The sequence below is a fragment of the Rutidosis leptorrhynchoides genome, chromosome 6 (genome assembly GCF_046630445.1).
Source record: "Rutidosis leptorrhynchoides isolate AG116_Rl617_1_P2 chromosome 6, CSIRO_AGI_Rlap_v1, whole genome shotgun sequence".
NCBI classification, from domain to species: domain Eukaryota; kingdom Viridiplantae; phylum Streptophyta; class Magnoliopsida; order Asterales; family Asteraceae; genus Rutidosis; species Rutidosis leptorrhynchoides.
The window spans coordinates 336,753,265-336,825,353 of record NC_092338.1 but is presented as its reverse complement, the minus strand read 5'-3'; the positions used below and the strand labels follow the sequence as shown (position 1 = coordinate 336,825,353).

The 72,089-nt window shown below is 36.3% G+C and overlaps 3 protein-coding genes across 3 annotated transcripts; all 3 read left to right on the top strand.

Moving 5' to 3' along the window:
* Positions 1-36,734: 36,734 nt before the first annotated feature.
* On the top strand, positions 36,735-41,129 carry LOC139851528 (protein SUPPRESSOR OF K(+) TRANSPORT GROWTH DEFECT 1). The gene is made up of 8 exons (XM_071840613.1): positions 36,735-37,387; positions 37,521-37,626; positions 38,228-38,426; positions 38,498-38,566; positions 38,643-38,717; positions 39,570-39,668; positions 39,766-39,921; positions 40,703-41,129. Exons 1-8 carry the CDS (start codon positions 36,910-36,912, stop codon positions 40,826-40,828), a joined length of 1,308 nt encoding a protein of 435 aa, XP_071696714.1. The 5' UTR covers positions 36,735-36,909; the 3' UTR covers positions 40,829-41,129.
* Positions 41,130-47,491: 6,362 nt separating this feature from the next.
* LOC139851909 (protein HIRA-like) lies at positions 47,492-54,009 on the top strand. The gene is made up of 10 exons (XM_071841108.1): positions 47,492-47,777; positions 48,208-48,489; positions 48,607-48,858; positions 49,513-49,910; positions 50,056-50,977; positions 51,490-51,688; positions 51,774-52,014; positions 52,479-52,601; positions 52,690-52,807; positions 53,510-54,009. The coding sequence occupies exons 1-10, from the start codon at positions 47,670-47,672 to the stop codon at positions 53,834-53,836; spliced, it is 2,970 nt and encodes a 989-aa protein (XP_071697209.1). The 5' UTR covers positions 47,492-47,669; the 3' UTR covers positions 53,837-54,009.
* A 14,137-nt stretch (positions 54,010-68,146) lies between these two features.
* Positions 68,147-70,267, top strand: LOC139854739 (uncharacterized). Its single transcript, XM_071844026.1, has 5 exons — positions 68,147-68,645; positions 68,718-68,721; positions 68,833-69,466; positions 69,569-69,665; positions 69,774-70,267. Exons 1-5 carry the CDS (start codon positions 68,147-68,149, stop codon positions 70,265-70,267), a joined length of 1,728 nt encoding a protein of 575 aa, XP_071700127.1.
* The last annotated feature ends 1,822 nt before the right edge of the window (positions 70,268-72,089 follow it).

Sequence of the window (72,089 nt, the reverse complement as noted above, 5' to 3'; positions counted from 1 at the left end):
CTTGCATTTATAATCTTTTGTTCATTAAGTGGGTTAGTAATCTTGTAGAATTACTATCGGCGAGTGATCTTGTTGAATCACTTGCGTTGTTTTGGGTCCTAATATCCTTACACTTCCCGTAACCACCTGAAGGTAAATATTATCTATGTTATTGTTTCATGTTACTTTCTGCAAATTTCAACACGATTTTTTTAAACTTTATTATCAGGTAGATATTATTTGGTTGATAAAGGATACCCGGACAGAAAGGGATACCTTGTTCCATATCCCAAGACAAGATACCAACAATCTCAATTTCAAAAAGAGCCCCCAAATAATATGCAAGAAGCATTCAACCGTTCACATTCATCTCTACGAAGTTATATTGAGAGGTCATTCAGAATTTTGAAAGAAACGATTTCACATACTTAGTGAAATGCCAAGGTTTAGTGTGCAAACACAAATTGATGTTATCACGGCTACATTTGCATTACATAACTACATTCGTACTAATAGTCATGAAAATATCATGTTTGCAATAATCGATGAACATCCAAATTACATACCACGAGATGAGCTTAATGATGTTAATAATCATGGCACACGCACCGAAGGACTATTTGAAGGAAGAAGGAATGTGATGAAACATGTTCGTAACAATATTGCTACTTCAATATGGAATGATCGTCATTAATAATTTAGTACTAGTATTATATATGTTTTCGGTTATTAGTAGTATATATATGTTTTCGGTTATTTGGTAATGACTGTGTTTTATTAAATTAAAAAAATGATATTTAAGTATTTTTTCTAGTGTCCATTTTTGTCATTTTACTTATTTTATAATAGCTCCAGCTACTTTGCTAAACAATTAAATACATTTAAAAAGCTTCAGCTAAACGCTTGCAGCTAAACGCTTGCAGCTAAACACCTGCAGCTAAACGCTCGCAGCTTCCAGCTAGTTTTACTAAACATACCCATAATGTAACAATTCTTGGTGTTCTTAGTGATTAAATGTAAGTTTCGCTTTATGACGATAAGGAGTATTAACCCCAACGAGGGACAACCAAAATAGGGGAATCAATGTGTTCCAATTTCTAGCATCTAAGCTTTCACTTTTACTACTTCGTGCATTTTGTACCGAGTTTTAGATTTGTTCTCATATATACTCCATGCGTCTCTATATATTTTTCAGGTATTTTATTTTGAAATGTGTCAAAATAACTATTTACTTCTATAATAGAAAGAAATAAGAAGATTAATTTTTGTTATACCCTTAATGTATGTGGATATGATTAAAAGAGAAAAAAATAATAAAAAAACTCAAAAGTAAACAGAAAGTGAAATAATATTATGAGATTTTTTTAAACGGCGTGTTTTTTGTCTGATAATAATAAAGAGCTAGGAGATAAAGTAGTTATAGTTAGACCACTCCTTACCTGCTAGTTATCCATCATTACCCGTAATGAACCATAGGCACGGATTAGTTAATGTGACGCCCCGTACTAAATCAACATGTACGGACCATCAACAACAGGATCATTACAAGGTCAAACACTATATGCGTTTTCAAAACAAGTTTGCATTCATGATAAAAGGTGACGTCATAATCAACGTCGAATGTTTTACATCAAAAGTATGCTTCTATGAGTAGAAGCAATTAATAATTGTACGTGACCCCAATGGTCGTTACAAATCATAGTTTCAAAAGTAATAATGTTTATGAATGCAAGATAAGCATTCATGCGGTGACATCTCTAAAGCAGCGGGTGTCTACAACAAGACTAGTACAACAGCGGAAGTGGCTAACCTTAAGCACCTGAGAAAAACATGCTTAAAAACGTCAACACAAATGTTGGTGAGCTATAGTTTAAGTATAACAGTATGTAAGGTAGGCCACGAGATTTCAGTGCTACAAAGAGCGTTTCAAAACAGTATGATAAAGTATATGTTTAACCGTGGGCACTTGGTAACTAACTTAACATTTATAACCCCCTGAAAGTACACTTGGCGAGTGCGTATGTTTACAAAGTATTAAACACTTGTTAAATGCTAGCGCTACTAGCCCGAGTGGGGATGTCAAACCCTATGGATCCATATCTAAGATTCGCGTTCACCGGTTCAAAAACCAATGACTAAACGTTACCGAGCTAAAGGGAATGTTTATGCCGTTGTATAACCCACACATATATAAAGTTTAAGTACTCGTGCCTAGTATGTAAAACGTAAAATGCGCATGTATTCTCAGTTCCCAAAATAGTTAAAGTAAAAAGGGATGCTATAACTCACAGTGGTAAAGTAGTGGTAAAGTCGAGTCAGGAAGTAAGCAAGTACGTAGGTCCGAAAAGTCCTCAACCTAAGTCAAATAGTACTAAGTCAGTAAATCATCCCAAAAGATTTAAAAGTATGTAAAAAAGGTCTTAAGGGTCATCATCATTCATCATCAAACAAAAGGTGTAAAGTAAGTTTCATTCTAGAAAAGAGTTTAAAACAAAGGCTGACTTCGGTCAGTCACCACGGCCTCTATACCTACTGAAATAAGGTGATACCAGTGGTCATGGCTCTGTATATAAGTCCTTTAGTTGTGGTAAAAATTCCATAAGCAAACTCGTCTTTGTTTGACCCTGGCGACGGTCTAAGTGCGAGTAGGTCAGAATTTTCAGCAGAACGTTAAAGGACATAGTGACACTCGGAGGGCCATAGATCCTAAACCGTAACTCGGATTAAGACGAGTCTTAAACGAAAAATTATCTAATCGAACAGAGTTAACTGAAAATAAACTTTACAGTAGCCCAGGTTTTCGGGTCTGTTCCAGAAAACAGTAAACAGTAGGTTCCGGTGGGTTCTTGGTGCTCGATGTTTATCACGGTTCTCATCCTTGATGCATATAGCTTCAAGTGTACAACTCGTTGATGTGTTTGCATCATCTTAACCAAGGTTTGACCATCATAACATTTGTGTAAGTCTAAGACATGTAGCACAACTCATTTAAGTGTTGCAAGTAGCTTGATGAACCAAAGTTACATCAAAATCTTAGATCCAACACATACATGAACTATAAAAGTAATATTGAACTACAAACTTGAAAGTAAACTAACTAATCAAGATCTTAAGATGTAGAACAAAGTTCTTAGTTAGATCTTGAAGATCCAAGACCCAAAGGTGTAGATCTAAAGTTATTAAGTTAAATCTTAAGTAATAACACTTGAATCTTTACTTTAATGAAACCATAAGCTATAAAACTTAGATTTTCATCTTGTAAAGTACATGTAAGCTTTCAAGCTTTTGTTTATGACAAAATAAGTAGACCATAAGCTATAGAAGCTTAGATCTTTCATATGTATGTGAAGTTATAACTAAAGAGTTACACTTCCATGTTCTTGAACTTTCAAGTTAACTTTTGTCCAAGAAAAATGAGATCAAAGTTAACTAGTAACACTTGACCAACAACCATATGAATCACGAATTTATAAGAGCAAGAAATGAAGAAATAAACTAAATAAACAAGTAACTAGTTCATTGTTGTTCATACTTTAAAGATTCAAGCCAAAATCTTGATCTTTAAGAAAGTAAACTTTAAGTTTACAAACATGAATTATAAGTATGATTTTACAACATATGAACTTACAATCTTTTAAAACAATAAATGTAGAACATAACTAGTAAGTTAGGTTCTTGTGTGTTCTTGTAAATACAAGATAATATGAAGAATCTAACTAGAAAGTTTGATTCTTGTAATAGTAAGTAACAACTAACAAAGACAAGTAACAAAGTAACAACAATGAACAAGTAAACAACAAATAAGAATGATGATGAAGAGAGTGTTTTGCTTCGGTTTTGGTCAAGAGAAAAGGAAGAAAGATTTGTTCAAGTTACTTACAAGAAAGAGAGAAAATGAGAGAAAAGCTTCAGAGAAATTTGCAAGTAAAAGTGTGTGTGTGAAATGTGAATGAAACTAGTGAACAAGTAATAAGAAAATTTGAAACAAAAACTCCTCTAAAGGCCTAGGTGGCCGACGGTTTGAAGGGAAAGGGGGGGTGGGGGGGGGAGGAGAAGATCCACAAGTTACTTCATGTAATTGTCTTAAAAAGTTGGTCATAAGAGGTGTTTTCATGGGGACATGGTGTAATGGTGTTGTAACTAGATTCCATTCACCAACTAACTAGTTATTCCTTAATCTTAATCTTAATACTTCATTAACATAATGTTGGGCTCTTACTTAATCCATTAAGAGTAGTATAGTGGGCTTCTAAGTCCATTAACACAAGTCCAAGTCCAAATAAATAATAATCCAAGTAAAAGCCCAAGTAATTAACTAGTAACCTTAGTTAATTAAAATGATTAATAAAACTTAATCATGAATGTAAATAATATTAAAAAAAAATATTATTCGTGTAATGTACGTGTGTCACAAAGACGTTTCGGGGCATTTAAAAGTCATTCGCGGTAACAAGTAAATGTATATAAACAATACATTCATTAAAACACAAGTATTAATAATAATAATTATTAATTAAACGTTTGAAAATCCAGGGTCGTTACATTACCCACATGTTAAAGAAAGATGGAGGAGTCGGGAAAAGGTGAGGATACTTTCGCATCATTTGATCCTCTCGCTCCCAGGTAAACTCGGGTCCTCGTTTGGCATTCCATCGTACTCGGACGATCGGAATCTTGTTGCGTTTCAAAGTTTTGACCTCACGGTCCATAATTTCAACAGGTTCTTCCACAAAGTGGAGTTTGTCGTCAATGGAAAGTTCTTCCAGTGGTATGATAAGTTCGGGTGCAGCAAGATACTTCTTCAAGTTTGACACGTGGAAGGTAGCATGAACTGAGCTCAATTGTGTTGGAAGATCCAAACGGTAAGTAACGGGTCCAACACGTTCCAAGATTTCGAAAGGACTAATGTATCGTGGGTTCAACTTTCCACGTTTTCCAAAACGAATCACACCTTTCCAAGGTGCAACCTTCAACATTACACGATCACCGATGTTAAATTCAAAGTCTTTACTTTTACGGTCTGCATAACTCTTCTGACGATCACGGGCCGTCTTAAGTCTAGCTTGAATCTAGGCAATCTTCTCCGTTGTTTCATGGACTACCTCGGGTCCGGTGATTTGCTTTTCACCTACTTCGGCCCAACAAATAGGAGATCGGCACTTGCGGCCATACAATGCTTCAAAAGGTGCGACATTAATGCTCGAGTGATAACTGTTGTTGTAAGAAAATTCGGCGAGTGGCAAATGTCTTTCCCAGGCCTTTCCGAAATCAATGACACATGCGCGCAACATGTCTTTCAATGTCTGAATCGTTCATTCACTTTGCCCGTCGGTCTGTCGGTGATAAGCAGTACTCATGTCGAGACGGGTTCCCATGGCTTCTTGTAAGGAACGCCAAAATCTGGAAGCAAAATGGGGATCGCGATCTGAGATGATCGATAAAGGTACACCATGACGAGATACAACCTCTTTGATGTATAATTGAGCAAGCCTCTCCAATGTATCTGTTTCCTTCATAGCCAAGAAATGTGCAGATTTAGTAAGGTGGTCAACAATAACCCAAATATTATCGTATCCGCCCACCGTCTTTGGTAGCTTGGTGATGAAATCCATTGTGATCCTTTCCCACTTCCGTTGTGGGATTTCCAGTTGTTGAAGCAACCCAGAAGGTCTCTGATGCTCGGCTTTTACTTTCGAGCAAGTCAAACATTTTCCAACATAAGTTGCAACGTCTTTCTTAAGATTCGGCCACCAATACTGTTCCTTAAGATCGTGGTACATCTTGCCCGCTCCAGGGTGAATCGAATATCTCGACTTGTGGGCTTCATCAAAGTATAAGGTTCCGTAGATCTCCATAAAGAGGTACCCAAATTCTTCCGGCATAACATCGGAGTCCAGGCTCCCTAACCTCGAATCGAGAGACAAGAATGTTCAAATGTTCATGAGATATATTCTCCTCCTTGAGAGCCTCATCTTGGGCTACTCGGATCTGACTGTTGAGATTTGAATGAATGGTGATGTTCAGAGCCTTAACACGAAGAGGTGCCGTCCTTTCCTTTCGGCTTAAAGCGTCAGCTACAACATTGGCCTTGCTAGGGTGATAGCGAAGTTCACAATCGTATTCGTTCAGCATCTCGATCCATCGACGCTGTCTCATATTCAGTTGCTTCTGATCGAAGATGTGTTGGAGGCTTTTGTGGTCGGTGAAGATAGTGCTCTTAGTTCCATACAAATAGTGTCTCCACAATTTGAGCGCAAAGACAACGGCTCCAAGTTCGAGATCGTGAGTAGTGTAGTTCCGCTCGTGAATCTTCAGTTGACGGGAAGCATAGGCAATAACCTTTTATCTTTGCATCAGTACACAACCAAAACCACTTTTCGAAGCATCGCAATAAAAGACGAAATTGTCACTGCCTTCAGGAAGAGATAAGATAGGTGCGGTGGTTAACTTCTTCTTCAAAGTTTGAAATGCTGATTCGTGTGCAGGTTCTCAAATGAACTTCTTCCCTTTATGAGTCAACGCGGTCAAAGGACGCGCAATTAGAGAGAAACCTTCAATAAACCTTCAGTAGTAACCGGCGAGACCTAGAAATTGGTGAATGTGCGTCGGAGTAGTAGGGGTCTCCCACTTGCTGATAGCTTCAATCTTGGCGGGATCAACCTTGATACCCTGGTCGCTCACAACATGACCCAGAAATTGGACTTCCTTCAACCAAAATTCACACTTGGAGAATTTGGCGTAAAGTTGCTCTTATCTCAAGAGTTCAAGTACTAGTCGGAGGTGTTGCTCATGCTCTTCTTCGCTCTTAGAGTAGATGAGGATATCATCTATGAAGACGATAACGAACTTATCCAGGTATGGCTTGCAGACACGATTCATGAGATCCATGAACACGGCAGGTGCGTTGGTTAATCTGAATGGCATCACGAGGAACTCATAATGACCATAACGGGTTCTGAATGCAGTTTTCATCACATCACTTTCCTTCACCCTCAACTGGTGATAACCGAATCGTAAATCGATCTTAGAGTAAACGCTCGATCCTTGTAGTTGATCAAAAAGATTGTCAATGCGGGGAAGAGGATACCGATTCTTGATTGTCAATTTGTTGAGTTCACGGTAGTCGATACACATACAGAAGGATCCATCCTTCTTCTTCACAAACAACACAGGTGTGCCCCAAGGCGAGAAACTTGGTTGGATGAATCCACGGTCTAGCAGTTCTTGTAATTGGCTCTGTAATTCTTGCATCTCAGAAGGTGCGAGTCTATAAGGTGCGCGAGCTACAGGTGCAGCTCCTGGTACTAAATCGATCTGAAACTCTACTGCTCTGGGCGGCGGTAATCCAGATGATGTCGTGCGAGGTGTACGTGAAATACTATATATTTTTTATACGAAAAGCGATACAAATTACACAAGTTTTAATTATTTACAAAATGGATATACCTAAACCTTGCTACAACACTATAGGCAGTGTACCTAATCGTAGAGTAGTATAGTTTTTAGTAAGTCCGGTTCGTTCCACAGGGAGAGGGCTTATTGCACACTATATTTTTAAACAACTATATTTGTACAAAATATATATAATTATATATAATAATATATAAAAGGGGGTTTACCGTTTAATGACCGGTTTGTCGATTTATATTTTAAACGAAGCGTATAGTAAATGACGATATTTAAATAACAATGTAAAATAAATAACAATAATTAAAATGACAATAAATAAAAGTACGAGGAAAATGAAATAAAATATATTATGCTTATTTAAACTTCCGTAACCATGATGTTTGACGTTTTGATTTTAATCTATTGTCCTGGGCTAATTGTCCTTTGTCCTGGATGTATTTGAAACCTATCTGGTTTTTGTCCATAATAGTTCATCAGTCATAATTATAAACTGCTCGGCAAATTTAACCTTATACCCGAAGTCAAATATTCCAACTAACTGGGGATTCGAACTGTAACAAGGTCATAATACTTTGCTTAATGAATACACCAGGTTATCGACTGTGTGTAAACCAAGGTTTTAATACTTTGTTAACAATTATACCAATTACCCTTGAATGTAATCCACCCCTGTTTTAATGAGTCCATTGACTATTAATCCATCCCCGTGTCCGGTCAAATGAACAATAATTCGTACTTATAAATATCCCGCCCATCGTGTCCGATTAAGCGTATGTGGTTATATATAGATACTTCAAATCATAACCTTTATATTAAATTAACGAGGTATCGTTAATTTAATATAAAGCCCATTAATAGCTCATAGTCTAATTTCCACAAGTGTCGTTCTTTTGTCCAAACCCCAATTATGGTACAAAACCCAATTACCCCGTCTTTAATATTTAGTCCAACATCATGATTACTTTGGCTCAAATAAGCATAATAATAACTTAAGTACGAGACATTAATTTAAAAAGGAGAACATAGCTTACATTGATTATTTATCGCGTAGTGTTACACGGACAGAGCTCCGACTTTAAAAACCCGTAAAAATAACTTTTACATAACCCAAACTAATCTAATATAACACTAATCTATACTATATATACATATATATATTTATTTATATTATACTAGGGAGTATTATTATTATTATGTATATATTACTCGCAGAATTCGTGACCTTTTATAGGAATTTTGAATTCTGACAGCTCCGCGAGTCATGGAGTTTTTAGCCTTCAAACTCCGCGAGTCGCGGAGTTTGAAAATCCAGCTCAGGATCATTTGTCTCATAGCTTGTCGACATAATTTTTAAATATATATAATATATAAATAATTTATATAATTATTTAAATATTATATTATATTCTTGTGCATAGTTGACTTGTAATTTTTGGTCCGTTGCGTCGGGCGTTGATAGTTGACTCATGTCCCGGTTCCGGATTTTCGAACGTCCTTGCGTACAATTTAATATCTTGTACTTTGCGTTTTGTAACTTGTACTCTTGTCATTTTTAGACTTTTTCATCAATAAATTGAACCTTTTGAATTGTATCTTGAACATTTGAGCTTTTTGGACGTTTGTGTCTTCAAATCTTTATTTTCGCCTTTTGTCTTCGCACTTATTTATTTAAACAATTACAATGAAAATATAATACAATTACATATGAAAACCTATTATTTAGGAGGGATATTGCTATGAAATATATGTTCCTTTTTAGCCTTATCACCAGACAATTCTTCAGGGAAGACATCGGAAAATTCGTTCACAATTCGAACGTCGTTCACACTCTTCACCTCGGTTTCTACCGTTTTCACATGTGCTAGGACAGCAAGACGTCCCTTCTTCATGATCTTTTGCGCTTTCACGCAACTAATGAGGTTCAGCTTCGAGGTACATCTCTCTCCGTAAATAACCAGTGGCTCACCATCTCCTTGCGGTATACGAAGAGCTTTATCTCCACAGATAATGTCGGCCCTTATCTTGGTCAACCAATCCATACCAACGATCACGTCAAAACTTCCCAATTTGATAGGTATTAAGTCAATCTCGAAGTCTACACCAGCTATGTTGATAATAGCTCCTCGACTAATATGGTCAACTTTCTCAAGTTTTCCATTGGCGACCTCGACAAGCATACTTTCTTTTAAAGGTACTAACGACCAATTAATCTTATCGCAAAAGTATCTACATACATAACTTCTATCGGCACCAGTATCAAATAAGATAAAAGCTAATAGATTGTTGATAGTGAATATACCTGTCACTAAGTCGGGATTCTCGCGTGCATCCCTTGCATTAATGTTAAAAGCTCTACCACGGGGTGGTCCGCCGCCTTTTCTTTTGTTGGGGCACGCATTTCTGAAATGGCCCGTTTGTCCGCATTCGTAGCACTTTTTAGGTCCATTGGTGTTCGACTTTCCATTCAAAGTGGTGACCTTGCAGTCCTTACCGATATGCCCAGTCCGTTGGAAACAACGTTACAATACCCAGTATGATGCTTGTAGCACTGCTTGCATTGTGGTAAGGTTCCCTTGTAGTTGGGGTTGGAGTTCCCACCGTTGTTGTTTCCTTTGAAACCCTCATGTCGTTTTGCCGGGTTTTGATCATAGGTCCTTCTCCTGTTGTTATCCCATTTGCGCTTCTCACTACTACCCGCTTCAGACTTAGCCTTCTCCGGTTCTCCGGTGCAGGTCTCCGATTTGTTGGAGTGAAGTGGGGGATAGACAGATTACGGGTCCGGAGATTATACAAGAAACTACCGAGAAGATCATCCAAATTCAACAACGGTTGAAAACCGCCCAAAGTCGACAAAAGAGCTACGCTGACATTAAAAGAAAAGATATAGAATTTGAAATTGGAGAGATGGTCATGCTTAAAGTTGCACCTTGGAAAGGCGTTGTTCTATTTGGTAAACGAGGGAAATTAAATCCAAGGTATATTGGACCATTCAAGATTATTGATCGTGTCGAACCAGTAGCTTACCGACTTGAGTTACCTCAACAACTCGCGGCTGTACATAACACTTTCCACGTCTCGAATTTGAAGAAATGTTTTGCTAAAGAAGATCTCACTATTCCGTTAGATGAAATCCAAATCAACGAAAAACTTCAATTCATCGAAGAACCCGTCGAAATAATGGATCGTGAGGTTAAAAGACTTAAGCAAAACAAGATACCAATTGTTAAGGTTCGATGGAATGCTCATAGAGGACCCGAGTTCACCTGGGAGCGTGAAGATCAGATGAAGAAGAAATACCCGCATCTATTTCCAGAAGATTCGTCAACACCTTCAACAGCTTAAAATTTCGGGACGAAATTTATTTAACGGGTAGGTACTGTAGTAACCCGAACTTTTCCATGTTTATATATATTAATTGAGATTGATATTTACATGATTAAATGTTTCCAACATGTTAAGCAATCAAACTTGTTAAGACTTGATTAATTGAAATATGTTTCATATAGACAATTGACAACCCAAGTTGACCGGTGATTCACGAACGTTAAAACTTGTAAAAACTATATGATGACATATATATGGATATATATATATATATATATATATATATATATATATATATATAGTTAACATGATACTATGATAAGTAAACATATCATTAAGTATATTAACAATGAACTACATATGTAAAAACAAGACTACTAACTTAATGATTTTTAAACGAGACATATATGTAACGATTATCGTTGTAAAGACATTTAATGTATATATATCATATTAAGAGATATTCATACATGATAATATCATGATAATATAATAATTTAAAATCTTATTTGATATTATAAACATTGGGTTAACAACATTAATCTGTGAAAGTGAGTTATAGTCCCACTTTTAAAATCTAATATTTTTGGGATGAGAATACATGCAGGTTTTATAAATGATTTACAAAATAGACACAAGTACGTGAAACTACATTCTATGGTTGAATTATCGAAATCGAATATGCCCCTTTTTATTAAGTCTGGTAATCTAAGAATTAGGGAACAGACACCCTAATTGACACGAATCCTAAAGATAGATCTATTGGGCCTAACAAACCCCATCCAAAGTACCGGATGCTTTAGTACTTCGAAATTTATATCATATCCGAAGGGTGTCCCGGAATGATGGGGATATTCTTATATATATGCATCTTGTTAATGTCGGTTACCAGGTGTTCACCATATGAATAATTTTTATCTCTATGTATGGGATGTGTATTGAAATATGAAATCTTGTGGTCTATTATTATGATTTGATATATATAGGTTAAACCTATAACTCACCAACATTTTTGTTGACGTTTTAAGAATGTTTATTCTCAGGTGATTATTAAGAGCTTTCGCTGTCGCATACTTAAATAAGGACGAGATTTGGAGTCCATGCTTGTATGATATTGTGTAAAAACTGCATTCAAGAAACTTATTTTGTTGTAACATATTTGTATTGTAAACCATTATGTAATGGTCGTGTGTAAACAGGATATTTTAGATTATCATTATTTGATAATCTACGTAAAGCTTTTTAAACCTTTATTGATGAAATAAAGGTTATGGTTTGTTTTAAAATGAATGCAGTCTTTGAAAAACGTCTCATATAGAGGTCAAAACCTCGCAACGAAATCAATTAATATGGAACGTTTTTAATCAATAAGAACGGGACATTTCAGTTGGTATCCGAGCGTTGGACTTAGAGAACCAGAATTTTGCATTAGTGTGTCTTATCGAGTTTGTTAGGATGCATTAGTGAGTCTGGACTTCGACCGTGTTTACTTGAAAAATGATTGCTTAACAAATTTTGTTGGAAACTATATATTTTTAACATGTGAATATTATGTGATATATTAATCTCTTAACGCGTTTGATATTATGTGATAGATGTCTACCTCTAGAACAAGTCCCATTGACTCACCTAATAATAATGAAGAGTCAAATGTAAATTGGAATGATTCGTGGACTGATTCACAAGTTCCCGAAAAGGAACCGGAAGAAGAGTCGGAACCGGAAGAAGAATCGAAACCGGAAGAAGAATCGGAACCGGATGAAGAAATAGAACCGGTGGGGGAAATAATAAAACGGTTAAGTAAAAGAAAATCCTCAACCAACCGACCAAGGTTAATTATGGTCAATGGTGTTTCCACCAAGGAAGCAAAATATTGGGAGGATTACCAATTCTCCGATGAATCGGATTCCGACGAGAATTCCGATGATGTTATAGAAATTACCCCAGCTGAATTTAAAAAGGCAAAAGAAAATAATAAGGGAAAGGGCATAAAAATAGAGAAATCTAATTCCAACCCCGATGAACTTTATATGTATCGTCAACCCCCGAAGTCCTTAAGTTGTAACAATGACCCGGGAACCTCTAAACCACCAGGTTTTTCTAAACCAATGTGGAAAATGACAGCTCGTATTAGGGGAACATCATATATCCCTAGAAACTTGGCAAAATGAACCAAAACCGAAGAAGAAGAAACAAGCGAGTCGAAATAAGATAGTTGTATTCGTGTGGTGTAATATATGTAATATAGTGTGCTTATGCTTTATGATATATGTAAAAATTGCTTGTATTAATAAGTATTTTTCTTTTATGAATCTAACTCTTGTCTATTTTACAGTATAAAAACACAAAATGGATAGACAACCCAATATTTTAAGAGACCTACCCGGAGACATGATTGATGAAATCTTGTCTAGAGTCGGTCAGAATTCTTCAGCACAACTATTTAAGGCGAGATCAGTTTGTAAGACATTCGAAGAACGTTCTAAGAATGCCTTGGTTTATAAAAGGCTTTCATTCGAAAGATGGGGGATATCACATTGGGAAATCCATAAGTTACGATGTGTTTACTTTGACGCATATATTGCGGGGAACCCAAATGCTATTTTACGCAATGGGTTAAGAAATTATTTTGACTCAATATATCCGAATATTGGACTTCGTGATTTAGAAAAAGCGGCGAACATGCAACATAAAGAAGCATGTTATGCTTACGGATTAGTAATGTTCGCTTCTCACCAACGTGAGAACAAGAACATCGGGCTACAACTATTAAACAAAACGTTCCCACAAGTGACGGAGTCGGTAATTGGGGTAAGAAATGAGGTTTTTAGATTGTTACGGGACTGTTGGACATTACGTAACCCTCGTCCCTTTGACGACGTTACAACACGCTGTCTTATCAACGGCTATAACGGTTATGTTCTACAAGACCAAGGATGGGAAGTAATCCTAGTAAAACCAGAATGCATGACTTGTTTCTGGACGTATGAATTACGTGTCTTTATTGCCTTTGCTGAATGACTTGTGTACTAGCTAGAATTATCTTCAAAACCATCTTGTATCAAATTTATTGTGTGCTATATTTCATGCTATCTGTAAAATAAGCGGTATTGTAAGTTTGTAAAATATTGTGTAAAAGTTTGAACGCGAAATATTATTATAATCAGTTTTTCATATAGAATTGTAGTAGTTGAATTGTATATTAGCTACTAAGTATGAACTTAACGGGTAGGTACTACCCGAATTTAAACTTATAAAACGCTATATGAAGAAAAAGCTTTTATAAATGAGTTCATATTATGCTACGAAATACTATTAACTACTCTTAATATTCTGTATGATTAACTTGTTCCATTTGATTATTTTGAAGGAAATGGCACCGACTACTCGACACACCGTGAATATGAATGAAGAGGAATTCCGTACTTTTCTAGCTTCAAACATAGCCGCAGTACAGGCTGCGCTACATAACAACAATAACCTTGGATCTAGCAGTACAGGAAATCGTGTAGGATGCACCTACAAAGAATTCACTGCCTGCAAACCTTTGGAATTTGATGGAACCGAAGGACCGATCGGATTGAAACGGTGGACCGAGAAAGTCGAATCGGTGTTTGCCATAAGTAAGTGTACTGAAGAGGACAAAGTGAAGTACGCTACGCATACCTTCACAGGTTCTGCGTTAACATGGTGGAATACCTATCTAGAGCAAGTGGGACAAGACGATGCGTACGCACTACCGTGGTCAGCATTCAAGCACTTGATGAACGAGAAGTACCGTCCCAGAACCGAAGTCAATAAGCTCAAGACAAAACTTAGAGGGTTACGAACCCAAGGATTTGATATTACCACGTACGAAAGACGATTCACAGAATTGTGCCTATTATGTCCTAGAGCATTCGAAGATGAGGAAGAGAAGATCAACGCGTTTGTGAAAGGATTACCGGAAAGAATTCACGAAGATATAAGTTCACACGAGCCCGCCTCCATACAACAGGCATGTAGAATGGCTCACAAACTAGTGAACCAGATTGAAGAAAGAATTAAAGAACAGACTGCTGAAGAGGCCAATGTGAAGCAAGTCAAAAGAAAGTGGGAGGAAAACGGTGATAAGAATCACCAATACAACAACAACAGCAATTACAACAATAATCGCAACAATTATCCCAACAATCGCAACATCAATCGCAACTACAACAAACGGCCCAACAACAACAACAGCAACTACAACAATCATCCCAACAACAATAATAACCGCAACAACAACAACAATCAGAAGCAGCTATGCCAAAGGTGTGAAAAGTATCACTCGGGGTTCTGCACCAAATTTTGTAACAAGTGTAAAAGAAATGGTCATAGCGCGGCAAAGTGTGAGGTCTACGGACCAGGGGTTAATAGAACGAAAGGAACAAATGATGTCGGAACGAGTAATGGTGGAGCAAGTAGTGTCGGAGCAAGTTATGCCAATGTAGTTTGTTATAAATGTGGAAAACCGGGCCACATTATTAGAAATTGCCCGAACCAGGAGAACACGAATGGACAAGGCCGCGGAAGAGTTTTTAATATTAATGCGGCAGAGGCACAGGAAGACCCGGAGCTTGTTACGGGTACGTTTCTTATTGACAATAAATCTGCTTACGTTTTATTTGATTCGGGTGCGGATAGAAGCTATATGAGTAGAGATTTTTGTGCTAAATTAAGTTGTCCATTGACGCCTTTGGATAGTAAATTTTTACTCGAATTAGCAAATGGTAAATTAATTTCAGCAGATAATATATGTCGGAATCGAGAAATTAAACTGGTTAGCGAAACATTTAAGATTGATTTGATACCAGTAGAGTTAGGGAGTTTTGATGTGATAATCGGTATGGACTGGTTGAAAGAAGTGAAAGCAGAGATTGTTTGTTACAAAAATGCAATTCGCATTATACGAGAAAAAGGAAAACCCTTAATGGGGTACGGAGAAAAGGGCAACACGAAGCTACATCTTATTAGTAATTTGAAGGCACAAAAACTAATAAGAAAAGGTTTCTATGTTGTTCTAGCACACGTCGAGAAAGTATAAACTGAAGAAAAGAGCATCAATGATGTTCCCATTGCAAAAGAATTTCCCGATGTATTTCCGAAAGAATTACCAGGATTACCCCCACATCAATCCGTTGAATTTCAAATAGATCTTGTACCAGGAGCTGCACCAATAGCTCGTGCTCCTTACAGACTCGCACCCAGTGAGATAAAAGAACTGCAAAGCTAATTACAAGAACTTTTAGAGCGTGGTTTCATTCAACCAAGCACATCACCGTGGGGAGCTCCTGTTTTGTTTGTCAAGAAGAAAGATGGTACATTCAGGTTGTGTATCGACTACCGAGAGTTGAACAAACTTACCATCAAGAACCGCTACGCACTACCGAGAATCGACGACTTATTTGATCAACTACAAGGCTCGTCTGTTTATTCAAAGATTGACTTACGTTCCGGGTATCATCAAATGCGGGTGAAAGAAGATGATATTCCAAAGACTGCTTTCAGAACACGTTACGGTCATTATGAGTTTATGGTCATGCCGTTTGGTTTAACTAATGCACCAGCTGTGTTCATGGACCTTATGAACCGAGTGTGTGGACCATACCTTGACAAGTTTGTCATTGTTTTCATTGATGACATACTTATTTACTCAAAGAATGACCAAGAACACGGTGAACATTTGAGAAAGGTGTTAGAAGTATTGAGGAAGGAAGAATTGTACGCTAAGTTTTCAAAGTGTGCATTTTGGTTGGAAGAAGTTCAATTCCTCGGTCACATAGTGAACAAAGAAGGTATTAAGGTGGATCCGGCAAAGATAGAAACTGTTGAAAAGTGGGAAACCCCGAAAACTCCGAAACACATACGCCAGTTTTTAGGACTAGCTGGTTACTACAGAAGGTTCATCCAAGACTTTTCCAGAATAGCAAAACCCTTGACTGCATTAACGCATAAAGGAAAGAAATTTGAATGGAATGATGAACAAGAGAAAGCGTTTCAGTTATTGAAGAAAAAGCTAACTACGGCACCTATATTGTCAATGCCTAAAGGGAATGATGATTTTGTGATTTATTGTGACGCATCAAAGCAAGGTCTCGGTTGTGTATTAATGCAACGAACGAAGGTGATTGCTTATGCGTCTAGACAATTGAAGATTCACGAACAAAATTATACGACGCATGATTTGGAATTAGGAGCGGTTGTTTTTGCATTAAAGACTTGGAGGCACTACTTATATGGGGTCAAAAGTATTATATATACCGACCACAAAAGTCTTCAACACATATTTAATAAGAAACAACTGAATATGAGGCAGCGTAGGTGGATTGAATTATTGAATGATTACGACTTTGAGATTCATTACCACCCGGGGAAGGCAAATGTGGTAGCCGATGCCTTGAGCAGGAAGGACAGAGAACTCATTCGAGTAAAATCTATGAATATAATGATTCATAATAACCTTACTACTCAAATAAAGGAGGCGCAACAAGGAGTTTTAAAAGAGGGAAATTTAAAGGATGAAATACCCAAAGGATCGGAGAAGCATCTTAATATTCGAGAAGACGGAACTCGGTATAGGGCTGAAAGGATTTGGGTACCAAAATTTGGAGATATGAGAGAAATGGTACTTAGAGAAGCTCATAAAACCAGATACTCAATACATCCTGGAACGGGGAAGATGTACAAAGATCTCAAGAAACATTTTTGGTGGTCGGGTATGAAAGCCGATGTTGCTAAATACGTAGGAGAATGTTTGACGTGTTCTAAGGTTAAAGCTGAGCATCAGAAACCATCAGGTCTACTTCAACAACCCGAAATCCCGGAATGGAAATGGGAAAACATTACCATGGATTTCATCACTAAATTGCCAAGGACTGCAAGTGGTTTTGATACTATTTGGGTAATAGTTGATCGTCTCACCAAATCAGCATACTTCCTGCCAATAAGAGAAGATGACAAGATGGAGAAGTTAGCACGACTGTATTTGAAGGAAGTCGTCTCCAGACATGGAATACCAATCTCTATTATCTCTGATAGGGATGGCAGATTTATTTCAAGATTCTGGCAGACATTACAGCAAGCATTAGGAACTCGTCTAGACATGAGTACTACCTATCATCTAAAAACCGATGGGCAGAGCGAAAGGACGATACAAACGCTTGAAGACATGCTACGAGCATGTGTTATTGATTTCGGAAACAGTTGGGATCGACATCTACCGTTAGCAGAATTTTCCTACAACAACAGCTACCATTCAAGCATTGAAATGGCGCCGTTTGAAGCACTTTATGGTAGAAAGTGCAGGTCTCCGATTTGTTGGAGTGAAGTGGGGGATAGACAGATTACGGGTCCGGAGATTATACAAGAAACTACCGAGAAGATCATCCAAATTCAACAACGGTTGAAAACCGCCCAAAGTCGACAAAAGAGCTACGCTGACATTAAAAGAAAAGATATAGAATTTGAAATTGGAGAGATGGTCATGCTTAAAGTTGCACCTTGGAAAGGCGTTGTTCGATTTGGTAAACGAGGGAAATTAAATCCAAGGTATATTTGGACCATTCAAGATTATTGATCGTGTCGAACAAGTAGCTTACCGACTTGAGTTACCTCAACAACTCGCGGCTGTACATAACACTTTCCACGTCTCGAATTTGAAGAAATGTTTTGCTAAAGAAGATCTCACTATTCCATTAGATGAAATCCAAATCAACGAAAAACTTCAATTCATCGAAGAACCCGTCGAAATAATAGATCGTGAGGTTAAAAGACTTAAGCAAAACAAGATACCAATTGTTAAGGTTCGATGGAATGCTCGTAGAGGACTCGAGTTCACCTGGGAGCGTGAAGATCAGATGAAGAAGAAATACCCGCATCTATTTCCAGAAGATTCGTCAACACCTTCAACAGCTTAAAATTTCGGGACGAAATTTATTTAACGGGTAGGTACTGTAGTAACCCGAACTTTTCCATGTTTATATATATTAATTGAGATTGATATTTACATGATTAAATGTTTCCAACATGTTAAGCAATCAAACTTGTTAAGACTTGATTAATTGAAATATGTTTCATATAGACAATTGACAACCCAAGTTGACCGGTGATTCACGAACGTTAAAACTTGTAAAAACTATATGATGACATATATATGGATATATATATATATATATATATATAGTTAACATGATACTATGATAAGTAAACATATCATTAAGTATATTAACAATGAATTACATATCTAAAAACAAGACTACTAACTTAATGATTTTTAAACGAGACATATATGTAACGATTATCGTTGTAAAGACATTTAATGTATATATATCATATTAAGAGATATTCATACATGATAATATCATGATAATATAATAATTTAAAATCTCATTTGATATTATAAACATTGGGTTAACATTTAACAAGATCGTTAACCTAAAGGTTTCAAAACAACACTTACATGTAACGACTAACGATGACTTAACGACTCAGTTAAAATGTATATACATGTAGTGTTTTAATATGTATTTATACACTTTTGAAAGACTTCAATACACTTATCAAAATACTTCTACTTAACACAAATTCTTACAATTACATCCTCGTTCAGTTTCATCAACAATTCTACTCGTATGCACCCGTATTCGTACTCGTACAATACACAGATTTTAGATGTATGTACTATTAGTATATACACTCCAATGATCAGCTCTTAGCAGCCCATGTGAATCACCTAACACATGTGGGAACCATCATTTGGCAACTAGCATGAAATATCTCATAAAATTACAAAAATATGAGTAATCATTCATGACTTATTTACATGAAAACAAAATTACATATCCTTTATATCTAATCCATACACCAACGACCAAAAACACCTACAAACACTTTCATTCTTCAATTTTCTTCATCTAATTGATCTCTCTCAAGTTCTATCTTCAAGTTCTAAGTGTTCTTCATAAATTCCAAAAGTTCTAGTTACATAAAATCAAGAATACTTTCAAGTTTGCTAGCTCACTTCCAATCTTGTAAGGTGATCATCCAACCTCAAGAAATCTTTGTTTCTTACAGTAGGTTATCATTCTAATACAAGGTAACAATCATATTCAAACTTTGGTTCAATTTCTATAACTATAACAATCTTATTTCAAGTGATGATCTTACTTGAACTTGTTTTCGTGTCATGATTCTGCTTCAAGAACTTCGAGCCATCCAAGGATCCGTTGAAGCTAGATCCATTTTTCTATTTTCCAGTAGGTTTATCCAAGGAACTTAAGCTAGTAATGATGTTCATAACATCATTCGATTCATACATATAAAGCTATCTTATTCGAAGGTTTAAACTTGTAATCACTAGAACATAGTTTAGTTAATTCTAAACTTGTTCTCAAACAAAAGTTAATCCTTCTAACTTGACTTTTAAAATCAACTAAACACATGTTCTATATCTATATGATATGCTAACTTAATGATTTAAAACCTGGAAACACGAAAAACACCGTAAAACCGGATTTACGCCATTGTAGTAACACCGCAGGCTGTTTTGGGTTAGTTAATTAAAAACTATGATAAACTTTGATTTAAAATTTGTTATTCTGAGAAAATGATTTTTATTATGAACATGAAACTATATCCAAAAATTATGGTTAAACTCAAAGTGGAAGTATGTTTTCTAAAATGGTCATCTAGACGTCGTTCTTTCGACTGAAATGACTACCTTTACAAAAACGACTTGTAACTTATTTTTCCGACTATAAACCTATACTTTTTCTGTTTAGATTCATAAAATAGAGTTCAATATGAAACCATAGCAATTTGATTCACTCAAAACGGATTTAAAATGAAGAAGTTATGGGTAAAACAAGATTGGATAATTTTTCTCATTTTAGCTACGTGAAAATTGGTAACAAATCTATTCCAACCATAACTTAATCAACTTATATTGTATATTATGTAATCTTGAGATACCATAGACACGTATACAATGTTTCGACCTATCATGTCGACACATCTATATATATTTCGGAACAACCATAGACACTCTATATGTTAATGTTGGAGTTAGCTATACAGGGTTGAGGTTGATTCCAAAATATATATAGTTTGAGTTGTGATCAATACTGAGATACGTATACACTGGGTCGTGGATTGATTCAAGATAATATTTATCGATTTATTTCTGTACATCTAACTGTGGACAACTAGTTGTAGGTTACTAACGAGGACAGCTGACTTAATAAACTTAAAACATCAAAATATATTAAAAGTGTTGTAAATATATTTTGAACATACTTTGATATATATGTATATATTGTTATAGGTTCGTGAATCAACCAGTGGCCAAGTCTTACTTTCCGACGAAGTAAAAATCTGTGAAAGTGAGTTATAGTCCCATTTTTAAAATCTAATATTTTTGGGATGAGAATACATGCAGGTTTTATAAATGATTTACAAAATAGACACAAGTACGTGAAACTACATTCTATGGTTGAATTATCGAAATCAAATATGCCCCTTTTTATTAAGTCTGGTAATCTAAGAATTAGGGAACAGACACCCTAATTGACGCGAATCCTAAAGATAGATCTATTGGGCCTAACAAACCCCATCCAAAGTACCGGATGCTTTAGTACTTCGAAATTTATATCATATCCGAAGGGTGTCCCGGAATGATGGGGATATTCTTATATATGCATCTTGTTAATGTCGGTTACCAGGTGTTCACCATATGAATGATTTTTATCTCTATGTATGGGGTGTGTATTGAAATATGAAATCTTGTGGTCTATTATTATGATTTGATATATATAGGTTAAACCTATAACTCACCAACATTTTTGTTGACGTTTTAAGCATGTTTATTCTCAGGTGATTATTAAGAGCTTCCGCTGTCGCATACTTAAATAAGGACGAGATTTGGAGTCCATGCTTGTATGATATTATGTAAAAACTGCATTCAAGAAACTTATTTTGTTGTAACATATTTGTATTGTAAACCATTATGTAATGGTCGTGTGTAAACAGGATATTTTAGATTATCATTATTTGATAATCTACGTAAAGCTTTTTAAACCTTTATTTATGAAATAAAGGTTATGGTTTGTTTTAAAAATGAATGCAGTCTTTGAAAAACGTCTCATATAGAGGTCAAAACCTCGCAACGAAATCAATTAATATGGAACGTTTTTAATCAATAAGAACGGGACATTTCAGTTGGTATCAGAGCGTTGGTCTTAGAGAACCAGAATTTTGCATTAGTGTGTCTTATCGAGTTTGTTAGGATGCATTAGTGAGTCTGGACTTCGACCGTGTTTACTTGAAAAATGATTGCTTAACAAATTTTGTTGAAAACTATATATTTTTAACATGTGAATATTATTTGATATATTAATCTCTTAACGCGTTTGATATTATGTGATAGATGTCTACCTCTAGAACAAGTCCCATTGACTCACCTAATAATAATGAAGAGTCAAATGTAAATTGGAATGATTCGTGGACTGATTCACAAGTTCCCGAAGAGGAACCGGAAGAAGAGTCGGAACCGGAAGAAGAATCGGAACCGGAAGAAGAATCGGAACCGGATGAAGAAATAGAACCGGTGGGGGAAATAATAAAACGGTTAAGTAAAAGAAAATCCTCAACCAACCGACCAAGGTTAATTATGGTCAATGGTGTTTCCGCCAAGGAAGCAAAATATTGGGAGGATTACCAATTCTCCGATGAATCGGATTCCGACGAGAATTCCGATGATGTTATAGAAATTACCCCAACTGAAATTAAAAAGGCAAAAGAAAATAATAAGGGAAAGGGCATAAAAATAGAGAAATCTAATTCCAACCCCGATGAACTTTATATGTATCGTCAACGCCCGAAGTCCTTAAGTTGTAACAATGACCCGGGAACCTCTAAACCACCAGGTTTTTCTAAACCAATGTGGACAACGACGGCTCGTATTAGGGGAACATCATATATCTCTAGAAACTTGGCAAAACGAACCAAAACCGAAGAACAAGAAACGAGCGAGTCGGAATAAGATAGTTGTATTCGTGTGGTGTAATATATGTAATATAGTGTTCTTATGCTTTATGATATATGTAAAAATTGCTTGTATTAATAAGTATTTTTTTATGAATCTAACTCTTGTCTATTTTACAGTTTAAAAACACAAAATGGATAGACAACCCAATATTTTAAGAGACCTATCCGGAGACATGATTGATGAAATCTTGTCTAGAGTCGGCCAGAATTCCTCGGCACAACTATTTAAGGCGAGATCAGTTTGTAAGACATTCGAAGAACGTTCCAAGAATGTCTTGGTTTATAAGAGACTTTCGTTTGAAAGATGGGGGATATCACATTGGGAAACCCATAAGTTACGATGTGTTTACTTTGACGCATATATTGCGGGGAACCCAAATGCTATTTTACGCAACGGGTTAAGAAATTATTTTGACTCAATATATCCGAATATTGGACTTCGTGATTTAGAAAAAGCGGCTAACATGCAACATAAAGAAGCATGTTATGCTTACGGATTAGTAATGTTCGCTTCTCACCAAAGTGAGAACAAGAACATCGGGCTACAACTATTAAACAAAACGTTTCCACAAGTGACGGAGTCGGTAATTGGGGTAAGAAATGAGGTTTTTAGATTATTACGGGACTGTTGGACATTACGTAACCCTCGTCCCTTTGACGACGTTACAACACGCTGTCTTATCAACGGCCATAACGGTTATGTTGCACAAGACCAAGGATGGGAAGTAGTCCTAGTAAAACCAGAATGCATGACTTGTTTCTGGACGTATGAATTACGTGTCTTTATTGCCTTTGCTGAACGACTTGTGTACTAGCTAGAATTATCTTCACAACTATCTTGTATCAAAGTTATTGTGTGCTATATTTCATGCTTTATGTAAAATAAGCGGTATTGTAAGTTTGTAAAATATTGTATAAAAGTTTGAACGCGAAATATTATTATAATCAGTTTTTCATATAGAATTGTAGTAGTTGAATTGTATATTAGCTACTAAGTATGAACTTAACGGGTAGGTACTACCCGAATTTAAACTTATAAAACGCTAATATGAAGAAAAAGCTTTTATAAATGAGTTCATATTATGCTACGAAATACTATTAACTACTCTTAATATTCTGTATGATTAACTTGTTCCATTTAACTATTTTGAAGGAAATGGCACCGACTACTCGACACACCGTGAATATGAATGAAGAGGAATTCCGTACTTTTCTAGCTTCAAACATAGCCGCAGTACAGGCTGCGCTACATACCAACAATAACCTTGGATCTAGCAGTACAGGAAATCGTGTAGGATGCACCTACAAAGAATTCACTGCCTGCAAACCTTTGGAATTTGATGGAACCGAAGGACCGATCGGATTGAAACGGTGGACCGAGAAGGTCGAATCGGTGTTTGCCATAAGTAAGTGTACTGAAGAGGACAAAGTAAAGTACGCTACGCATACCTTCACAGGTTCTGCGTTAACATGGTGGAATACCTATCTAGAGCAAGTGGGACAAGACGATGCGTACGCACTACCGTGGTCAGCATTCAAGCACTTGATGAACGAGAAGTACCGTCCCAGAACCGAGGTCAATAAGCTCAAGACAGAACTTAGAGGGTTACGAACCCAAGGATTTGATATTACCACGTACGAAAGACGATTCACAGAATTGTGCCTATTGTGTCCGGGAGCATTCGAAGATGAGGAAGAGAAGATCGACGCGTTTGTGAAAGGATTACCGGAAAGAATCCAAGAAGATATAAGTTCATACGAGCCCGCCTCCATACAACAGGCATGTAGAATGGCTCACAAACTCGTGAACCAAATTGAAGAAAGAATTAAAGAACAGACTGCTGAAGAGGCCAATGTGAAGCAAGTCAAAAGAAAGTGGGAGGAAAACGGTGATAAGAATCACCAATACAATAACAACAGCAATTACAACAATAATCGCAACAATTATCCCAACAATCGCAACATCAATCGCAACTACAACAAACGGCCCAACAACAACAACAACAGCAACTACAACAATCATCCCAACAACAATAATAACCGCAACAACAACAACAATCAGAAGCAGCTATGCCAAAGGTGTGAAAAGAATCACTCGGGGTTCTGCACCAAATTTTGCAACAAGTGTAAAAGAAATGGTCATAGCGCGGCGAAGTGTGAGGTCTACGGACCAGGGGTTAATAGAACGAAAGGAACAAATGGTGTCGGAACGAGTAATGGCGGAGCAAGTAGTGTCGGAGCAAGTTATGCCAATGTAGTTTGTTATAAATGTGGAAAACCGGGCCACATTATTAGAAATTGCCCGAACCAGGAGAACACGAATGGACAAGGCCGTGGAAGAGTTTTCAATATTAATGCGGCAGAGGCACAGGAAGACCCGGAGCTTGTTACGGGTACGTTTCTTATTGACAATAAATCTGCTTACGTTTTATTTGATTCGGGTGCGGATAGAAGCTATATGAGTAGAGATTTTTGTGCTAAATTAAGTTGTCCATTGACGCCTTTGGATAGTAAATTTTTACTCGAATTAGCAAATGGTAAATTAATTTCAGCAGATAATATATGTCGGAATCGAGAAATTAAACTGGTTAGCGAAACATTTAAGATTGATTTGATACCAGTAGAGTTAGGGAGTTTTGATGTGATAATCGGTATGGACTGGTTGAAAGAAGTGAAAGCGGAGATCGTTTGTTACAAAAATGCAATTCGCATTATACGAGAAAAAGGAAAACCCTTAATGGTGTACGGAGAAAAGGGCAACACGAAGCTACATCTTATTAGTAATTTGAAGGCACAAAAACTAATAAGAAAAGGTTGCTATGCTGTTCTAGCACACGTCGAGAAAGTACAAACTGAAGAAAAGAGCATCAATGATGTTCCCGTCGCAAAAGAATTTCCTGATGTATTTCCGAAAGAATTACCGGGATTACCCCCACATCGATCCGTTGAATTTCAAATAGATCTTGTACCAGGAGCTGCACCAATAGCTCGTGCTCCTTACAGACTCGCACCCAGCGAGATGAAAGAACTACAAAGCCAATTACAAGAACTTTTAGAGCGTGGTTTCATTCGACCAAGCACATCACCGTGGGGAGCTCCTGTTTTGTTTGTCAAGAAGAAAGATGGTACATTCAGGTTGTGTATCGACTACCGAGAGTTGAACAAACTTACCATCAAGAACCGCTACCCACTACCGAGAATCGATGACTTATTTGATCAACTACAAGGCTCGTCTGTTTATTCAAAGATTGACTTACGTTCCGGGTATCATCAAATGCGGGTGAAAGAAGATGATATTCCAAAGACTGCTTTCAGAACACGTTACGGTCATTACGAGTTTATGGTCATGCCGTTTGGTTTAACTAATGCACCAGCTGTGTTCATGGACCTTATGAACCGAGTGTGTGGACCATACCTTGACAAGTTTGTCATTGTTTTCATTGATGACATACTTATTTACTCAAAGAATGACCAAGAACACAGTGAACATTTGAGAAAGGTGTTAGAAGTATTGAGGAAGGAAGAATTGTACGCTAAGTTTTCAAAGTGTGCATTTTGGTTGGAAGAAGTTCAATTCCTCGGTCACATAGTGAACAAAGAAGGTATTAAGGTGGATCCGGCAAAGATAGAAACTGTTGAAAAGTGGGAAACCCCGAAAACTCCGAAACACATACGCCAGTTTTTAGGACTAGCTGGTTACTACAGAAGGTTCATCCAAGACTTTTCCAGAATAGCAAAACCCTTGACTGCATTAACGCATAAAGGGAAGAAATTTGAATGGAATGATGAACAAGAGAAAGCGTTTCAGTTATTGAAGAAAAAGCTAACTACGGCACCTATATTGTCATTGCCTGAAGGGAATGATGATTTTGTGATTTATTGTGATGCATCAAAGCAAGGTCTCGGTTGTGTATTAATGCAACGAACGAAGGTGATTGCTTATGCGTCTAGACAATTGAAGATTCACGAACAAAATTATACGACGCATGATTTGGAATTAGGCGCGGTTGTTTTTGCATTAAAGACTTGGAGGCACTACTTATATGGGGTCAAAAGTATTATATATACCGACCACAAAAGTCTTCAACACATATTTAATCAGAAACAACAGAATATGAGGCAGCGTAGGTGGATTGAATTATTGAATGATTACGACTTTGAGATTCGTTACCACCCGGGGAAGGCAAATGTGGTAGCCGATGCCTTGAGCAGGAAGGACAGAGAACCCATTCGAGTAAAATCTATGAATATAATGATTCATAATAACATTACTACTCAAATAAAGGAGGCGCAACAAGGAGTTTTAAAAGAGGGAAATTTAAAGGATGAAATACCCAAAGGATCGGAGAAGCATCTTAATATTCGGGAAGACGGAACCCGGTATAGGGCTGAAAGGATTTGGGTACCAAAATTTGGAGATATGAGAGAAATGGTACTTAGAAAAGCTCATAAAACCAGATACTCAATACATCCTGGAATGGGGAAGATGTACAAGGATCTCAAGAAACATTTTTGGTGGCCGGGTATGAAAGCCGATGTTGCTAAATACGTAGGAGAATGTTTGACGTGTTCTAAGGTCAAAGCTGAGCATCAGAAACCATCAGGTCTACTTCAACAACCCGAAATCCCGGAATGGAAATGGGAAAACATTACCATGGATTTCATCACTAAATTGCCAAGGACTGCAAGTGGTTTTGATACTATTTGGGTAATAGTTGATCGTCTCACCAAATCAGCACACTTCCTACCAATAAGAGAAGATGACAAGATGGAGAAGTTAGCACGACTGTATTTGAAGGAAGTCGTCTCCAGACATGGAATACCAATCTCTATTATCTCTGATAGGGATGGCAGATTTATTTCAAGATTCTGGCAGACATTACAGCAAGCATTAGGAACTCGTCTAGACATGAGTACTGCCTATCATCCACAAACTGATGGGCAGAGCGAAAGGACGATACAAACGCTTGAAGACATGCTACGAGCATGTGTTATTGATTTCGAAAACAGTTGGGATCGACATCTACCGTTAGCAGAATTTTCCTACAACAACAGCTACCATTCAAGCATTGAGATGGCGCCGTTTGAAGCACTTTATGGTAGAAAGTGCAGGTCTCCGATTTGTTGGAGTGAAGTGGGGGATAGACAGATTACGGGTCCGGAGATTATACAAGAAACTACCGAGAAGATCATCCAAATTCAACAACGGTTGAAAACTGCCCAAAGTCGACAAAAGAGCTACGCTGACATTAAAAGAAAAGATATAGAATTTGAAATTGGAGAGATGGTCATGCTTAAAGTTGCACCTTGGAAAGGCGTTGTTCGATTTGGTAAACGAGGGAAATTAAATCCAAGGTATATTGGACCATTCAAGATTATTGATCGTGTCGGACCAGTAGCTTACCAACTTGAGTTACCTCAACAACTCGCAGCTGTACATAACACTTTCCACGTCTCGAATTTGAAGAAATGTTTTGCTAAAGAAGATCTCACTATTCCATTAGATGAAATCCAAATCAACGAAAAACTCCAATTCATCGAAGAACCCGTCGAAATAATGGATCGTGAGGTTAAAAGACTTAAGCAAAACAAGATACCAATTGTTAAGGTTCGATGGAATGCTCGTAGAGGACCCGAGTTCACGTGGGAGCATGAAGATCAGATGAAGAAGAAATACCCGCATCTATTTCCAGAAGATTCGTCAACACCTTCAACAGCTTAAAATTTCGGGACGAAATTTATTTAACGGGTAGGTACTGTAGTGACCCGAACTTTTCCATGTTTATATATATTAATTGAGATTGATATTTACATGATTAAATGTTTCCAACATGTTAAGCAATCAAACTTGTTAAGACTTGATTAATTGAAATATGTTTCATATAGACAATTGACCACCCAAGTTGATCGGTGATTCACGAACGTTAAAACTTGTAAAAACTATATGATGATATATAAATGGATATATATATAGTTAACATGATACTATGATAAGAAAACATATCATAAAGTATATTAACAATGAACTACATATGTAAAAACAAGACTACTAACTTAATGATTTTTAAACGAGACATATATGTAACGATTATCGTTGTAAAGACATTTAATGTATATATATCATATTAAGAGATATTCATACATGATAATATCATGATAATATAATAATTTAAAATCTCATTTGATATTATAAACATTGGGTTAACAACATTTAACAAGATCGTTAACCTAAAGGTTTCAAAACAACACTTACATGTAACGACTAACGATGACTTAACGACTCAGTTAAAATGTATATACATGTAGTGTTTTAATATGTATTTATACACTTTTGAAAGACTTCAATACACTTATCAAAATACTTCTACTTAACAAAAATGCTTACAATTACATCCTCGTTCAGTTTCATCAACAATTCTACTCGTATACACCCGTATTCGTACTCGTACAATACACAGCTTTTAGATGTATGTACTATTGGTATATACACTCCAATGATCAGCTCTTAGCAGCCCATGTGAGTCATCTAACACATGTGGGAACCATCATTTGGCAACTAGCATGAAATATCTCATAAAATTACAAAAATATGAGTAATCATTCATGACTTATTTACATGAAAACAAAATTACATATCCTTTATATCTAATCCATACACCAACGACCAAAAACACCTACAAACACTTTCATTCTTCAATTTTCTTCATCTAATTGATCTCTCTCAAGTTCTATCTTCAAGTTCTAAGTGTTCTTCATAAATTTCAAAAGTTCTAGTTTCATAAAATCAAGAATACTTTCAAGTTTGCTAGCTCACTTCCAATCTTGTAAGGTGATCATCCAACCTCAAGAAATCTTTGTTTCTTACAGTAGGTTATCATTCTAATACAAGGTAATAATCATATTCAAACTTTGGTTCAATTTCTATAACTATAACAATCTTATTTCAAGTGATGATCTTACTTGAACTTGTTTTCGTGTCATGATTCTGCTTCAAGAACTTCGAGCCATCCAAGGATCCATTGAAGCTAGATCCATTTTTCTCTTTTCCAGTAGGTTTATCCAAGGAAATTAAGGTAGTAATGATGTTCATAACATCATTCGATTCATACATATAAAGCTATCTTATTCGAAGGTTTAAACTTGTAATCACTAGAACATAGTTTAGTTAATTCTAAACTTGTTCGCAAACAAAAGTTAATCCTTCTAACTTGACTTTTAAAATCAACTAAACACATGTTCTATATCTATATGATATGCTAACTTAATGATTTAAAACCTGGAAACACGAAAAACACCATAAAACCGGATTTACGCCGTCGTAGTAACACCGCGGGCTGTTTTGGGTTAGTTACTTAAAAACTATGATAAACTTTGATTTAAAAGTTGTTATTCTGAGAAAATGATTTTTATTATGAACATGAAACTATATCCAAAAATTATGATTAAACTCAAAGTGGAAGTATGTTTTCTAAAATGGTCATCTAGACGTCGTTCTTTCGACTGAAATGACTACCTTTACAAAAACGACTTGTAACTTATTTTTCCGACTATAAACCTATACTTTTCTGTTTAGATTCATAAAATATAGTTCAATATGAAACGATAGCAATTTGATTCACTCAAAACGGATTTAAAATGAAGAAGTTATGGGTAAAACAAGATTGGATAATTTTTCTCATTTTAGCTACGTGAAAATTGGTAACAAATCTATTCCAACCATAACTTAATCAACTTGTATTATATATTATGTAATCTTGAGATACCATAGACACGTATACAATGTTTCGACCTATCATGTCGACACATCTATATATATTTCGGAACAACCATAGACACTCTATATGTGAATGTTGGAGTTAGCTATACAGGGTTGAGGTTGATTCCAAAATATATATAGTTTGAGTTGTGATCAATACTGAGATACGTATACACTGGGTCGTGGATTGATTCAAGATAATATTTATCGATTTATTTCTGTACATCTAACTGTGGACAACTAGTTGTAGGTTACTAACGAGGACAGCTGACTTAATAAACTTAAAACATCAAAATATATTAAAAGTGTTGTAAATATATTTTGAACATACTTTGATATATATGTATATATTGTTATAGGTTCGTGAATCAACCAGTGGCCAAGTCTTACTTCCCGACGAAGTAAAAATATGTGAAAGTGAGTTATAGTCCCACTTTTAAAATCTAATATTTTTGGGATGAGAATACATGCAGGTTTTATAAATGATTTACAAAATAGACACAAGTACGTGAAACTACATTCTATGGTTGAATTATCGAAATCGAATATGCCCCTTTTTATTAAGTCTGGTAATCTAAGAATTAGGGAACAGACACCCTAATTGACGCGAATCCTAAAGATAGATCTATTGGGCCTAACAAACCCCATCCAAAGTACCGGATGCTTTAGTACTTCGAAATTTATATCATATCCGAAGGGTGTCCCGGAATGATGGGGATATTCTTATATATGCATCTTGTTAATGTCGGTTACCAGGTGTTCACCATATGAATGATTTTTATCTCTATGTATGGGGTGTGTATTGAAATATGAAATCTTGTGGTCTATTATTATGATTTGATATATATAGGTTAAACCTATAACTCACCAACATTTTTGTTGACGTTTTAAGCATGTTTATTCTCAGGTGATTATTAAGAGCTTCCGCTGTCGCATACTTAAATAAGGACGAGATTTGGAGTCCATGCTTGTATGATATTATGTAAAAACTGCATTCAAGAAACTTATTTTGTTGTAACATATTTGTATTGTAAACCATTATGTAATGGTCGTGTGTAAACAGGATATTTTAGATTATCATTATTTGATAATCTACATAAAGCTTTTTAAACCTTTATTTATGAAATAAAGGTTATGGTTTGTTTTAAAAATGAATGCAGTCTTTGAAAAACGTCTCATATAGAGGTCAAAACCTCGCAACGAAATCAATTAATATGGAACGTTTTTAATCAATAAGAAAGGGACATTTCAGCTGTACTGGCTCTCCTCGGGCAGCCATCATCTGTCGGTATCTGAAAGGCGGGATCGGCACCAAACGTCCATCAGGAGCGCGTCGGCACTAATGACGATACTGATTACGGAATGGACCTTCCCCAAATTCCGCGGGAATCACAACACCACCGGGATGGTGCTGTGGCTCCTGAGGTACCGGGGCAAGTGGAGCTGGAATCTCCGGGAGGTCCTGGGCTCCGTCTGCAGTACCCACTGGGGCAGGCGCATGACTACTAGCTCCGGAGGATGAAGCGCCTGGGTCACTAGAGTGTGTCGTTGACGAGATCGGGGGATCGGCAACAGTGGCAGGTGAAGTGGCTGAAGTGTCTGAATCGCTGCCCAAAATGATAGCAGGTGGAATATCCGACATCTGAACAAGGAAAAATAAATTTTCCATGTCAGTAAGTCATAAAGCAAGCACGTATTAGGCCAAGTAACTACAACAGTCTAGATTATGTGTAACAGTAAGTAGCATGGCAATAACTATAAGTATCATGCAATCGAAAGCAGATAATAGCATGCAGTAGTGAAATCATGTAATAGCATACGACATATAGCAGTAAAAGTAAGCAGCAGCATGCAGTAAGTTCGGCGGAAACAAGTAGACTAGCAATTTGTAGATTAGTCCTATTAGTGAATCCTACTCGGGTCGGTCTTAGACTCACTAATGCAACCTAATTCCCTACAACCAATGCTCTGATACCAAATGTGACGCCCCGTACTAAATCAACATGTACGGACCATCAACAACAGGATCATTACAAGGTCAAACACTATATGCATTTTCAAAACAAGTTTGCATTCATGATAAAGGTGACGTCATAACCAACGTCGAATGTTTTACATCAAAAGTATGCTTCTATGAGTAGAAGCAATTAATAATTGTACGTGACCCCAATGGACGTTACAAATCATAGTTTCAAAAGTAATAATGTTTATGAATGCAAGATAAGTGTTCATGCGGTGACATCTCTAAAGCAGCGGGTGTCTACAGCAAGACTAGTACAGCAGCGGAAGCGGCTAACCTTTAGCACCTGAGAAAAACATGCTTAAAAACATCAACACAAAGGTTGGTGAGCTATAGTTTAAGTATAACAGTATGTAAGGTAGGCCACGAGATTTCAGTGCTACAAAGAGCGTTTCAAAACAGTATGATAAAGTATATGTTTAACCGTGGGCACTTGGTAACTAACTTAACGTTTATAACCCCCTGAAAGTACACTTGACGAGTGCGTATGTTTACGAAGTATTAAACACTCGTTAAATGCTAGCGCTACTAGCCCGAGTGGGGATGTCAAACCCTATGGATCCATATCTAAGATTCGCGTTCACCGGTTCAAAAACCAATGACTAAACGTTACCGAGCTAAAGGGAATGTTTATGCCGTTGTATAACCCACACATATATAAAGTTTAAGTACTCGTGCCTAGTATGTAAAACGTAAAATGTGCATGTATTCTTAGTTCCCAAAATAGTTAAAGTAAAAAGGGATGCTATAACTCACAGTGGTAAAGTAGTGGTAAAGTCGAGTCGGGAAGTAAGCAAGTACGTAGGTCCGGAAAGTCCTCAACCTAAGTCAAATAGTACTAAGTCAGTAAATCGTCCCAAAAGGTTTAAAAGTATGTAAATAAGGTCTTAAGGGTCATCATCATTCATCATCAAACAAAAGGTGTAAAGTAAGTTTCATTCTAGAAAAGAGTTTAAAACAAAGGCTGACTTCGGTCAGTCACCACGGCCTCTATACCTACTGAAATAAGGTGATACCAGTGGCCATGGCTCTGTATATGAGTCCTTTAGTTGTGGTAAAAATTCCAGAAGCAAACTCGTCTTCGTTTGACCGTGGCGACGGTCTAAGTGCGAGTAGGTCAGAATTTTCAGCAGAACGTTAAAGGACATAGTGACACTCGGAGGGCCATAGATCCTAAACCGTAACTCGGATTAAGACGAGTCTTAAACGAAAAATTATCTACTCGAACAGAGTTAACTGAAAATCAACTTTACAGTAGCCCAGGTATTCAGGTCTATTCCAGAAAACAGTAAACAGTAGGTTCCAGTGGGTTCTTGGTGCTCGATGCTTATCACGGTTCTCATCCTTGATGCATATAGCTTCAAGTGTACAACTCGTTGATGTGTTTGCATCATCTTAAACAAGGTTTGACCATCATAACACTTGTGTAAGTCTAAGACATGTAGCACAATTCATTTAAGTGTTGCAAGTAGCTTGATAAACCAAAGTTACATCAAAATCTTAGATCCGACACATACATGAACTATAAAAGTAATATTGAACTACAAACTTGAAAGTAAACTAACTAATCAAGATCTTAAGATGTAGAACATAGTTCTTAGTTAGATCTTGAAGATCCAAGACCCAAAGGTCTAGATCTAAAGTTATTAAGTTAAATCCTAAGTAATAACACTTAAATCTTTACTTTAATGAAACCATAAGCTATAAAACTTAGATTTTCATCTTGTAAAGTACATGTAAGCTTTCAAGCTTTTGTTTATGACAAAATAAGTAGACCATAAGCTATAGAAGCTTAGATCTTTCATATGTATGTGAAGTTATAACTAAAGAGCTACACTTCCATGTTCTTGAACTTTCAAGTTAACTTTTGTTCAAGAAAAATGAGATCAAAGTTAACTAGTAACACTTGACCAACAACCACATGAATCACGAATTTATAAGAGCAAGAAATGAAGAAATAAACTAAATAAACAAGTAACTAGTTCATTGTTGTTCATACTTTAAAGATTCAAGCCAAAATCTTGATCTTTAAGAAAGTAAACTTTAAGTTTACAAACATGAATTATAAGTATGATTTTACAACATATGAACTTACAATCTTTTAAAACAATAAATGTAGAACATAACTAGTAAGTTAGGTTCTTGTGTGTTCTTGTAAATACAAGATAATATGAAGAATCTAACTAGAAAGTTTGATTCTTGTAATAGTAAGTAACAACTAACAAAGACAAGTAACAAAGTAACAACAATGAACAAGTAAACAACAAACAAGAATGATGATGAAGAGAGAGTTTTGCTTCGGTTTTGGTCAAGAGAAAAGGAAGAAAGATTTGTTCAAGTTACTTACAAGAAAGAGAGAAAATGAGAGAAAAGCTTAAGAGAAATTTGCAAGTAAAAGTGTGTGTGTGAAATGTGAATGAAACTAGTGAACAAGTAATAAGAAAATTTGAAACAAAAACTCCTCTAAAGGCCTAGGTGGCCGACGGTTTGAAGGGAAAGGGGGGGTTGGGGGGGGGGAGGAGAAGATCCACAAGTTACTTCATGTAATTGTCTTAAAAAGTTGGTCATAAGAGGTGTTTTCATGGGGACATGGTGTAATGGTGTTGTAACTAGATTCCATTCACCAACTAACTAGTTATTCCTTAATCTTAATCTTAATACTTCATTAACATAATGTTGGGCTCTTACTTAATCCATTAAGAGTAGTATAGTGGGCTTCTAAGTCCATTAACACAAGTCCAAGTCCAAATAAATAATAATCCAAGTAAAAGCCCAAGTAATTAACTAGTAACCTTAGTTAATTAAAATGATTAATAAAACTTAATCATGAATGTAAATAATATTCAAAAAAAATATTATTCGTGTAATGTACGTGTGTCACAAAGACGTTTCGGGGCATTTAAAAGTCATTCGCGGTAACAAGTAAATGTATATAAACAATACATTCATTAAAACACAAGTATTAATAATAATTATTATTAATTAAACGTTGGAAAATCCAGGGTCGTTACAGTTACCCCCTTCACCATGGATTTAACGGAAGTGTTTAGGTTAGTTATAGGAATTGTGAGTCCCAGTGGCTTTTTATTGTTGGACTTGATGCTTTATTGCTTGTACGTTGTATATTAAGAGGAGTATTGTTTTAGCCATGATAGGGAGTGTTTAGTTATGAGTTAGTTAGACCACTTCCAACCATGACATGTTTTTTAAAAAAAGACTGAAATCCACGTCGTCAGCGCCACGTCAATACTTTTTTAAAATAACTAAAAAAGACTAAATGGTACCAATCATAATATACTTCTTTAAAAAAGACTGAACCACAATCTATATATTATTAACTTTTAAAAAACAATAATAACAAAATAATATTGTAAAACAAAATAATGGACCAAATCATGTGTTAAGGCTAGATCCCACATCCTCACATTTTATTGCTAACCTCACCAATTTATGACTTATCTTACTTTGGTCCACAGAGTCACCGTCTTTTACATTCTTTATTGAGACTGAAACCACCTTGCTTTTATTTATCGACGAAAAAGACGGTGCAAGTCTTACAGCGTCTTTTAATTTTAAAAAGTGACATAGTAGATGACGAAGCTGTTGGTTGTGGTCTTATAGGATATTGGTGTTGATGTTACGCTGATGTGGAAGGTTAAGAGCAAGGTTGCAAAATTCGCTATTCGAAGATTAATCGGTCGAGACTTTGAAAAGATTAATCGGAAATTCGAGGATTAATCGAGGATTAATCGGATTGTACTGTATACATTTAAATATTAAAATTTAAAAATTATAAATATAGAAAAAGACCATAAATATAAAAATAAAGTTTAACATAATTGTCTAAAATTGTTTATTTTGCTCCAAAACTATAAAAATCTAGTTTAAATTATTGTTAAAATGTTAACTATTCTTGACTTTGACCGATTTTGGTTATTAAATTCGGTTTTGACCCATAAATTAACGTTAATCGTTTAATTAAACGTATTATTGTAAATCGGAACGGATTGCTCTCAAAAATGATTAATCGAAAATTAATCGGCGAGTAATCGGATTTTTTATAATATTGGTTAAGAGGATTAATAGTTTAGTTATGATGCGGAGTGCTTTATAGATATACGGAGTAGTTATTTGTAGGAAAAGAAAACAAAGAAAAAAATACATTATTAAGTTGTTGACTTACCAATCAAGATTAAGGCACCACAAAAAGCCAAGTCTGATCCTCTTGCTTGATTGAACCCCAAAATCCTAAATCAATCATCGTCTTCCTATTCTTAGGGTTTCGTCTCTACCTTCCTCCGATCTCAATCCCAATCAATTAAAACCCAATCATCCAATTTCAAAATCCGTACATGAGATGTATAGCAATTTCAAGGAACAAGCAATCGAGTACGTAAAACAAGCAGTACAAGAAGACAATGCAGGAAACTACACAAAAGCATTCCCTTTATACATGAACGCATTAGAGTACTTCAAAACTCACTTAAAATACGAAAAAAACCCTAAGATTCGTGAAGCAATTACACAGAAATTCACCGAGTATTTACGTCGAGCGGAAGAAATTAGGGCTGTTATTGATGACGGCGGTGCAGGTCCGGCGGCGAACGGTGGCGATGCGGCGGTTGCTGCTAAACCTAAAACGAAAGGTAAAGATGGTGGTGGTGAAGGAGATAGTGAGGATCCAGAACAAGCTAAACTTAGGGCTGGATTGAATTCTGCAATTGTTAGAGAAAAACCTAATGTTAAATGGAATGATGTTGCTGGACTTGAAAGTGCTAAACAAGCTTTACAAGAAGCTGTTATTTTGCCTGTTAAATTCCCTCAGTTTTTTACTGGTTAGTTTGTTTGATGCCATTTGATCATAACATTATTTGCTTATGAGTTTGAATTCCAAGTGATATTAGAACTTAGAAGATAGATTATGATCTTTAAGTTGCTGATTGGTAGTGATAATGTGTTATATTGCAGGTAAAAGGCGGCCATGGAAGGCGTTTCTTTTGTATGGTCCACCTGGGACGGGTAAATCATACTTAGCAAAAGCTGTTGCAACCGAAGCCGACTCTACGTTTTTCAGGTGTGGGATTTGTAATTACATGGTACACTTTTAGTTTTCACACATTTTTTCAGCCTGTGCTAATTAGGGAATATGTAGAGTGCCATGCTGAATGGTCACAAGCCACAACCTATGATACTTGTAAAGTATGATTATGTCCGTTGTTGTAAAAGTCGGTTGAGTCAGCTGACGTGTTGGTTTGGGAATTAGCCAGTCCCGACTCATCCAAAAACAATGCTATATATATATATATATATATATATATATATATATATATATATATATATATATATATATATATATATGTCGGGTAAAGGTCGGGCTGAGTCAGGTAATGGTTGGTCAAAGTCCAAGTTTGTTCAAAAATTTATATTTTTTTTTAAAATTTGACAATTTGTCATATTTACGTTTAAAATGTTTATGTTTTATCTTTGATATATTTATAAAATATTTAATTTAATTTATTTTTTACTAAAAGTCAACGCCGGTCAACGCCCGACTCGTCCCTCCAAGGTCCCGACGGACTCGTCCCAACTCGCGACTTTTACATCCTTGATCGTATCTAAGTTAGTTATGTTTGATATGTATCTATACACTTAGTCCTTGAAACTTTTTATTGCAGTGTTTCTTCATCAGATCTAGTATCAAAATGGATGGGAGAAAGTGAAAAGCTGGTTGCAAATCTGTTTCAAATGGCACGCGAAAGTGCACCGTCTATCATATTTATTGATGAAATTGATTCTTTAAGTGGCCAACGTGGAGAAGGAAATGAAAGTGAAGCTTCAAGACGTATTAAAACTGAAATTCTTGTTCAGATGCAGGTAATTAGTGGAAATTGGAACTCACTCTTTTTGAGTAAAAATCATATTGAATATCAAATCTTGTTTGTTAGGGTGTAGGAACGAATGATGATAAAGTTCTTGTACTTGCAGCAACGAATACACCTTACTCTCTTGATCAGGTTTTCAGAAAATCACTATCTTAAGTTATGTTTTCATACATTGGATAGAACCATAACTAATGAATGATCCTTGCAGGCTATCAGACGGCGATTTGATAAGCGCATATACATTCCACTTCCTGATTTGAAGGCTCGACAACATATGTTCAAAGTAAGATATGTTCTGTACTTACAAGACAACTCCAACGTATTCGTGAACTTCAAGTCATTGTTAAATGCATTAATGATCTTATGGTATTTATCAAGTTCATCAAGGAGGCGTTGTACAAAGACCACATGATCTTTTAGTGTTTCCGGTTCAGTCACCAGTTGCGTACCCGTATTGAGGATGTGAGCAATCATCACATTCGTTACCAGTGATATTTTATTAGGAAAGCAACAACACAAAATATACATGCTACTAATATCCCAATAGTTGTTATCTAAGAGGAAATTAACTAACCACGAATTCTGAATGTCAGATACTTCCTATCAACTGTTCATTAACAGAAGTTAAAATGCCAACACTTCCCATCATCTTTCCATCACCAGAATTGATGATATAAGCTTAATTCTGTGGTGACAGATTATATGTAGTGTTGACATTCATAATTCTGTGATGGACGAACAAATGAGGAAGTATTGTCATTATGAATTCGTGGTTAGTTAATTGCCTCGTGGATAACAACTATGAGGATCTTAGTAGCTTGTATACTTTGTTTTGCTGGATTCTTATTAAAATGTCACTAGTAAGTAGTAAGGTATGAGATGACTGCTCGCGTCCAAAAAAGGAGTACGCAACTGGTGATTGATTCACAAACACCAAAAGATCATTTGGTCTTTCTACAACACCTCCTTGACGAAACTTGATATATATAATAGGATATTAAGTCTGCATTTAACAATGACTTGAAGTTCACGAATATGTTGGAGTTGTCTTTTAAGTACGTTATCAATAAGAATACTCGGAATTCTTTTGTTAATGGTAGGATATCCTTTATTATTAATTTTGCTGCGTATACAGGTGCATTTAGGAGATACTCCCAATAACTTAAATGAAAGCGACTTTGAAAGTTTGGCACGCAAATCTGAAGGATTTTCTGGTTCAGATATTGCTGTTTGTGTAAGTGCAAGCCAGTTTGATCTGTTCATAAGTTGATAGGTCTAGATTGTGTCTAATAATTTCATCGTTTTCTATTGTAATGCTGATGGGTTTGTAGGTTAAGGACGTTCTATTTGAACCTGTACGTAAAACTCAAGATGCCATGTTCTTTATTAAGACACGTGAAGGTCTGTGGGTACCCTGTGGACCCAAACAACCAGGTGCTGTTCAGATCACGATGCAGGAGCTTGCTGCTAAAGGCCTGGCTGAAAAGGTGATAAATAGTGATTCAACTAAATAAGTAATTTTCAATATCAGAAAGAGTAGTGCGTTGAGGAACGGGTCAACATGGATTCAGGTCAAAATGAGTAGTTTTTGTTACCGGTTGGGACCGATAATCTGTGCGGACCCAAATCGTTGTTCTTGGTCCCGTTTCTCCAAGATTTTAATTGAAATAGTTTGTGTCAAATTAATTAAGAGAGTTATCTTATTTCCCACATTATATATCTTATTTATAAAATGATTCAGGAGAATTTTAAATAATAAAAAAGTAGATTACAACAATGGTCCCTGGTCCTATTGTATACATTATTTACAGTTTCAGTCCCTTGATCATGTTTTTTTGGCATGTTTAGTCCCTGAAAGGCACATTTTGTTACACTTACTGTCCTTGGTTCTCTTAGGATGACTATAATACCATTACATATGGACGAGGGACATAAGCTTGATTTAAATGTTATTTAAACCATTTTAAGAGGATTGGGGACTGTTAATGTAACAAAAATGTGTTTTCTCGGGACTGAACATCTAAAAACCTTACCACGGGAAATATAGAAAGGGTTATAACACATGGACCATTGTTGTAACTTACTCGATAAATAGACTCTCTTTTGACCCATTTGACTTACCAGGGTCAAATATAAGCTGAATTTATGGTGGAATTGCTACTTATATAATAAGAATTGTTGTAAAATATGCTGTTTATTATTGTGCGTAAATATAATGATCCTGTACTAAATACTTTTTGTTTGCCAATTATAAACATCCTATTACAGATTAGTCCGCCCCCGATAACTAGATCAGATTTTGACAAAGTTCTGGCAAGGCAGAGACCAACAGTGAGTAAAAGCGACCTCGAGGTCCATGAAAGGTTCACTAAAGAGTTTGGAGAAGAAGGTTAAGAAACAAAGATTTGATTGTCAACAATTGTACGTTATACTTGTTTCGTGTTGGATTATACTACGCGTGTATCTACTACTATTCAAGCTTTTCCAATGCAGAAGTTGACAAGGGCATCGTGTGAAACGAAGGTGATTTAACTATGTAAAAAGATACTGTATTTTTTTTTTAAATTATAAATCGTAGAAGACCTTCAACTTTGAACATAAACATGGAGATGGGGACTTCTGTTAACGTGAACATATATGTAACTAACTTTTTGTTATACTTGAGTTATTATCAGAATGTGGAAATTTCAGTCAAGATGGTATTTTTACATTGTATACTAGTTCACGAATAATTATGAAGCGAAAATAAACTTTGTTCTACAGTTCTTTAACAACACAACTGGATTTCGGGTTTTGAACATACGCCTACAAGATGAACATTTAAACGATCTCCTTTTCTTCCACATGTTTGAAAATTTTAATAGCGCCGCCATTGCGTCGTATCTTCATATTTGTGTCTAAAAGTGCAGTCCCAACTAAAGACGACGATTCATAATTCTTCATATTTGTGTCTAAAAGTGCAGTCCCAACTAAAGACGACGATTCATAATTCGTCTTAAGATGTGCAGTCCCCATTACTACTGTTTTGCATTATTCACCGATGGAACCACGTTTTTAACCCTTTTCATTATTGTATCAAATTATCTCTTTGTATCAAATTATCTCATTGTATCATCCATTTGAGTGCTTTTAGTATGTGAAATCATAAGTTCAGTTTTAACATTAGGATCTAATTTCATATCCATTTTTAAAACAATACAATGTTCTTGTTTTGCGAAAGATCACTTTGGCACACGCTCTAAAATATTGCTACCAACACCATTTTCTTTTTTCCTTAAAAAAAAAAAAAAAAAAAAAAAAACGAAATATATAAGTAAGACTTATTCATCGATAGATGAAAAAGCCAACAAAGATTACAACCAGCCGAAATAAGCTAGACTCGAAACTAGAAGACGGATTTCCAAAAAACCTACCTCTATCCACGGCTGAGCCTAACCAATCTAAACACAACATAAACACAACAAAACATAAAACGAGAAACACTAAAAATGATCACATATCAACCTATCGAGACCAAAACAACACCTGACCTAAACACCCGAGAAGCTATAAAAACGCAAGACAACCATAGTCTTTTGAATGTTGTTGGCGAATTGTTGTAGACACCTCTTGCAATCTTCAGTCAATCTCTGTCGTAGTACCATAGTCTTTTGTATTACAAGCCCTATCAAAATTCTTCCAGAATACGTGAAATTCAAACTTCGAACATCAACATTTCCGCCCATTGAAGTCGAATGCTACTGACATTCTGTAGTTTCTTTAACTTTTATTGAACGTGTTACCATAGTACCATAGTAACAAGATTACCCCATGATTTAACTCTATTGGTCTTGACACAATCATATATCAGATGTTCCAATCTTCAGAAAAACCGGTCTGCTATGAGGACATTCTATCCTCGTTATTTAACAACTTTGGCGCACGTAAACTACTTGGCCAAGTTATGTAGCAAACCGCTAACACCAACTTTAGCCAACTATGTAACGTGATATTGGCGTTGAATTGGTGGGACCATATGTTTTTTTGGCACTCTATGTTTAATCAGTTATCAGTTATACATATTATTTTAGGAGTAGAATTGTGAGTAATATTTAATGAAATATAGGATGAATTTAGTTAAAGGAATATTAAAGTTTTTGATGCTGATGTGACGTTGATACAGAGAAGAGAAGTTCAGTTAAGAAAGGCTACGATAGAAAATGGCCTAAGAGTTTTCAATTCTAGAACTTCCCCCTCACTGTTAGTAGCATCCTATAAACGTTGTAGCTCATATCGTCTTCATGACTTAATACTATCATAGGCAAAAGAAAGAGACTTCCACTTCACATCTAACAATCCCAAACAAACTAGTAGGCGCTCAGACACACCAAAGATCAAAAATTTGAATCCTGTGACGGCGTTTAATATCCCAAAACCAAATTAGATTCCCTCCACGCGGAATCAACAAAGTGCGAAAGATAAAATATGACATCGTTGGCCCATAACAATCAGACGCTCCTGATTACCCCATAATAACTTCACTCTCGTGTTCTTCAAACATTTACTACCCAACCATATAGTCCGAAAATTTCCGAATCGAAACCGTCCACCACTCGCGACATCAAACCCGAAATATTACTCCAAATCTGCAGCAAAATCGAAAATTAATATCAAAAAATAAAACAGTCCGATCATCACCAAATTTTTACCATACTTAGATCTGTATGTTAAGTATCTCCAAAACAAATTTCAGGTCAATCCAACGATAGACGAATCAACAATGAATTCTCTCTCACAGCTGCGCAATCAAACCCACAAAGTTTTTCTAGAACGACATCTGACTTATAAAAAATATCTTCAATTTCAGTGGGGTGATCTCTGTGACGCCCCGTACAAAATTAACGTGTACGGATCATCAACAACAGGATCATTACAAGGTCAAAAACTATATGCTGTTTTAAAATAAGTTTGCATTCATAAGAAAGGGTGACGTCATAACCAACATCAAAAGTTTTACAAACGATAGTAGGCTTCTACGAATAGAAGCAATTAACATAAGTACGAGACCCAATGGTCATTACAAATCATTGTTCAAAAGTAACATAGTTTGTGAAATGCAAGGTAAACTTTTCATGCAGCGACATCTCTAACAAAAGCAGCGGGAGTCTATACAGCAAGACTACTACAGCGGAAGCATCAAACCTCTAAGCACCTGAGAAAACATGCTTAAAAACATCAACACGAATGTTGGTGAGCTATAGTTTAAATGTAACAGTAATGTAAGGTAGGCCACGAGATTTCAATATTTCAAAACAGTATGAAAAGTATATGCTCAGCCATGGGCACTTGGTAACTAACTTAACGTAATATCACCCCCTAAAAGTACACTTGGCGAGTGCGTAAGTTTACGAAGTATTAAACACCAGTTAAATGCTAGCGCTACTAGCCCGAGTGGGGATGTCAAACCCTATGGATCCATATCTAAGATTCGCGTTCACCGGTTCAAAAACCAATGAATAAACGTTACCGAGCTAAGGGGAAAGTTTATGCCGTTATATCACCCACACATATATAAAGTTTAAGTACTCGTGCCTAGTATGTAAAACGTAAAAAGCGCATGTATTCTCAGTTCTCAAAATAGTTAAAGTAAAAAGGGATGCTATAACTCACAGTGAAAAGTAGTAAAGTCGATACGAGATAAGTAAGCAAGTAGTTGGTCCAAAAGGTCCTCAACCTAAGTCAAAAGTTACTAAGTCAGTAAATCGTTCCCAAAGGTTTAAAAGTATGTAAATTAGGTCTTAAGTATCATCATCATTCAACAACATAAGTAGTCAGCTGGGTATGGCCTCTATACAAATCGAAAAGATGTGTAGTCAGTGGCTATGGCTCCGTATGTGAGTCCTCCAACCACTGACCAATTTTCAGAACCAAACTCGTCTTCGTTTGACCGTGGCGACGGTTTAAGTGCGAGTAGGTCAGAAATTTCAGCACAACGTTACAAAGGTGTAGTGACTTTCGGAAGGCTATAAATCCTAAACCGTAAATCGGATTAAGACGAGTCCTAAACGAAAAGTCATCTAATCGAACCGAAAAATCTGGAAATCAACTTTTCCAGTAGCCCAGGTGACTGATCTGACCTCAAAAACAGTAAGCAAGGTGCTCCGGTGGGTTCTTGGTGCTTGATGTTCATCACGGTTCTCATCCTTGATGCTTGTAGCTTCAAATGTACAACTCGTTGATGTGTTTGCATCACCTTAACAAAGTTTTGAACATCATGACACTAGTGTATGTCTAAGATATGTAGCACAACTCATTTAAGGGTTGTAAGAAGGTTGATGAACCAAAGTTACATCAAGATCTTAGATTCGACACATACATGAGTTCTAATAGTAATATTAAGCTATAAAATAGGATGTAAACTAAATAAACAAGATCTTAAGTTGTAGAACTTAGATCTTAGTTAGATCTTGAAGATCCTAGACTAAAAAGTCTAGATCTAGTGTTCTTAAGTTAAACCCTAAGTTATAGAACTTGGATCTTTACTTTAATAAAACCATAAGTTATGAAACTTAGATTTTTATCTTGTAGAATGTATATAAGCTTATAAGCTTTTGTTTTAGACAAAATTGGAAGACCATAAGCTATAGAAACTTAGATCCAACATAAGTGTATGAAGTTATAACTAGAAAGTTTAACTTCCATGTTCTTGAACTTACAAAGTTTAAACTTTAGTTCCAAGAAAAATGAGATCAAGTTTAACTAGTAATACTTGACCAATATTATACAATCACGAAATAAATAAATAAAATGAAGAAATAAACTAAAGTTACAAGTAACAAGTTCATGTTTGTTTCATACTTAAGGAGATTCAAGTCAAGGCTTGGATCTTAAGACAATAAACCTTAAGTTTCCAAAACATGAACACAAGTAAGATCTTAAAGCTTATGAACTTTAGATCTTCATAACTTTTCAAGTGTAGAACCATAAGCTAACAAGCTTAGATTCTTGTTCTTGATTTCTCATCAAACAAAGGATGGAAGAAGCAAGATTCATGAAGATACAAACTAGAAAGTTTGATCTTTAACAACAACAACAAACAAGTATGATGATGGTGTGCTAGTAGGCGGTTTTCAAAGGAAGAAAGGAGAAGAAAAAAAAGAGTTCTACTTACAAGTTAGAGAGAAAAGGTTTAGAGAAAAAGTAATGTATGAAGATATGTGAAAAATGAAGTTCAATACTAGCATATAAGTAACAAAAAAAAAAAAAAAAAAATTTGGATCTCACTTTCCCTAGCCCAAGGCCGAAGGTTTTGCTCCCAAAATGGGGGTAGTCAACTAGTTCTTTCAAGTGTGTTAGGGTGGTGAATGCTAGGAAGAGGTATAAAGTTAAATTCATGGGAAGATGGTCATGCATGCTTGAAACATCTTTGTCTCCTCACTTAATTAATCCTTGGTTTAATCTTAATGAATCACTTGCATAATGATGGGCTCACTAATTAGTCCATTAAGAAATGTAGGGTGGGCTTTGATAGTCCAAGTCCAATAATAAAAGCCCATGTATAAGTATGCAACAACTTAGTAACAAGCCCAAGTAATTAACTACTTACATTAGTTAATTAGGAATAATTAATAATAATTAATCATTAACGTAAATAATATTCGAAATATTATTTGTGAAAAGCACGTGTCGAAAAGACGAGTGGGGACATGGAGTCAATTACGGTGACAAGAAAAATGTATAAGAATACATTTATTAACACGCAAGTATTAATAATAAATATTAATAATATAAGTTGGAAAATCCAGGGTCGTTACAATCTCTACCATATTTTGACCTCTTTTAGATCTATGTGTCTAGCAAATACAATAAAAATATAAAGACGATCCAATGGTTACCGAACCGAACCCATTACGGATTTTATCTCGCAGTAGCGCCAGAACCTCCGTATTTGATAACTCAATCATAACTTAAAGTTTTTAATCTATAAATCTATCCAATCAAGAGCTAATTATATCTGATACCAGTTTGTTATTCCTTTATGATGTTTGAAACAAATGTATACATGATCTATCAAGCGGAAATCAATAAAACAAGTTATTGATCGAATAAACTTTTCTAACATGACTCAAACCTACCAACTATTGAAGGATTACATCAACCACTGAAGTTTTTATTTGTATTGGTATGAACTATAATGATTCAAAGTACCTAAACGCGGCTAGTGTTTTCAATAATGTGTTACTTTGAATGAAACTCGTAACCCTAATTTATAGTATGTCAGCTCTCCTTCGTGCGAAAGTCTCTGACTTTCATATGAAGGTCTCACCTTCGTGTGAGTTACCCGATCATATGAAGGTCACACCTTCACGTGACTTAACCGACATATAAAATTTTACGACGACTTAACTATATCGTGCGAAAGAGTCTGCCATTCATGCGAAGGTCTCCGACCTTCATGCAAATGACCTGTCATGAAAATAACATAATCATTAAAGTAACATAAACAAACATATTCAAAAGTCCATTATCCATTTACAATAATATTTAAAACCAAATGATTGAAATAAACATTACAGACTCGATATGAACTAGAGACTTACACAATATACATTAACACAGTTTCATCAATATTTTTTTAGTAGTAACACAACATGATGATCAACTTTTTAAACGTGCATTAGTTGCAGAAAGAAAAGAAACAAACCATCACAAGGTAACTTAGTGGTTAAGCCGTGATATCCTTGTAGAAGGTGTTAAGTTCGAATCTTATAGTAGCAAGAGAAGGGTTGAAAACAGCCCGTGAGTAATCTCAATGGCTGCGTACAATAGAATATGATGTTCGATTACTCGCTTTGCCAGCCAATGACAGGTAACCGAAAAAAGAAAATCTTAGAACATAATGTATTTTGATGCCTTGAAACGTATCTTTTAGTTACTTATGAAAATCTGGGAATACTCGAGGGACTGTTTTGTAAACTACCGTATATTTTATTTCCCTAGTCAGTCCCATCGTATCTCGTTTAAATTAAGCAACTGCAAACTCTGGCAAATACTCACACCACTAGGGTTTTTGTACAATTAAACAACAAGGGCACCAAAAATTCGAAATTAAGTGGTTATTATTTCAATTCAAACAAGGGTTTTTCTGGGCTTTTGCTCTCAATCAAGTTGTAGTAAAGATTTCGAATAATGATACTCATTTCGAGTTAATCAAGCTCATTAGTCTTTTTCTTGAAGACCGTTGATATACTTGAAGATGATTGCAGAAAAACCAAATTGGGTTCGTCATGAAGGCATGCAAATTTATTCAATTGATATTCAACCTGGTGGTCTTCGATTTGCTACTGGTGGTGGCGATCACAAGGTAGTTTTAATTTTTGAATTTCTTGTTTTTTTTTACGGTTATATGAATAAAGTTTGCAACTTTGTTTTATTTTTTAGGGTTTGGAGTGAAATTAAGATTCTTATTTCGTATTTGTTAATGTGCGTTGAATTTTACTGAAATTTTACTCGGAAGATTAACCTTAATTGTATAAAGTTAACAGCTTTCTGATCCCTAAATTAATGAACTGATGAGATTAATCAGAATTTAGGTTTTCAATATGCGTATTTAGTAATCATATTCTCGATTCTTGAATTCGTGTGTGTTTGGTGTATGAACGATTTAACATACTACTGTATGTCTTTTATATGTTTCTGCATAGTTAAAATGAAAGAAATTAAAATATAACCATAAAAGTTTCATGCTTTTTTGCCTTACTTTGTGTGAAAAATGACATTTGTTCATCATGTAGGTAAGGATTTGGAACATGAAATATGCTGACAAGATATTGGATTTGGATTCAGATAGACCCAAATTGGAACTTCTTGCTACTCTTCGTGATCATTTTGGGTCAGTCAATTGTGTTAGGTGGGCGAAACATGGACGCTACATTGCATCAGGTTCAGACGATAACATCATTCAAATTAACGAGCGAAAACCCGGTTCTGGAACCACAGAATTCGGTAGTGGTGAGGCACCTGATGTTGAAAATTGGAAAATTGTTTTCACTTTGAGAGGCCATACTGCTGATGTGGTAATTAACTACTTATTATTTAAAAAATTTGTTATTTCGTGTTATATCTACTTATGCTTTATAACTTTATAAAGTTAAGATTTAGTAATGGGGTTTTTATTCTCGTGCTTAGAGTAGGTAGATCTTAATTGGTCTCCAGATGATTCGACTTTAGCTAGTGGAAGCTTGGATAATACAGTTCATATATGGGATATGAGCAATGGTATCTGCACTGCGGTTTTAAGGGGTCATTCGAGTCTTGTTAAAGGCGTTACTTGGGATCCTATCGGTTCTTTTATTGCAAGTCAATCAGATGACAAAACTGTAATCTTTTGGCGAACATCAGATTGGAGCCTTGCACATAGGACAGATGGGCATTGGACAAAATCGGTATGTGTTATGACTTATGAGTATAGGTAACCAAATGGGCGGTTCAGCTGGGTTTGGGATAAAGTCTAAATGGGTCGCCTGGATTAGTTTTTTGCGTTTTTATTTTTTTATCATGTATAATTAGTGAGCTAAATAAACGGATAAGGTTTTATCTGTTCGGGGTACCGGGGAAGGGGAATATTTTTTACTCAGGCCTAACCGGGTTATCCTGTGACCGTTTACGACCCTTTTTCCTAGTAACCCTGCATAATTAAGGTGACTTATAACCTATTTGACATGTTCTCTTTTCATTTATTTATTTTGTACATTTGAGATGTTAGAGATAAAAGTAGCCAGAATTATACTATTTGGTTTGGGATGGCCACCTATAGTTTTCAGTGTTGCAGAACTAGGAATCACTCGTCGAGTACTCGGCGATTACTCGGTCAAACTTGGCCAAAACTTGGGATTACTCGGAAAATCGGTCAAAATCGGTCGAAGTTAAAGTTGGTCAACATCCGAGTACTCCTCGACTTACCAAGTAATCTCTTAAAAGTCGCGACCGAGTAATCACTAAAGATTTATGCAACCTTGTTTGTTTTACTTGCTAAATTTTGGGTTTCCCTTTTAAAATGGCACTTGAGTCTTTTGTGTTATGACTTTTTATCGATCCAGCTCGGATCCACTTTCTTCAGGCGGCTCGGGTGGTCCCCATGTGGTCATTTCATTACAACAACAAACGGTTATCAAAAGCCAAAATTTTCAGCACCTGTTCTAGAGAGGGGAGAATGGACTGCCTCCTTTGACTTTTTAGGTCATCATGCACCTATAACTGTCGTAAAGTTTAATCATTCCTTGTTTAAGGATGACACGAAAAATACCAAGGAACCAAAAATTGTCACTACGGGTTGGGCTAATGGGTCCTCAAAGAATGGTGGAAATGAATCACAACCGTACAATGTTATTGCTATAGGGAGTCAAGATCGAACCATTTCCGTGTGGAATACCACTAATCATCGCCCTCTATTTGTTGCTAGATCTTTCTTTTCTCAAAGTGTTGTTGACTTATCTTGGTAAGTCAAACTTACTTGCAATCAATCAGATACATTTTTTATATTCTTTTCATAGAACATCTACAATTAAACATTTAATTTCCAGTTTTTGAATTAATCACTTGGGTATTTGATTAAAGATCAAAACTTTTCATTTTTTTTTCAGGAGCCCAGATGGGTATTCCCTATTTGCTTGTTCCTTAGATGGGACCGTGGCTACTTTTCAGTTTGAGGTCAAAGAAATCGGTCAAAAGCTAAGTGATGCAGAACTAGAGGAATTGAAAAAAAACCGTTATGGTGACGTTAGAGGTAAACAAACTAACTTAGCCGAAAGTCCAGCACAGTTGCTTCTCGAAGCAGCTTCCAAAAAAGTTACAGGAAACGTCATAAACAATAATTCATCCGCCATTAAATCATCTTCAAAGGTTGAATCTTTATCGGATCTTGGTAAGAATCTTGATAATAATGTGTCAAATAAACCTGTTCAAGTGTCTAGTCCGGTAAAGCAAAGAGAATACCGACGACCCGATGGTCGGAAACGGATCATTCCAGAAGCCGTTGGTGTTCCTGTTCAAGGGGAAAGCATAAACATGTCCGTGGCTTCTCAAAGTCAAACAGTTGACTGTTTTGTAAAGTCAACTGATAACGGTAATTTAGGTCTTCGAGACCGTGAAGGCCCACCTGCTAAGAGGGCGATGATTGGAGGTTTAACGGCTCGAGCCACCGTTAGTGATAGTCTAATAATTGAAAAGGTTTCGACCACTGCCGATAAAGATGGAAATATTAGTGTCGAACCGATCGGATCTTCGAAGAATTTTGGTTCTTCGGGCCCCGTTAGAACCCTTTCGATTAGAGTAATTGATAGTAAAGGAGGGGATAGATCATACGTCTGTTTGGAAGCTCGTCATAAAGAATATGCAGCTAACGATATTATTGGCGTCGGGAGTACAAGTGTGATAAAAGAAACGGAAATTTGTTGCACAAGAAATGGTCAAACTCTTTGGTCTGACCGAATATCTGGCAACGTTACAGTTTTGGCCGGGAATGCCAATTTTTGGGCTGTTGGGTGCGAAGATGGATCCCTGCAGGTTTGTTTATTAACTTTACGTTCTTTTGGTGCTTGCATTTGTGATTATGGGTGGGAATTTGGTCGGGTTGTGTTGGCGTTTTCATTTGTATCCAACCAAAGCATGACCCGATTACATAAATGGGGTCTGGAATTTCTACGCCGACTCGGATACTATTAAATTTGACTTGACCCGCGTAACCCGGTTAGTTAAACGGGTCAATTAGTTTGGTGGTTGGTTTTGTACCGAATTTTTCAACTTTGTTGGGTTGCGGTGGGTTGATTTTTGGTTTGTGAAGCGATTTTTACTTAATTTTGAATTTGTTTATAGACACAAACCCTTTTAAAACTTAATCTGGTTAATGGGTTGGCCTGTTTACTTTATTCCAACTCAAACATGACTCGAAAACTTAAACGGGTTTGGATTATTTAACCTTGCCCTGTTTGTTTTTGCCGGGTTTCGTTTAGAATTGCCGCCTCTAGTTGTAACAATTGGATATTGAGCTTTTGTTATAATGATGTTTGTCTTAAAAGGTCTACACAAAATGTGGGCGGCGTTCTATGCCCACTATTATGATGGGTTCGACACCCGTGTTTATTGACTGCGATGATTCTTGGAAATTGTTACTGGTTACAAGGAGAGGGGTCGTATATGTATGGGATCTTTTCAACCGCAAGTGTATTCTTCATGATTCGTTGACGTCACTTTTGTCTTCGGACCCAAAGTCAACCGGTAACAACGAAAGTTAGACATGTTTATGTATGATCTTCGTGGCGTTAAACTTACACGTTGTACCCTTGACTTTTTGTTTCTTTAGGTTCACTAAAAGTAATATCTGCGAAGTTATCGAAGTCTGGATATCCGCTTGTTACGTTGGCTACACGTCATGCATTCATGTTTGATACGAGCCTCATGTGTTGGCTGCGTGTTGCCGATGATTGCTTCCCGGCTTCTAATTTTGTAAGTTCGTTTAATTTAGGGTTTCCTCAAAAAGGTGAATTGGCAGCCTTGCAAGTTGACGTGCGGAAACTCATGGCTCGAAAACCAGGCTGGAGCAGGTTTGTGTTTCTAAAAATATCCTAACTTTTATTCAATAAAATTTGAACTTTTACTATATTATTACTTAATTAATAAATAATTGATAATTATAGTTAATATAATTATAATAATAATAAAAAATAAAAAATAGTTTTTTTTATATATATATATATATATATTTTTTTTTTATAATTGAGCCGGTTTTATTTATATATATTTATATAAAATATAAATATATAAAAGAAATGAGAAACAATTGGGTTTGTTAAGGATTAATTGTTGAGATTTAAATAAACAAATCAATGGTTGATTTGAGGAAATACACAATTATGACATCATCATCATCCAAATCAATGGTTGAATTTCATAGTTATGAACTATTTAAAAGTCAAAATTCAATATTTTGACAAACGGTAGACATAATTAATGCTTTCCTTTTGTATATAAAATATAATATAAAGAAGATTAAGTTGTTGTGTTGCAGAGTAACTGATGACGGAGTGCAGACACGCGCCCATTTGGAAGCTCAGTTAGCATCTGCGTTATCGTTGACGTCTCCAAACGAGTATCGACAATGTCTTTTGTCGTATATTCGGTTTCTAGCTAGGTCGGTTTTATATTCTCTATAGATAACTTACTAAAATGTTACATTATATAAATAAAAAATATGTAGTTAAATTACCCTACAATTGCAGAGAAGCTGATGAATCTCGACTGCGTGAAGTGTGTGAGAACTTTCTTGGACCACCAACCGGAATGGCAGAAACCGCTACTTCTGATGCAACAAACGCTGTTTGGGATCCTTGCGTTCTTGTCAGTATTTTAATTTCTTGTTTACTTTTGTTATATTCTCTCCGTCCCAAAATTAATGTCCCGCTTTTACTTTTCAAGTCTTTCTTATACAACTTTGAATTTAAATATTTTTACTTGTGATATGTAATATTTGATGAAAATTATACCAACGAAAACACGTTTAAAACCGAATCCATTCATAAGATTTCATCAGATATTATATAGCACAAATAAAAATATTTAAAGTCAAAAGTTAGATATAAAGACTTTTAGTACAAATAAAAATATTTAAAGTCTAAAGTTAGATATAAAGACCTTGAAAAGTCAAACGAGACAGATATTTTGGAAAGTATGTATATATATGTATATATATATATATATGTATATATATATATATATATATATGTATATATGTATATATATATATATATATATATATATATATATATATATATATATATATATATATATTTATTTAAAATTTTATCTACTTATAAATGCAAAATGATGATAATAGTTATAGTTATGGGTATGGGTATATTTATATTTATTTTATATATCATTATTTATTTATTATAATTATTATAAGAATAACGGAATATAAAAATTATGGCGTCATCAATAAACTTCAATTGCATAATGACACTTCTATTGATTTTAGAAATAGATAGATCTTCACTTAGATTTTCTGTATGTTATTACTCAAAAATACGAACTCTACAGGGAATGCGAAAGCATAAACTTTTGAGGGAAGATATTCTTCCAGCAATGGCGTCAAACCGTAAAGTTCAACGGCTGCTCAACGAGTTCATGGATCTTTTATCCGAATACAAAAGCTCTAGCCCAAATCCGGACCCACTGGCTGCTACCACCAACAACGCTATCACTGCACAACCAGCAATATTAGCAACTGAAACACCACAAGAGACTAATGAAGTGGCTCAAACAGATTCTATCAAAGAACAACATCCATTGATATCGGATCAAATGGATGTTGTCCCACCCGGAACTAACAAATCTGACCCGGTCCCAGATGAAATGGCACCGTGAAGCGTTTATGATTCGACTTTTTTAATTTTTGATATAGGGCGTGGTCTAATTTTGTACTCTTGTCAACATTTCTACAGTTCATGTTTCAGAGTATTGTGTATAGGGATTTTTTGTTAGTCCCTCATTTTTTATTAGTTATCTAGTCTTGTATAACTTGGACTACATGATTTCAAGATTTGAGTTTGGTGCCATGGATTAGAGGTGCATATACAGAACCGGGTCTAAAATAACCGACCCATTTACCCGAAACCGGTTCCCATAGTATATGGTTCTTGATCTGGTTCTCAAGAAAAGAGCACCGGTTCCCAATGTAAACATTAAAATGGTTAAGATCTGGGTAAGAAGTGGTTCCAAAAAATCTGTTCTGAACCGGTTTTGATGAGCTGCACATTTTTTTCTTGAATAATATTGTGATTGTTTTTAACATTTTGGCATTTTTTTTTTTAATGTGTTAGGACCATTTTACACCTACAAGTTTAGTTTAAATACACGGTATTGTTTTGGTTGAAAACATACCAATAAACACACACAAATATCTCTGTAAACTTTCTCTAATTATTGTCAGTTATATATTTCTTTGATACTAATCCTATAATGGACCACTAACAATCACGCACTTCCAGTTACATTTCAGTTGGAATATCTTCACGCCCAAATTACACCAATGATGTTTTAAGGGTTAAAGTTACTACTCGAAACCAAGATATTTGGTCTCAATTCGACTTGTTCGTGATGAATGATAATACGAAAAAGACTCGTTGCAAGAGTTGTATGAAGTTTCTTGGCGAAAGTTCTAACTTTATGTTAGCATACATCTTGCCTGTACTCGTAAAGGAGTTATCCGTCAAAAGCTACACTTGGTTCAGATAGGTCATTATATACAATGCCGAAGGCCTTTGATTAGATTTTACGAAGTTTGTCATTCAACAAGGGCTTCCATTAAACCACTTCGACATTGAACTTACGAAGATAATCAAGCATCAAATACAATCGTGATATCAAATGGTAAACTTTACTACTCTTAGATTTGATGCTTTTAAATTATGGTGAGACGTAAAAAATGATATAATTGAAGGTTTTTGAAACTATAATATATAACGCTTCTATAACTTGTGATGTTTGAACCACACCACATGGTATGACAAATTCTTATTTAGGCGTTACGGCTCATTGGTTTAATCCCGAATCGTGGTTATTAATAAAAACGGAGAATTGATTTTAAAGTATTTGGCTAATCGTATACAGGAATAATTAATTTTACATGATACAGATGAATATAATTTAGCAGATCATTTTTTAAAATTTTACTGGATAATGCCTCCAATAATACTAGTGCTATGAATATGTTAAAATTACGTTTATAACTGGTTTAGATGGTGGTTTTTTCCCCCGTTGTGTTGCTGATGTTATAAATGTTATAAATTTGCTTGCGCAAGATTGTTTGAAATTTTGTAATGAATTACGTATGAAATTTCGAAGTTTATTAGTAAGTATATATATAATATATATTCGAGCAATCAACGATAAATGAACTGTAGAGCTTATCAAACTAAGATCTTGTTTTGATGATAATACTAGGTTGAATTCTACTTGCATTAGTCACTATGGCTCGTGACTTATAAGCCGTCCAACCTTCGACGATCAAATCGGTCTTTCTACTAGCGGTCGAATTATATCGGAGAAAAGATTAAGACTAACCCCCCGAAGCCGTGGAAGAATGTGTATGTTTGAAGGATTATGCGGACGTGATAGATAGGATACAAAATGAGATACAAATGGAAGGTCCATTAGGAGAAGACGTTGAAGAAACTATCATAAGAGATGACGAAGCTGAGTTATCACCTCCAACGACTAATTTAAATGAAGGTGAATTTGAACCCTTTGACGTTGAATAAAATATAGCGCAAATGTCGGATGACTTGTTGTATCATGATTAAAGTATAACAGGTGATGGTAACACCGAAACTCGATAGATTTTAGTCTAATATATTTCCGATTGATGGTTATGCCAAAGCTTGAAATGTATTAGCTTTTGTATAGTTGCATTGTTTAATTTAAAGTGTTGATAACTATTTATATTATTTATATTTTTAAAGCGGTATAAGTTATGATTATATTGTTTAACTGGATCCAAGGTTTCTATCTCGGATCAGAGTTTAGAAGGTCGGATGTTCATGAGGTGTCGATATCTGCGAACTTAGCTTCATCTAATGTTGGTGTAATCGGGGTTACGGATAAGAAGAAGAAGGGGATCAAAAGCAAAGAGTCAACGAGGGATGATGATTTCACGCCCGTGATGAAGTTTAAGTTTTGAGTTATAAAGAGCTTGGTTTTTTCGAGGGATTTATAAAATTGTGGCTTGTTGCCACATTCTACGACAAATTTAATTAGTAACGGGTTGTCCAATTTTTTTTTATCATATACCTTTAAAAACCGTTCGAGACGTAAGGATTATTAGTTTTCTCGGTTTTTTCTCTCCGTCTGGATATTGTTGTTTGGTTGGAATTAGTTTTAGTTGGCTAGTTGTTCATGTGTGTTTTGTCTTTGTTTAGATAGATGATTTGTTACTTTTGGTTAACTAAGTTTATTTACCTTGGTTGTGATCTCGTTGTTTAGTTTATTTCGGTTCGGCCCACTTGTGGATAGGGAATGATTAATGTTGTTCTTTGGTTGTTGTGTTTTATAATCTCGAGCCTAGCTTTTTCTATGGTTGTAGTTTTGATTGGCCTCTTTATCATTCGACAAATTGCCTTAGTTATAAGGTTTTCGTTATTTTTGTTAAAAAATAAATATAAAATTATTTTTAAATAGAATAGTTAAGTAACATTTTTCTTCATATATTTCATAAGTTATATTGGCCCAAGTGGTATATGTCGTTTGTCTTTAGGTTTAGGGGCTTTTATATGTCGTTTGTTATTGTTCCTAATTCTTTGTTAGTGGGTTAAACGTGGCCTGATAGTGGGGCACGTGTTTGTTTGAGAAGTTAATGAAGGTTTATTTAGGTTTATTACATGCATTTGCTTTTCATCTGTCTTTTCTTCTTCTGCTTTCTTTCTTCCTTTTGCTGGCGATTGTTCTCCATCGATTAGGGTTTTGTCTTTCTTTTGTGTTTTAATTTCAACTTTGTTGAAGATTGTCCTCCGCATCTGTAAGTGAAGTTTTTTTGTTGCTGGTGTTTTTAATCGGAATTTTACTATTGCTGGAAGATGATTATGTTATACATTGTTGGAAATTTTTGTGTTTATATGTGTTTGTGGTTATTGCAGGTGTTGTTGCTGTTGGTGTCTCTGTTTTCCTCTTCCTGTTTGCTCTTCGAGGTTTTTTTTTTTTTTTTTTTTTTTTTTTTTTTTTTTTTTTAATCTTTGTGGGGTTTTTGGTTGTGTGCATGGTGGTTTTTATGTGTTTGATTGTTGTTATATCTTTGTGTTTTTACTTTTTTATTTATCTTTGTTGTTGCATTAATTTTTTGGTCATTATTGTTTAGTTATGTTGGTTTTTTTGTTATTTTTGTTTACTGCTAGGGGTGTTTATGGTTGTATTATTTGTGTTGCAGGTTTTGTTGATAGTTGTTGTTTTGTGTTTACTATTTAAGGTATTTGTTGATTCTTTTTTGGTTTTTTTTACCTGCATTTTACATTTTTTGTGTTTGCTGATTATGTTGTTATTTGTGGTTTGTTCTTATATGTTCTTCAACGATTGATGTTGCCTTTTGATGTTATACCTAATTTGTTAAAAGTAATATTATGCCTAATAGTAGGAAGCGTCGAAAGGGTAGTTGTAGTGGTAGTGTTTTTAATGAATCGACTGATATTGTTGGTGTCGGAAGTTTGTTTCCTGCTGTTACTGCGCGTCAGCAGTCTTATAGGGCTGCTTTGCAGCGTGCTAATCGTTTACGTAATTCTGTTGGAACTAACTTATCGATCGATAATTCGGGTGTGAATATTGATGTTTGAAGTCGTTGTCGTTCGAGCTTTGGTGCTACTAATGTTAGGTCTATCAAAGATACGATTAGTCATAGTCAGGAACATCAGATAGCTGATATGGATATGAATTTTGGTAAGTTTCTCCTTTAGAATGTTTTTATTTTAGTTGTTAATTTATGTGTTTCCGAGTGTTGATATGTTTTTGTTTTGTTAAACTGTTTCAGGTGTCACTAGATATTACCAAGACTTAGGTGATTGTGATCATGTTTGTGAATACTGTAATGCTTTTTTTTTTTTGGTTTGACGAACGCATTAAAGTCTATTCTACTAGCCGTCGTTTACGTTATCATAAGTGTTGTATGGATGGTCGATTTGTCTTGCCTTTAGATAGTGATGTTCCGTTGTAAGTCAAACGTTTATTAGAGTCTAGACATTTTATGGATAATATTAGCGCTTATAATCAGATGTTCAGTATGACGTCTTATGGAGCGAAAATTGATGATACTGTCAACAGTCGCCGTGGTCCTTATGTATTTAAGATATCTGGACAGGTGTATCATTGGATGGGCTCTTTATGTCCTCTAGAAGATAGTATGCCTAGGTATTTGCAGTTATATATTTACGACACTGAGAATGAAGTGCGAAATATGATGTCTCATTTTGGTGGTCAAGAGGATAGTAGTTTAGATCCTATGGTTGTTGGACAGTTAATTAGTATATTGGATACACATAATCAGTTAGTTAAGTTGTTTAGAACTGCAAGGGATAGATATGTTGAGGCAGATGTTCCTAATTTCAAGATTAGGCTTTTTAGTGTGACAGGTAGTAGGCAATATGAATTACCTACTTCTAATGTAGTAGGGGAAATTGTGTATGGGGAAAATGTTAGAAGTGAAGGAGATTATGATGTGATAGTCTAGCTATGTAGTGGGACTCCTCAAAGGATTAATAAGTTGCATCAATTATACATGTCACTATAGTTCCCATTACTTTTTGTGTATGGTCAGACGGGCTATCACCCCGGTTTGAATTTAAGAGAGACCGGTCGGTTGATTAGAGGTCGTAGCAAGCGAATGACTATGAATATGTGTAAGAACCCAACCCATAATCCATACGATAAATTTTTTTTTTATACAACACAATTACACGCCAAATAATTTGTGTAACCCATTTCACGAGTTCCATTTAAAACGCACAACAATTAGTTGTTTACAAAAGGCACGAGGGCCACGAATAAAGTTTAGTACAAGTTTGACCCATTACTATTGATAGTTTACAATCCAAACGACACTTCGAGCATGGTTTGGGACTAAACTACCCAAAACGTTAGGCCAACATCAAAACTCCGACAAATCATCATCACGGGACGCCTAATGTCCGATAACCCCCTTGCCCTTAACTGCGCCTGCATCTAAAAAGATAAACAACGAGAGGGTAAGCTAACGCTTAGTGAATGCAATAATTATACACATACATATATAATCTACTTACATGCAATCACATACACAATTACCTCATACACGCTAGCTATTTAAAAGGCATACCAACGCAAGGCATAACGCTAAATCTCCAAGACCACAAGCTAGCACAACGAAAGCATATATAACTCGAACAATATAATATGCTACACTAAAACACATAACCATGGTTAACCAATCGTACAAGGGAATGGTACTTCGAATTTCCCATCGGTGTTCCCAACAACCGTCAGTGTACAACGAATTATATCACTAACCCCTGAGTGGTATCGAACGCCCGAACTTTAAACCCACCCGTCACGTGTAATGTGGTATCGAACGCCCGAACTTTAAACCCACACTTCACGCCCACACACATATATGACATGGTATCGAACGCCCGAACTTTAAACCCATATCATATAATGACTCGATGTGGTATCAAACGCCCGAACTTAAACCCACATCGAACCTCGTACAAGTAAATACATTATATACACACATGTATAATCATTTCACTCACCTCAAGTCTCTTGTGAAAGCTAATCGAGCTTGCAACCCTTCAATGTAACGTACCTATTACATTATGCATTTATTAACATACAATCTAGTTAAATTAAATGCCAACCACTAACCCTTGAGCATTTAATGACCCGATTGCATTAAATGACTCAACTACCCCAAAACCGCCCATTAATGGCCACGCCTCGTCATAGATCATTTAAGGCTAGTGATTAGGGTCTATGTACATCAACTAACATAAACTTGGTGTATTTCATAACCATTTCGCCCGATTAGGTCAACTAGTGCTCTTTTGACTCTTTGACTCACAAATGAAGTCAAACTTACACAATAACAACTCTTTCATCATTTTAAAAGTGCATTAATGACTAACAACATTATTTAGCACTTACAACCTTAAATCACAAGACCAAACCCTAGATAATAGCTATTTAGGGTTTCCTTTCAACAATCCAACCCAAAACCCACCCATTTAACCCTCAAATAGTTCACACTAGTTCTTATGAACCAAACCCTAGCTTAAACTAGTTAAAACTCGAGACTTAGAGTTAGAACTTACCAAGACTATGAACGTGTAGCTAGAGATACGATGAACAAATTTAATTCTCGCTTCTAGGATTGATTCACAAAACTTCACCTCCAAATCTTAAATTTAAACTAAGTGGGTTTTAGGATTTGAGAGAAAATTAAGAAAGAAAAAGGAAAAGAAATGAGAAAAGAAGAATAAGTGGTTGATATTAAAGGCTCCATCCAGATCTACACGCGAAAAGACCAATTTGCCCCTAAACCCTATATAAATTAAGCAGAATTCGGAGTCAGAATTGCAGATGTGTCGCGGCGCGGCTCCTTTGTCGCGGCGCGACATAAAGAAGGAAAAACCACCCTTCTTAACTCAAGTTCTGATCTGGTTTCACTTTGTTTGTCGCGGCGCGAACCCGTTTATCGTGGCGCGGACCCGTTTATCACGGCGCGACGTTAGCCTAGGTCTGGTCACTTCGACAATTAAACATGAATCAAGGGTTCAAACACAAACACAACAACTTTCACCCTTCCTATGCACGTCTATACCTCAACCTTAAGTCTCACACGACTCGATGCCAAACACGACACATTCATATACGCGTACACGCACGTATTTGAATACACTTATATATATATATATATATATATATATATATATATATATATATATATATATATATATATATATATATATATATATATATATATATATATACACACATATACATATATGCACTTACACCTAACCAACACTTTAGTTCAGCTAATCACATAACGAGTAGGTTATAAGCGTACTATTGATAAAGTACGTACCTTTAGACACGCACGGGAAAACGGGGTGTTACAACTCTCCCCCACTTAAATCATAGCGCGTCCTCATGATCCAAGCCTCATGACACGAGGGAAGATAAACCAACACAAATTCTTTGGACTCCCAAGTAAACTCGGAACCTTTACTACGACGCCATTGGACCTTAAAGTCCTCACCTCTTTGTTACGCAACATTTTAATCTTCTCATCGAGTATAGCAATCGGCTCTTCAACGTATTCTAACTTGTTGTTTAGCTCAATTTCGTCTAAAGGCATCCATGAAGAATCATCCGCAAGACACTTACGGAGGTGGGAAACATGAAATGTGTTATGGATCCCCGCAAGTTCTTCGGGTAATTCCAACCGATTCGCGACTTCACCAACACGAGCTAAAACCTTAAACGGCCCAATAAACAGAGGAGCTAACTTTCCCCGTTTTCGAAACCGAATAATACCCTTCCATGGCGAAACCTTAAGCATCACCATATCGCCTTCTTCAAATTCGATCAAACGTCTACGCTTATCGTCGTAAGACTTTTGCCTATCTTGCGCCTTTTTCAAATGTTCCCGAATTATAACGATTTTATCAGTTGTCTCCAATACCAAGTCGGAGCTCCCGACTTCCCTTTGACCCACATCACCCCAACAAATCGGACTTCGACACCTTCTACCATACAACATCTCATACGGTGGCATTCTAATACCAGAGTGAAAACTATTATTGTACGAGAATTTCACCAAAGGTAAATGTTCATCCCAACTACCACCGAAGTCAATGATACACGCACGTAACATATCCTCTAATGTTTGATTCGTACGTTCGGTTTGACCGTCCGTTTGAGGATGGTACGCCGTACTCATATTTACCCTCGTACCCATGTCTTCATGAAACTTCTTCCAAAATCGAGAAGTAAAACGCGTGTCCCGATCCGAAACAATAGACGCGGGAACGCCATGTCTCGATATCACATCTTTAATGAACATCTTCGCGAGTGCCTCTGACAATATTGCTTCTTTAATAGGAAGAAACAACGCACTCTTTGTCAATCTATCGACAATCACCCAAATAGTGTCAAATTGGGTTCTCGCCGTTTTCGGCAACTTGGTAATAAAATCCATGGTAATATGCTCCCACTTCCACATCGGAATTTCTAGCTGTTGCAACTTACCATACGGCTTTTGGTGTTCGGCTTTAACTTGCAAACACGTGACGCATTGCTCAACATACTTAACAACGTCGCGTTTCATGCCCGGCCACCAATAATCTTTCTTCAAATCATGGTACATCTTTGTCGCACCCGGATGTATGGAATACTTAGACTTGTGTGCCTCATCAAGAAGCACCTTTCGGAAATCACCCATCTTAGGCACCCACACTCTTTCTTGAAAAGACAATAAACCACGCGAACCCATCGTAATGAATTCCGATTGCCCCACAATTCGTTCCGCATGCTTGTTGTGAACGTAAGCCTCTATTTGAATCACACCAAGTTTCTCAAGAAAATCATTAGTAATAGTCATACGTAACAATCCCAATCGTAACGCCGGGTGGTGACTCTTTCGGCTTAACGCATCTGCGACCACATTCGCTTTGCCCGGATGATAAAGTATCTCACAATCATAGTCTTTCACCACATCCATCCATCTATGTTGACAAAAATTCAAATCCCGTTGATCAAAAAGATGTTTCAAACTCTTGTGATCCGAATAAATCGTACACTTGACACCATACAAGTAATGGCGCCAAATTTTCAAAGCATGGACCACTGCCGCTAATTCGAGATCATGAGTCGGGTATCTCTTTTCATGTTCCTTTAATTGGCGAGAGGCGTAAGCGATGACTTTACCTCGTTGCATTAGAACACACCCGAGCCCATTCAAAGAAGCATCACAATAGACCGTCATATCATCTACACCTTCCGGCAATACTAAGACCGGAACTTTACACAATTTCTCTTTCAATAATTGAAAAACGATTTCTTGCTCGTTTTCCCAATTAAAACTCACGTTCTTCCTCATCAATTTCGTCAATGGAGAAGCAATTTTAGAAAAGTCTTGGATAAACCGACGGTAGTAACCGGCCAATCCGAGAAAACTTCAGATTTCCGTAGGCGTAATCGGTCGTCCCCAATCCTTCACCGTCTCTATCTTCCCCGGATCTACTTGAATACCAACCTTGTTCACAATATGGCCAAGGAATTGGACCTCCCTTAGCCAAAATTCACATTTTGAGAATTTAGCATACAACTTCTCTTTTCTCAACGTCTTCAATACTTCGCGCAAGTGGTGTTCATGTTCCGTCATGCTCTTAGAATAGACAAGAATATCGTCAATGAACACAATTACTGACTTGTCCAACATAGGTTGGCACACTCGGTTCATAAGATCCATGAATGCCGCCGGTGCATTCGTAAGACCAAAAGGCATAACCACAAATTCAAAATGCCCGTAACGCGTTCGAAAGGCCGTTTTCTCGATATCTTCCTCACGGACCCGCATTTGATGATAGCCGGACCGTAGGTCAATTTTAGAGAAGTACGTAGCGCCTTGAATTTGGTCGAATAAATCGTCTATCCTAGGCAATGGATAACGATTCTTGATCGTCACCTTGTTCAACTCCCGATAGTCGATACACATCCGCATACTTCCATCCTTCTTTTTCACGAATAAAACTGGAGCACCCCATGGCGAAGCACTCGGTCGAATAAAACCCTTCTCAAGTAACTCTTGAATTTGATTCAACAATTCTTGCATTTCCGTCGGTGTTAAACGATACGGAGTTTTAGCAATGGGAGTAGCTCCCGGGACCAACTCAATGCGAAATTCGACTTGTCTTTCCGCCGGAACACCCGGTAACTCATCCGGAAAAACATCTTCAAACTCACTTATCACCAGAATTTCATGAATGGGTGGTGGCTCATCACGAGTATCAACAACATGAGCAAGGAAAACCATTCCACCGGTAACAACGAGTCGACGTGCCCGTGCAAAAGTGCATATCGGCACCGGTCTCCTTCGTTTATCACCATGAATAATTAACTCTCCCCCACTTGGGGTCTTCACACGAATAGATTTTTCATGGCATGCAATATCGGCTCTATTATGATCGAGCCAATCCATACCAACCACGATATCAAAATCACCCAACGTCATCGGAATGAGATCAATATTAAAGTTCTCGGAACCAAACACAACATTACAATTCTTACACACATCGACCACTAGCACCGTCTTGCCATCTGCTATTTCGACTTCTACCGGACGACTTAACTTAGGTAACGGTTTATTAAGTTTAGGCACAAATTTTGGAGACACAAACGATAAATTTGCACCGCTATCAAATAGAATCCTTACCGGATTAGAGTTAACCATGAAAGTACATGAAACGACTTCATTGGATTGCTTGGCTTCGTCATTAGTCATCAAATAATTATGTCCCCTAGCCGACCCCGCCGCCTTCTCCATTCTTTTAACATGATCATTTCGGAGTTCGGGGCACTCCGACTTTCGGTGCCCTTCTTTTTGACAATTAAAACACGTGATTGTATTAGTAGACGGTTTTGGGCAATCACGGGAGTAGTGACCCTTTTGCCCACAATTGAAACATGTGACCATGTGACCGTTAGAAACACCCCTCTTCACGCTACCGACACTTTCGGATGCTCCCCTACTCTTCTTGTTCGAAAAATTAGAAGCTTCAAACTTTCGTTTACTCGGCGCATAACTAATCGGACTCGGAGCTTGCGCTTCAAATCCCTTCGCCACCGCCAAAAGCTTAGCAAAGGTCTCAACATGACCAATACTAATTTTACCCTTCAAATCATCTCTAAGGGTCGCATGAAAGTCTTCCATTAACAATTGATCATTCCCCACATACTCGGGGCAAAAACGCGCCTTAGCGAGAAAGTTGGTTTTAAGAGTGTTTAGGTCCAAAGACCCTTGACGCATGTTCCTTAACTCGTTGCGCAATTTGGAAAGATCCGCTTGCGTACGGTATTCGAGGAAAAACTCCTTCTTGAACTCCGCCCAAGACAACCCCACAAAGGCCGCATCACCCACCATATCAATTTTACCATCGAGCCAATCTTTAGCATGACCCCTCAACAAACTAGTAGCAAGTCTAGTCTTCTTCTCGGGTGGGCACTCGGTCATGCGAAAACAACCTTCAACATCGGAAATCCAAGCCGCACTCTTCATGGGGTCGGGATCCCCGTGAAAGTGAGGAGGCTTAGTTGCCAAGAAGTTCTTATAGCTAAACTCCAACTCGTCCACATTTTGAGGTCTAGGAAACCTCCTTTCAACTTCTTCTTTAACGGCATTAGTCATCCGTTCTTGAATCATATCGACGATTTGTTCCGAAACCGACTCTTCGAATATTTGTTTAACCCTTCGTGAGAAAACCGATACATAGTTTTCTAAAGCGGTCTCAATCTTGGTAGTCATCTCATCTTCCTCCACATGAGAGGGACCACCATTGCCATTCGTATTCGTTCCGTTTCTCGTCTTCATTCTAAAGATTAAAAATGGATTAGACATCGCCATTAATTTAATACACATATATACCTATGCATATGACCTCACACATATCACATCTAGCTCGATACTTGTCGCACATCCTTGCTTGACTTGACTTGCAACCGTAATAGTGGTCGCAACTCACTATTACGCTCACATGCCGTGCCATGCTCAAACGTATCACAACCATCTCGCTCGATGTTCAAAACAATAACACATGATTAGTAATATCATATCATAGCATAGTTAGTTCACCTATGCATTAAAGAACTAATCAAAGCCCGCACTGACCCGTAGTCCTACAAGTCCCGCATATAATTCCACAACACAAAAGTCTAAATCTAGGCGCCTATCTCAAGTCACCTAAATCCCTCAGACCATGCTCTGATACCACTTGTAAGAACCCAACCCATAATCCATACGATAAATTTTTTTTAATACAACACAATTACACGCCAAATAATTTGTGTAACCCATTTCACGAGTTCCATTTAAAACGCACAACAATTATTTGTTTACAAACGGCACGAGGGCCACGAATAAAGTTTAGTACAAGTTTGACCCATTACTATTGATAGTTTACAATCCAAACGACACTTCGAGCATGGTTTGGGACTAAACTACCCAAAACGTTAGGCCAACATCAAAACTCCGACAAAGCATCATCACGGGACGCCTAATGTCCGATAACCCCCTTGCCGTTAACTGCGCCTGCATATAAAAAGATAAACAACGAGAGGGTACGCTAACGCTTAGTGAATGCAATAATTATACACATACATATATAATCTACTTACATGCAATCACATACACAATTACCTCATACACGCTAGCTATTTAAAAGGCATACCAACACAAGGCATAACGCTAAATCTCCAAGACCACAAGCTAGCACAACGAAAGCATATATAACTCGAACAATATAATATGCTACACTAAAACACATAACCATGGTTAACCAATCGTATAAGGGAATGGTACTTCGAATTTTCCATCGGTGTTCCCAACAACCGTCAGTGTACAACGAATTATATCACTAACCCCTGAGTGGTATCGAACGCCCGAACTTTAAACCCACCCATCACGTGTAATGTGGTATCGAACGCCCGAACTTTAAACCCATACTTCACGCCCACACACATATATGACATGGTATCGAACGCCCGAACTTTAAACCCATATCATATAATGACTCGATGTGGTATCGAACGCCCGAACTTAAACCCACATCGAACCTCGTACAAGTAAATACATTATATACACACATGTATAATCATTCCACTCACCTCAAGTCTCTTGTGAAAGCTAACCGAGCTTGCAACCCTTCAATGTAATGTACCTATTACATTATGCATTTATTAACATACAATCTAGTTAAATTAAATGCCAACCACTAACCCTTGAGCATTTAATGACCCGATTGCATTAAATGACTCAACTACCCTAAAACCGCCCATTAATGGCCACGCCTCGTCATAGATCATTTAAGGCTAGTGATTAGGGTCTATTTACATCAACTAACATAAACTTGGTGTATTTCATAACCATTTCGCCCGATTAGGTCAACTAGTGCTCTTTTGACTCTTTGACTCACAAATCAAGTCAAACTTACACAATAACAACTCTTTCATCATTTTAAAAGTGCATTAATGACTAACAACATCATTTAGCACTTACAACCTCAAATCACAAGACCAAACCCTAGATAATAGCTATTTAGGGTTTCCTTTCAACAATCTAACCCAAAACCCACCCATTTAACCCTCAAATGGGTCACACTAGTTCTTATGAACCAAACCCTAGTTTAAACTAGTTAAAACTCGAGACTTAGAGTTAGAACTTACCAAGATTATGAACTTGTAGCTAGAGATACGATGAACAACTTTAATTCTCGCTTCTAGGATTGATTCACAAAACTTCACCTCCAAACCTTAAATTTAAACTAAGTGGGTTTTAGGATTTGAGAGAAAATTAAGAAAGAAAAAGGAAAAGAAATGAGAAAAGAAGAATAAGTGGTTGATATTAAAGGCTCCATCCAGATCTACACGCGAAAAGACCAATTTGCCCCTAAACCTTATATAAATTAAGCAGAATTCGGAGTCAGAATTGCAGATGTGTCGCGGCGCGGCTCCTTTGTCGCGGCGCGACATAAAGAATAAAAAACCACCCTTCTTAACTCAAGTTCTGATCTGGTTTCACTTTGTTTGTCGCGGCGCGGACCCGTTTGTCACGGCGCGGCGTTAGCCTAGGTCTGGTCACTTTGACAATTAAAGATGAATCAAGGGTTCAAACACAAACACAACAACTTTCACCCTTCCTATGCACGTCTATACCTCAACCTTAAGTCTCACACGACTCGACGCCAAACACGACACATTCATATACGCGTACACGCACACATTTGAATACACCTATATATATATATATACACATATATACATATATGCACTTACACCTAACCAACACTTTAGTTCAGCTAATCACATAACGAGTAGGTTATAAGCGTACTATTGATAAAGTACGTACCTTTAGACATGCACGGGAAAACGGGGTGTTACAATATGTATTACAGTTATCAAATTCGTGACAGAGCTGGTGCTGGTAGTTCGTTAACGAGGTCGGGTAGGTTATTCCAACAATATATAGTTACAGCCTATTGCAGTATTGAGTTAGAAAGAATAGGCTATATAAGGAACAATCAATATAACATAAGAAATGAGTATCTGTGTGGTGTACATGATGCTATTAATAGAGGTGACCAAATGGGTTTTGATGTGGGTAGTCGTGTTATTCTTCTGGCTTCGTTCACTGGAAGTCCAAGATTTATGTACAGTCACTACCTTGACGCTTTAGCAATTTGTAGAGTTCATGGAAATCCGAAGTTCTTTATTACATTTACATGTAACTCAAAGTGGCCAGAGATACGTCGATATCTAGCTGTATTTTCTCATTTGACTACTGCTGACCGAGCTGATATTGTGACGCGTATATTTGAGCTTAAAGTGAGTAAATTTGTTGAGTACCTGAAGCAGGAGAGGCCATTTGGTCGTGTAATTGCAGGTATTTCATATTTTGTTTCCTCCTCAATTTTTTAAATATTTTATGTTACGTTTTAATTATGAACATATACAGATTTGTAATTGAATTTTGTGTTTTTTTTAAATACACTTTTATACACTATTGAGTTTCAGAAACGTGGAACGCCTCACTGTCACACCTTATTGTGGACTTAGTCTCTTACTCTAAGCTTATGTAATATTGATGATTATGTATCGGCTGAATTACCTGACCTAAAGGTCGATCATCTTGGTTACAAAGTGGTTTCAGAATTTATGATTCATGGTCCGTGTGGAGCTATTAATGTATCAGCTCCATGTATGGACCGTTTTGTTTGCACGAAAAAGTTTCCAAAGTCGTTGAATATGAATACTTATTTTGATAAAAATGGATACGCACAGTATCGAAGAAGAAATACTGGTGTGACGACTAAGAAAGGTGGTGTCGATTTAGATAACAGTTATGTGGTCCCCTATAACTGTAATCTTTGTCTTATCTTTCATGCTTACATAAATGTTGAATATTGTGGGTGGACGATGCTAATTAAGTATTTGTTCAAGTATATATCGGAGGGAACTGATAGGATAGTGATGCGTGCCTCACGCGATATTGGTCAACAGCAGTCAGAAACAGAAAATCGATCAAGAAGGGTAGATGAAATCCAAAATTTCATTGATGGCCGATTTATATGTCCTTACGAAGCCTGTTGGAGAATGTACGGATTTTCGATACATCATAGGGAACTGGCGGTACAACTTTTGGCTGTTCACTTAGAGCACCAGCAGCTCTTACGTTTTCATTCACAACAACGGTTGGAATCTATAGTAAACAATAACTAATGTAAGAAAACTACATTGACCGAATGGTTGGAGTATAATAGAAGATACTCAGAAGGTCATCATTTGACTTATCTTGACTTTCCAAAGGAGTTTGTTTGGTCAGACAAGGATAAATGTTGGACTCGCAGGCGCAATCTGAATAAACCGTTGGTAGGAAGGCTAACATATATGCATCCGACTACCGGTGAAGTTTTTATTTAAGAATGTTGTTGTGTCACCAAAAGGGTTGTAAGACGTTTGAAGAAATAAGAGTGGTAGGAAGAATACAACATTCCAATTATCGTTCATTCAGCCTGTGAAGGTCTTGGTTTATTGGGGAACGACAGTGAATGGACAACAGCGCTACAAGAAGCAAGTGCATCTACTACACGTGCGCAACTCCGATCATTGTTCGTCCAAATGCTTATGTTTTGTGAAGTTATGAGTCCACTTCGATTATGGAATGAAAATTTGGAACTTATGGCTGACGATATTCCTTTAAGGGCTGCAGATTCTTTACACATCGATAATTTACATATCAATGATACGGAATTAAGGCAGTATGTCTTATGTGAGATTGAAGTGATATTAAATAGTTATAACAAGTCTATAACAGATTTTGGTTTGCCTCCGCTGTCAGAAAATCTACTGCGCGAGCTGAATAAACGACTAATAATGGAGGAACGCAATTATGATCGTCAGGCGCTACGTAATGAATTTGAGATCCTAATTTTGAAAAGGAACGAGAAACAAAAGTTCATTTATGATTTAGTAGTTAACGCCTCAGTTAAAAAAAACAAGAATTAATCTTCGTATATGGTTTTGGAGGCACTGGCAAGACAATTCTATGGAAATGTATTATTACATACCCAAGGTTTGAAGGGAATGGCGCAACCGAGAGCAATAATTGATTTGAAACCAGGAGAAGGACACAAAGAACTTGAAGCGAATATTTATCGTACATGGGTATCGCAGCACTACATAACGAAAGAAGATGTCCACCTTAACTGTGTGCTCTTAGATCATTATGTAAAAACTACCACTCTCCATTCTGTTAATATTTAAATCAACTCTCTGGTTTTCATAACCTAATTTGAATACACGAGTAGGGACATGCAATCCAAGCCTATATGGACATCTAAGAACAACGCTATTTTGCACCAATCATAACAGTAGGCGCTGCTTACACAATCAGACGATTTCGCTGTGAAGTAACAAAGAATTGGAAAAAAAAGATAAACAACTCAACAATTCTGTTCTTTGGCCTAGGAACAAATTTTCAACCAATAACACCAGATAACTTCCCCAGTCACTATTTCGAATTCAACACATACGAATACATAAAGGAACACGTCCAGAAAGAACCATTTAGCACAGGTATACACGTCTTCAAGCAGTTCGTTCAATAATAGTTATTTCAGGTAATTTAACACTTTCTTTACTGCATACTATATAGCGTGCATTCAAAGTGTAAGCGAAGCCGCCCCAGCAGGACACTCCAAAAATAAAGAGGACCATCAACCTTATCGACCTCAAGTAAACACCAACACAAGCACATCCTACAGTTACACATAAACCATAAAAACTATTGTAATTACTAACATAAATATTTTGCGATACCAACAGAATCGAGCTAGGACTATGGGGTGACCAAGCAACTGAGTTCGACATGGAAATGTACCAACTGTTGGAGAAACCAGTTGTGCAAGCAGCCAATAACTTTTGGGCAAAAATTTATGCAGGTAACTGAGACGACCCGTCAAGTACCCTTAACGGCTCCGTCACTTGGTCCCATAGCTTGATCATAACTCAAAATGAATTTAATAAATAACATTGCATTCTTTATTTAAAAATAATTTCCTATAAAGGAAACCTGTCATAAATGTAAGTTTAGAAAAATCAACATAAGTAATTAACCAAAAGTTGACCAAAACCAAGTCAACAAACACCTACAATTTAATGTAACCAAAATAGAATGCAAGTTTAATGTTTAACAAAAGCTGCCAACATGTATGCAGACTCTCTAAGCACAGCGGAAGCAATCAATCAAGTACCTGAGAAAACATGCGAGTAAACTGTCAACAAAAATGTTTAGTGAATTATAGGTTTAAATAACGTATAAGCTTTAGACCACAAGATTTCAAATGTTAGAAAACATAAAAACATTATTCCATTAACCCGTGAGCCACCTGGTAACCACTTAATCATTCCTTACCCTTAACATACAACAATATACATTGAACAGGTGTATCTTCAAAAATTACGAAGTATTAATACATTTCGATTATAAATTGCTAGTGCGACTAGCACGTAATGGGGCTGTCAAGCCCGATAGATCTATCCATAGAATTCGCGTTCACCAGTAGAAACTAGTGATTACAGTTACCAGATTAGGAAATATTTTTGATCAACTCACAATGAATCATTTAATATAATTTCCACTTGTGTCTAAAATGTAAAACAAAAGTTGCATGTAATCTCATCCCAAAAATACTTTAAAACAGTATGTTAAATGGGACTATAACTCACTTTAAGAAAACGAAGCAAAAAGGAAATAGGTATGCGAACAACAAAGGTAAATGATCAAGAATGATCACAACTCCGACCTAAAAATAAAGCAGGTCGATAT

Excerpts from the sequence above, each read along its gene's own strand:
- LOC139851528 (XM_071840613.1), top strand. The coding sequence starts at position 36,910 with ATGTATAGCAATTTCAAGGAACAAGCAATCGAGTACGTAAAACAAGCA. Across the intron at positions 38,718-39,569 it reads CTCGACAACATATGTTCAAA|GTGCATTTAGGAGATACTCC; the intron begins GTAAGATATGTT and ends CTGCGTATACAG. Across the intron at positions 39,669-39,765 it reads GTTCAGATATTGCTGTTTGT|GTTAAGGACGTTCTATTTGA; the intron begins GTAAGTGCAAGC and ends ATGGGTTTGTAG.
- LOC139851909 (XM_071841108.1), top strand. The coding sequence starts at position 47,670 with ATGATTGCAGAAAAACCAAATTGGGTTCGTCATGAAGGCATGCAAATT. Across the intron at positions 50,978-51,489 it reads GCGAAGATGGATCCCTGCAG|GTCTACACAAAATGTGGGCG; the intron begins GTTTGTTTATTA and ends TTGTCTTAAAAG. Across the intron at positions 52,015-52,478 it reads CGAAAACCAGGCTGGAGCAG|AGTAACTGATGACGGAGTGC; the intron begins GTTTGTGTTTCT and ends GTTGTGTTGCAG.
- LOC139854739 (XM_071844026.1), top strand. The coding sequence starts at position 68,147 with ATGTATTACAGTTATCAAATTCGTGACAGAGCTGGTGCTGGTAGTTCG. Across the intron at positions 69,467-69,568 it reads AACAACGGTTGGAATCTATA|GAGTTTGTTTGGTCAGACAA; the intron begins GTAAACAATAAC and ends GACTTTCCAAAG. Across the intron at positions 69,666-69,773 it reads ATATATGCATCCGACTACCG|CCTGTGAAGGTCTTGGTTTA; the intron begins GTGAAGTTTTTA and ends TCGTTCATTCAG.